The sequence below is a fragment of the Sus scrofa genome, chromosome 1, assembly GCF_054392235.1.
Source record: "Sus scrofa isolate SSC_HxYL_T2T_F1_AM1 chromosome 1, Sscrofa_HxYL_maternal_Yorkshire_Landrace_v2.0, whole genome shotgun sequence".
NCBI lineage: Eukaryota > Metazoa > Chordata > Mammalia > Artiodactyla > Suidae > Sus > Sus scrofa.
In genome coordinates, this window is record NC_139383.1 from 16,409,032 (window position 1) to 16,474,910 (window position 65,879).

At 40.2% G+C, this 65,879-nt stretch overlaps 1 protein-coding gene and 1 long non-coding RNA gene across 5 annotated transcripts; one reads left to right on the forward strand and one right to left on the reverse strand.

Annotated features, from left to right (window-relative positions):
* Positions 1 to 4,633: 4,633 nt before the first annotated feature.
* Positions 4,634 to 50,209, forward strand: PPIL4 (peptidylprolyl isomerase like 4). Of its 4 annotated transcripts, XR_014844759.1 has the most exons (14): positions 4,634 to 4,736; positions 9,689 to 9,756; positions 9,842 to 9,906; positions 10,456 to 10,573; positions 11,210 to 11,352; positions 13,375 to 13,471; positions 14,228 to 14,344; positions 17,186 to 17,310; positions 19,014 to 19,080; positions 23,526 to 23,637; positions 27,195 to 27,291; positions 32,453 to 32,600; positions 46,209 to 48,882; positions 49,343 to 50,209. XR_014844759.1 is itself a non-coding variant. In XM_021086908.2 (13 exons), exons 1-13 carry the CDS (start codon positions 4,667 to 4,669, stop codon positions 46,458 to 46,460), a joined length of 1,479 nt encoding a protein of 492 aa, XP_020942567.1. In that variant the 5' UTR covers positions 4,634 to 4,666; the 3' UTR covers positions 46,461 to 50,209. The 4 variants fall into 4 exon arrangements, 1 of the variants encoding a protein (XP_020942567.1); XR_014844762.1 differs by lacking the exon at positions 49,343 to 50,209 and having other exon boundaries at positions 23,526 to 26,318; positions 26,530 to 27,291; positions 46,209 to 47,013; XM_021086908.2 differs by having other exon boundaries at positions 46,209 to 50,209.
* LOC146405942 (uncharacterized) lies at positions 6,659 to 13,259 on the reverse strand. Its single transcript, XR_014844781.1, has 2 exons — positions 12,654 to 13,259; positions 6,659 to 8,792 (listed from the first exon to the last, which is right to left on the reverse strand). It is a non-coding gene; the product is annotated as an uncharacterized LOC146405942 (long non-coding RNA).
* Positions 50,210 to 65,879: the final 15,670 nt, after the last annotated feature.

Sequence of the window (65,879 nt, forward strand, 5' to 3'; positions counted from 1 at the left end):
CAAATTTGCCCCTTTTCTGCCTTTTTGTTCTCTCCTATCCCTCAAGAGATTGGACGATGCCCATCTGCAATGGTGAGGGTAATCGTGCTTACTCAGTCTACTGATTAAAATGCTGATCTCTTCCAGAAGCATCCTCACAGGCACATGCAAAACAGTATTTTTCCAGCTCTCTGGGCAACCTTTAGCCCAATCAAGTGGACATAAAATTAACCATTATGGCTATCTTTTGTGAAACATCATTCAGTGTTAGATAGTAATGCAGTGGATTATGGAAAAAGAAAACAAACATTTAAAATATTTTATTGGAGCGAGTTCCCATTGTGACACAGTGGAAACGAATCCGACTAGTATCCATGAGGATGTGGGTTCAATTCCTGTACTTGCTCAGTGCGTTAAGGATCTGGCATTGCTGAGAGCTATGGTGTAGTTCGAAGACACAGTTCAGATGCTGTGTTGCTGTGGCTGTGGGCTGGCAGCTGCAGTTCCAATTTTGATCCCTAGCCGGGGAACTTCCCTATGCCACAAGTTCAGCCCTAAAAAGAAAAAAAAAAAAAAAAAAGAAAGAAAAAAAAAGAAATAAAGACAAAGAAAAAGAAAAACAAAAAAAGAAAAAAATTACTGGAGCGTAGTTGACACAGTTTTGTATTAGTTTCAGGTGTACAGCAAGTGAATTGGTTATACATATACATATATCCATTCTTTTTTCCCTCATACATTATTAAAAACTATTGAGTAAATTTTCCTGTGCTATACAGTAGGTCCTTGCAAATTATCTACTTTATACAGTACTGTGTATTATTACTATTAGTTATTATTATTAGTAGTATTGTGATTCCCATTCTTCTAATTTATCCCTTCCCCCATGACTTACCCTATGATAACCATAAGTTTGTTTTCTATGTCTGCGAATCTATTTCTGTTTTGTGAATAAGTTCACTTGTATTGTTTTTAAAAATTCCACACATAAGTGATACCATATGATATCAGGCTGGGGATTGAACTTGTACCTCCACAGTGACCTGAGCTGCTAGAGTGAGATTCTAAACCCACCGTGCCACAGCAGGAACTCCCATTTTGTTCTTTTTAAAGCTGAGTAATATTCCACATCTTCTTTATCCATTTCCCTATTGATGGACATTTAGGTTGCTTCCATGTCTTAACTATTGTAAATAGAAGTGCAGTGAACATCGTGGTGCATGTATATTTTCAAATTTCAGTTTTCTCTGAATATAAGCCCAGGAGTGGGATTGCAGTGTCATATGGTAGTTCTTTTTTTTTTTTTTTTTTTTTTGTCTTTTTGACATTTCTTGGGCTGCTCCTGCAGCATATGGAGGTTCCCAGGCTAGGGGTCTAATAGGAGCTGTAGCCACTAGCCCACACCAGAGCCACAGCAACGAGGGATCTGAGCCACATCTGCGACCTACACCACAGCTCACGGCAACGTCAGATTGTTAACCCACTGAGCAAGGCCAGGGATCGAACCCGCAACCCCATGGTTCCTAGTCGGATTCGTTAACCACTTCGCCACAACAGGAACTCCTCATATGGTAGTTCTATATTTAGCTTTTTTTTTTTTTTTTTTTTTTTGTCTTTTTGCCATTTCTTGGGCCCCTCCCATGGCATATGGAGATTCCCAGGCTAGGGGTCGAATCGGAGCTGCAGCTGCTGTCCTACGCCAGAGCCACAGCAACATGGGATCTGAGCTGCATCTGCGATTTACACCACAGCTCACGGTAACCCCGGATCCTTAACCGAGCAAGGCCAGGGATCGAACCTGCAACCTCATGGTTCCTAGTCGGATTCGTTAACCACTGAGCCACGATGGGAACTCCTATATTTAGTTTTTGAAGGAACTCACATGCTGTTTTCCATTGTGGTTGCACAAATATACATTCCCACCAACACTGCAGGAGGGTTCCCTTTTCTCCATGGCCTCTTCAGCATTTATTGTTTGTAGACTTTTTGTTGATGGCCATCTGACTGGTGTAAGGTAATACTTCATTGTAGTTTGACATGCATTTCTTTAATAATTGGCGATGTTGAGCATATTTTCATTTGCTTTTTGGCTGTCTTTTTTTGAGAAATATCTTTTTATCTTCTGCCCATTTTTTGATTGGGTTGTTTGCTTTTTAGATGAAAAGCTGCATGAGATGTTTGTATGTCTCGGAGATTAATCCCTTATCAGTTGCTTCATTTGCAAAAATATTCTCCCATTTTATGGCTTCTCTTCTAGTTTTTTTTCTTTTCATGGCTGCACTTGTAGCATATGGAAGTTCCCAGGCTAGAGGTTGAATTGGAGCTGCAGCTGCAGGCCTACGCCACAGCAATACTGGATCTGAGCTGCATCTGTGACCTGCTCCTTAGCTTTTGTCAATCCCAGATCCTTAACCCACTGAATGGGGCCAGGGATCAAACCTGCATCCTCCCAGAGACTACATCAGATCCTTAACCCACTGAGCCACAATGGGAATGCCTTTTATGTAAAATCCCATCCACTGCTGGACGAAACAGTACCCCAAAGCTTTTGGATCACCTGTGTTACTAGCCTTCTATGGTCGAGGAAATGGTTCTCTCTTGATGCTTCTTCTCATATCTAGAGTCATACTATTATAATAATTGATTTTATAGAACTGTATATTATCAATCATTTCAAGTCACCTAGTCATCATTTTATTTTTATTTTTATTTTTGGTCTTTTTTCCATTTCTTGGGCCGCTCCTGCGGCATATGGAGGTTCCCAGGCTAGGGGTCGAATCGGAGCTGTAGCTGCCAGCCTACGCCACAGCTCACAGCAACGCCGGATCGTTAACCCACTGAGCAAGGGCAGGGACCGAACCTGCAACCTCAAGGTTCCTAGTCAGATTTGTTAACCACTGCGCCACGACGGGAACTCCCATCATTATTTTTAATTGGAGGGTTAGTTAATCATTTGCAAAAAAACAATAATCTTATAAAATAGGCAGGGCCTCTCTCACAAGCGTCCTGTCTTAATAAATCTATATCTTACCTATCACTTTGTCTCTCACTGAATTCCTTCTGTGCAGAGGCATGAAGAAACTGAACCTCAGTGAGTCCAGACACCAGGAGGTTATGGTCGGGGATTAGGCAGTGGACATGTTTGGAGAGTCACTCTTCAGCCCCAGAAGCGACAGAAAATGAACAAGCAGATAAAAAGCTCTGTAAGTCCTGTGTGTGGGAGCAAACCCCCCAACAAATGGAAGATGTTAATGAGGGGGTCTTTATTCCAGAAAGAAGACCACCAAACTACTGAACACCAACTTTGAAAACAATGCAATTTGCCTCTACCCTGATCCTTATCTGCAGTCCTCTTTTCTTATTTCCCAAACTATGAAACCACCTCCCAATCTCTCCTAAGGGAGGCACAGTCTTTGAGGCATTAGCCTGGTGTGACTCTCCTTTGCCGGGCAAAGCAATATAGCTATTTCCCCCCCCCCCCAAAAAAAAAGGCAGGGCACAAGTAATATAGTTAGTAACATTAATATGGTCTTAAGTAAGTACTTAAGCTAAGGACTTCCATTAAATGTGGCCTCGTATCTCCTTAGGTCATCTGACCAGTCCGTTTTGTACGAAGCCTCTATCTTCAAGTTATTTATTTATTTTTTGACCTTGCCCCAGGAATGTGGAAATTCCCAGGCTAGGAATTGAACCCACACCACAAGCAGTGACCTGAGACACAGCAGTGATATCAGGTCCTTAACCCACTGAGCCACCAGGGAACTCCACCAATCTCTATCTTTAATGGAGATGATATATTGGCTTTGCACATAAAATTCACCAAAGATGGCTACACATGTGAGGTGAGTGGGTCATCATTACCCCTTAGGGGACTGAGAAAGGAATGTTATCTTTTAAGGAGTTTCATGGCTGGTGCCAGAAGAAGAAAAATTGATTCTATGGTTGAGCAGGTATTTCTCCCATTGGCGGGGTCTGCTTAATGCACAGCGCACACTGGAGGGGAGGGAGGAAGCCAAAGGGCAGAGAATTTTGTTTAAATTTTTGTCTTGCCTTAAAATGTGAATTTTATTTCGTTAAGAGTACTGATAAAAGCAGTAGAGATAAAGGACTGAATGAAGCCTATGATTTTTAGCTTGTTGCACTAAGGACCCACCCACGACCTGCTACATAACAGGTACACTCTCTGCTCTACATAAGATTAGCCAGGAAAGAACTCCCTGCTAACAATCTTTCTCGGTAGCAAATTGTACATTTCAGGCCTGATTCAAGGCAATAAAAAGAGGCCGATTAGAAACCGAGGGCAGATGTCCCAATAAGGCGAGGGAAGGTGGCGCCAGAGTCGCCCTCGGGCTACGACGGAGGCAGCCAGAACAGCTTGAAAGAAATGTCCGTCCCGTTCTTGAGATGGTCACAAAAGGGGTACAAAACCCTTCAGAGGAGCCCCTTTGAGTGACAGGCTTCCGCTCCAGCTCCCAAGGATTTTCAAAAGGGCCGCGCGAGAGGCGGGGACCCAGGGCTCTGTCAGGTTGGGCGGGGCACCGACCAGACCTGCCTCCAGAGAGCCTCTAGGAAGGGGCGGTGTCGCCGGAGGAATGACGTAAAAAGGCGTCGCGCCGAAGGTGACGCGTGGCGTAGATGACGTCGGGCTATTCCTGTCACTCCAGGCGCTGGTAGCAGAGGAGCGGGCGCCATGGCGGTTCTCCTGGAGACCACTTTGGGCGACGTCGTCATCGACTTGTACACGGAGGAGCGGCCGCGCGGTGAGGCCCGGGCACACTCAACTCTCGCCGGGCCGCGATCTCCTTTCCCCACTTTGCACTTTCCCCACTTTGCCTAGTCCCCGGCGAGGACTGGTTCGAGCTTCTAGGCTGCTGGTCCCCGCGACCGGGCTGTTTTATTAGCGGGCCTTGTTTGAGAAATGTTTTTGAGGAGCATCCCTTCTCCCGCATCTGGTCCTGCTAATCGGGTGGCGAGTACTTGTGGTTATTAAATCCGTGTGTGTGCGTGCGTGTGTGTGTGTGTGTGTGTAATGCCAAGCGCATGTACAGTGCCCATAGCTCTTGTGGCTTTACTGCGTTTTACAAATCCGAGTAACGCAGACTGGTTACTGGTTACTGGTATTCCTTGGTGTGTAATCGGTAAATCTTGAGGAAAGCAGGGAGGACGGGCTAGGAGCATTGTGTGTGGGCATCACTCCTGGCTGGAGGAAGGGCTGCACCAAGCCTTAGCAAACACTCATTGATCGCCCTCTATGCGGGACTTTGTGCCAAGCCCCGGGAGGGCGCCTTGCCGTTGAGGGTCTAATTTTCCATTGGGGGAAAGTAGGCGCGGCAATCTATTTAATTTCTTAAGTGTTGTAGTGGAAGAATGTGTAAGTTGCCATGGAAACCAGAGGAGGGAGTCTTTCTTCCTGGTTGGGGGTGGGGAGAAGCGAAGCTAGCAAAGAATGCAGAACACTTGAACCAGCTCTTTCAAAGATGAGTGGGATCGAGGGTTTTCTTAACAGTTTGCTTGGAATTTTCTGGAAATAGCAAGTAGATCGGTGGCTTGACGGTGGGATGGCAGACTGCGAGTCTGGTCATAGACCTTTCTAAGTTAGTGAACAGCCTTGTGTGCCCTACCGATGATCGAAATCTTTGAAGAGTTTAAAAGCAAGATTGAGGCAGGGCACACTTCCTGTTGTAGGAAGATAATAGGCAGCACTGTGGAGAATGTATCAGAGTGACCAAGGGAGTTTAGTTACCATCAGGGTTCTGTCCCCATGGAATGCAGTCTATCAAAGAGGATGAAACAGGCCTCAATAGGGCACCAGGAGTGCCTCCTGACACACTACACTAAATCCTACACTCAGTTATCCCCAAAAGCCCCACAGCACTCAACCACACATCCATGCTTTCTCATACTGTTGCCTCTACCTTACATTTCTCTCCTTTTGGCAAACCTCCTGCTTATTCAAATCTCAGGTCAAGCATAATCTCTTCTGTGAAGCTCTCTGGTGTCCTTAAGTAGAGTTAGATCCATTTCTTCTGCTCAATCTCAGGCCTTTTATAAATCATACAGCACATATTTTGTTATACATTTACTTGTTGTCCTGGAATCATTTGCACACCTTGGTCCCCTTTCAAGAATGTCACTCTAAAAGAGCAGGGACTGTGCTTTAATTAGCTCTGTATCCTGAGCACCTAGTGCAGTGCCTGGCTCTTTGAGGGCACACACTAAAGGCTCATGTGGAGTAATGCAAATATATGTGTTGCCTTAGGACTCTTTGTGTGTGTGATAGAAACTCAGCTCAAACTGGCTTAAAGAAAATAATTGATTGCCTCATGTTATTGGGGAAAGCTTTTAAGGATGGGAGGACAATGCTTGGCAGGATCTTATGGGGAATTATGGTTTTCATCTCTTGGTTCTGCTTCCTTTTGAATTTGACACTCTCCATATGGAGCCGCACCTGGCAAATGAGTGGACCTTTCCCCGTGGAACTGTGAGAAACAAAGGGGATGTAGAGTTATTCCACTTAATTAACAGATGGAATGGACAAGCAGTTTCTGCAAAGATAGCTTGGAACACTAAAAGCATAAGTCCAGTAAACATGAGATTGGATACCTTCTTTTATGTGTAACTATTAATCTATAGTAAAAATATCCAGACTTATTTTTCTTTTTTCCTCCCTTTCTCTCCCTTCTTTTGTTTTCCTTTTTTTTTTTTTTTACTTTTTATTATAGAAGACTTGAAATATACACAAAAGTAGAAAGAATCATGTAAATGAACCCTCATGTGCTGATGGTCAGCTTCATTTAACGGTCGTGAATACATGTTTCATTTATACCCCCACCTCCACTGGATTTTTTATAGCAAGTCCTTTACATGACATTTATTTAATCTGTAACTACTTAAAGCTGTATCTTAAAAGATAGTTTTGTTTTTTTTGTTTTTGTCTTTTTGCCTTTTCTAGGGCTACTTCCGCAGCATATGGAGGTTCCCCGGCTAGGGGTCGAATTGGAGCTGTAGCTGCTGGCCTGCACCATAGCCGTAGCAATGCCAGATCCGAGCCACGTCTGTGACCTACACCATAGTTCATGGCAATGCCGGATCCTTAACCCACTGAGCGAGGCCAGGGATTGAACCCACAACCTCATGGTTCCTAGTCGGATTCGTTAACCACTGAGCCATGATGGGAACTCCTTAAAAGATAGTTTTTTAAAAAGATGATATAACCACACATCTGAAAAAATAAGCAATGATTCCTTAGTATCATTCATATTTTTCTATGTCTCATAAATATTTAAAAGAATATTTTGTAATTTGGTTTAGGATCCAAATAAAGGCTGTGTATTATATTGGTTGTTGTATCTCTTAAATATCTTTTCATCTTTAGGGTCCCCCCCACTTCTCCTCCCCCCCAAACAATATTTGAGGAAGAGTGTGGATCATTTGTTTTGTAGAATTTTCCTCATTTTGGATTTGACAGATTGTATCCCTGTTGTATCTCTTAATGTAGTCTTCTCTCTCTGTTTCTCATTAATGGCTGCTTAGATGAAGAGTCTTGAGCAAATTCAGGTGTAATGTTTTTGGTAAGAATATTTCATATAAGGTGGTCTGTACTATCAACTGCATCACATTCAAGAGGCACTTGCTGTCTGGTTGGGTCTTTTTGTGATGTTAAAATTGGTTAGAGGTTCAGGCTGTCTACCTGATATGTCTGTTGTAGTCTTCCCAGTAGCTTGTCACCTAAAGATTTTGACAGCCATTGTTGATCATTGCTTACACCCACTGGTTTTGTTTTCCAGTTAAAGGACTACTCCTATATGTTTGACACTAATCCCGGAAGTATATTTTTCTAGAAAATTGATCAAAAGCCTGACATTCAAGACTCTCCAATAACTTGGCCCCATCTTACCTCTCCAGCCTTTTAATTCTCTATTACTCTGTGATACTGAAGTATTATAGATGTTAGACAAGCCTTATAGGTGTTAGACTACTCTTCAGGACCTTCCCCCAAACATTTAAATTCCCATTCTAAGGAGTTCCTGTTGTGGCTTAGCAGTATCCCCACTGGTATCCATGAGGATGGAGGTTCCAACCCTGCCCTTGCTCAGTGGCTTAAGGATTCAGTGTTGTCCTGAGTGTGGTGTAAGTCGCTGACATGGCTCTGATCCCATGTAGCTGTGGCTGTGGTGTAGACCGACAGCTCTAGCTTCAGTTTGACCCCCTCCCTACTCTCTGCTAGTCCAGGTCTTGTAATGCTTACCTTAAGCCTCTGTGAGGTCTTCTCATTTCAGGCAGAAACAATCTCTTTTCCACTCTTGTGGCATTTTTAGAACCACATTGTAGTATTTAAGTGCATAAATGCCTAGCAGCTATGCCTAGTATTGTAACTATTTGTGTTCAGGTGTAAGGATGCAAGTTTAGGGTAAGCTCCTTGAGAGCAGAGACTGCCTCATATATCTGTCTGTTTGATTTCTAGCTAAGTGCTTTGAGTGTTGGTATGTTTCTCTACAACCAGACTATGAACTTGCTTTCTTTTTTTTTTTTTAAGGAAATTTATGATAATGAAGATCTTTATTTTTCATCAAAATTAGTCCCATTATCTTTGGGATTTTTTGTTTTGCTTTTTTAAATTGAAGTGTAGTGGATTTACAGTGTTATGTTAATCTCTGCTGTGGAGCAAAGTGATTCTGTTACACATATATTTAGTTTATATTCTTTTCCATCATGCTTTATCACAGAACATTGCATAGAGTTTCCTGTGCTATACATTAGGACCTTGTTGTTTATCCACTCTATATGTATAATAGTTTGCATCTGTTAATCCCAAACTCCCAATTCACCTCCCCCTCCCCCTTGGCAACCACGAGCCTGTTCTCTATGCCAAACTATGAACATGGTAAGGGCAGAGACCAAAGTTTAATGGCATTTGACTTAACAGCAGTGCCAGGTATCTAGAAGATACTCAGTATTTATTGGATAAATGAGTGGATTTATTTCAGAAAGCTAGTACACGATAAATGTAGGAATTTTTGTGAAGAGCTATTTAATCGTTGTTAAAAAATGGTCCCAGATATTTTATTTTCTCTAATTTATGTTATCTGTACCCATTTTGAGAGACTCTGCTAGATCCTTTCCCATCGTGGTGTTCTCTTTAGTGTGTCCTTTCTTTTATAAAATCAATCCATCAATAAAAGATTGCTTATCTCACCTAAGTTTCAGTTTCCTGTATGGCTTAGATGCACAAGAAATCCAAAGAAAAAGAGAATAAAAAAGAAAATTTAAAATATATTACTTTTTCCTAGGATTTCTACCTTTTTTTAAATGGCTTTGGACATTTGACCATTTTATGTCATAGTTTAGAAAATAAATTAAACTAACTGTGCCTTTATTTGGTTAAAAATGTATTTGTGGGAGTTCCTGTCGTGGCGCAGTGGTTAACGAATCCGACTAGGAACCATGAGGTTGCGGGTTCGCTTCCTGCCCTTGCTTAGTGGGTTGACGATTCGGCGTTGCCGTGAGCTGTGGTATAGGTTGCGGACACGGCTCGGATCCCGCGTTGCTGTGGCTCTGGTGTAGGCCGGTGGCTACAGCTCCGATTCGACCCCTAGCCTGGGAAACTCCATATGCCGCGGGAGCGGCCCAAAGAAATAGCAAAAAAGACCAAAAAAAAAAAAAAATGTATTTGTGGACTACTGTGATATATCTAGTATTTACTTTCTTTCAGCTTGCTTGAATTTCCTGAAGTTGTGCAAAATAAAGTATTACAATTATTGCCTTATTCACAATGTCCAGGTGAGTTGGTGGATATTAGTCATGTTCTTTGTTGTTGGAACCGTCCAGTAAACTGTGAATTAACGAAGTATTCTATGTGTTGTAGAGGGATTTTATCATACAGACCGGTGATCCTACAGGGACTGGCCGTGGAGGAGAGTCTGTTTTTGGGTAAGTTCTTTTATTTTTAAATGAGTAAAAATAGAATTGCCTCTTAATAGTGTTAACTAACATATTTCAATCTGCATTTTAAAATATGGTTCAGGAGTTCCCATTGTGGCTTGGTGGGTTTTAAGAACCCAACTAGTGTCCATGAAGATGTGGGTTGGATCCCTGGCCTTGGTAGTGGATCAAGAATCTGGTTTTGCTGCAAGCTGTGGCGCAGGTCACAGATGTAGCTTGGATCCAGCATTTCTGTGGCTGTGGTGTAGACCAGCACCTGCAGCTCCAATTCAACCCCTAACCTGGGAACTTGCATATGCTGCAGGTGTGGCCATAAAAAAATGAAATAAAATATGGTTCAAATACAGGATTTCCCCCAAGTTCTATAAATGTCTCTAACAAAAACAACAACAAAGGAATGTTTTGACTCATAGTGGCATTTCTATAAAGAAGTGATAACCCTATATGTTAACCTTTGTGCCCTGATATAATCCTAGTACTTCTGTATTTCATGTGGAGAGTACTTATATTGTATATCCTTATTATATGTATTTTTAGTCAACTCTATGGTGATCAAGCAAGCTTTTTCGAGGCTGAAAAAGTGCCAAGAATTAAGCACAAGAAGAAAGGCACTGTGTCCATGGTGAACAATGGCAGTGATCAGCATGGATCTCAGGTTAGGAAATGGTTGAGGAGATGAGCTTTGCTGGAGGGAACCTACAAAAATTGCCTTTTTAAACTATCCAGTAAGGAGAGAATTTCAATCAAAGATATTTGAAAACAAATTACACTATTTTTTCCTATATTAAAACAAATCCTTAATATTTTGTTCTTTTAAATGTAAGCCATGCCTGTTGGGAGGAATTTAGGAAATACAGAAAAGCACAAAGAAAATAACATTAGGTACAGTCCTGTCATTCGTGGATCATCACTGTCCACATTGCGACCCAGTTCCTTTTAGCATTTATTACTCATTTCAAAACGGGTCATGTTGAACGCCTTTCATTCATTTCATTCATTGTCGTCGCAGACCCATTAGGGTAGATATTTTTTTTTTCTCTCTCATAGTTTATATGCGAAAAAACTGGGATTTGGTTTGTTCAAGTATTTTAGACAATCGGGAGAGCATCTGCCTATTTATTAATATTTTATGTTTAAGCTTTGTGCCTTTTACTTAGTATTGGTAACAAGTGGGTGAGAATTCATGCAAGTTTAATGTAGAATCTTTTGTATATTTGTTTGTCAGTGTATAACTGATTTCAGCTTGAATTATATGTATGTATTTGTATTTACTCTGTGTCTTTCTGTATAGTTTCTTATCACTACAGGAGATAATCTCGATTACCTTGATGGAGTTCACACAGTGTTTGGTGAGGTGACAGAAGGCATGGACATAATTAAGAAAATTAATGAGACCTTTGTTGACAAGGACTTTGTACCGTATCAGGATATCAGGTGTGGTTAAAATTTACTATCTGAATGTACTAGAATGTTTTTTGTTTGTTTATTTTTATTTTTTAGGGCCGCATCTGCAGCATAAGGAGGTTCCCAGGCTAGGGGTCTAATTGGAACTACAGCTGCCGGCCTACGCCACAGCCACAGCAACGCCATATTCGAGCCACATCTATGACCTACACCACAGCTCACGGCAACACCAGATTCTTGACCCACTGAGCGAGGCTAGGGATCGAACCTGCAACCTCATGGTTCCTAGTCAGACTCGTTTCCACTGTGCCACAAGGGGAACTCCAAGGAATGTACTAGAATGTTTTAATACATGATGTTTGATATGTAGTAGTGATGGCGTATGTAGGACTAGTTTTTGGATAATTCTAAACTAAGAATTAATACAAGACTATAAGAATCTTTATAATAGAGAAGACCTTTTTTTTAAAAAAAATACTAATTATAATTGCTTATGTTGTGTGGAATTATGAATCCTTTAATTTAGTTTTTTAAAAATGCAGATTATTGGAGTTCCCACTGTGGCACAATGGGATTGGTGGTATCTTGGGAGTGCTGGGACACAGGTTCCACCCCTGGCCCAGCACAGTGGGTTAAGGATCTGGGGTTGCTGCAACTGCAGTTTAGGTCACAACTACAGCTTGGATCTGATCCCTGGCTTGGGAACTCCATACACTGTGGGACAGCCAAAAAAAAAAAAAAAAAAAAATGCAGATTTTTGAAAGATATGACAAAATTACTAAAATTTAGACATTTATATTATATCTTAACATAATGCATAGTAATAAATGTAACATCGAATAATCAAAAACAGTAACAGTAATTGTGAAAGTATATTCATTATTTTTTATTTTTGTTTGTTTTTTGTCTTTTTGTCTTTTTCCAGGGCCACACCTGTGGCATATGGAGGTTCCCAGGCTAGAGGCCTAATTGGAGCTGTAGCTGCTGGCTTATGCCAGAGCGACAGCAACGCAGGATCCAAGCCACGTCTGCGACCTACGCCACAGCTCACAGCAGCACTAGATCCTTTTTTTTTTTTTTTTCTTGTCTTTTTGCCTTTTCTAGGGCCACTTCGGCAGGATATGGAGGTTCCCAGGCTAGGGGTCGAATCGGAGCTGTAGCCTCTGGTCTACGCCAGAGCCAGAGCAATGCAGGATCCCAGACGCGTCTGCGATCGACACCACAGCTCATGGCAACACTGGATCCTTAACCCACTGAACAAGGCCAGGGATCAAACCCGCAACCTCATGGTTCCTAGTCAGATTCGTTAACCACTGCGTCACGACGGGAACTCCCAATGCCAGATCCTTAACCCACAATTTTTTAAATGATTTTTATTTTTTCCATTTTAGTTGGTTTACAGTGTTCTGTCAGTTTTCAACTATACAGCAAAGTGACCAGCCATACATACATGTATACATTCATTTTCTCATATTATCCTCTATTATGCTCCATCATAAGTGACTAGATAAAGTTCCTAGGGCTATACAGCAGGATCTCATTGCTTATCCATTCCGAAAGCAATACTTTGCATCTCTTAACCCCAGATTCATCCCACCCCCCGCCTTGTGAACATATATTCTAATAATATCCTTGTGCAGTAAAATTTAAGAGCATGTGAGGGGGAGTTCTCATTGTGGCACAGTGGGTTAAGAATCCAACTGGTAGCCAAGAGGATGCAGGTTTGATCTCTGGCGTCACTCAGTGGATTAAAGGATCCAGCATTGCTCCGAGCTGTTGTGTAGGTTACAGAAGTGGTTCAGATCTGGTGTTGCTGTGGCTGTGGCATAGGCTGTCAGCTGCAGCTCCGATTCAGTCCCTAGCCTGGGAACTTCCATATGCTGAGGGTGCGGCCCTAAAGAGACCAAAAAAAAAAAAAAAAAAAAAAAAAAAAAAAGCATATGGGGCTTTTGGCATTAGAGATACTTAAGACATTTGTTGTGTTTCTATAAAGAACAAAACATGTATTCTGAAATAACAAAAGTAACATTTGACTTGGATTTATTTCGTAAGGATAAATCATACAGTGATTTTAGATGATCCATTTGATGATCCTCCTGATTTATTAATTCCTGATCGATCTCCAGAACCCACAAGGGAACAACTAGATGTAAGTAGAATCTTTTTGTGATTGAATGTACATACATATTAATGCTTTTCATAGCTTTTGCTTTTTAGCTTATTAAAACTTATTTCTTCAGCATGATTTTCTTGCTTCATCAGTAATACTAGGACAAGTTTAGGGTTCTTTTTCTCTTCCATGGAGATACTCATTTTTCTAGCTATCTTTTTATTTCCCCAATAGACTTTCTTCTGTTTCCTTTCCACTAGAACAAACTTAGTTCTGGAAGCTTATATGAACATCTTGGGAAAATGTTTCTCTTACCTCTTAACTCTCGATAGGGGTGTGAGTTTAAGGCTAAATTAAGTTATCATCTTGTGAAGGAACTTTTCAACTGGGGATTCTCTGGAGCCAGGCTAGAACCCAGAAATTTCTATGGCATAATGTAGACTTTTCTCTCAGATTTTTTAAGGTATAAATTTCTTCTTATGAGACTTCCTCAAAGCTGAATTTATCTTTATAGTTGGGATTTGATGCTTAATTTCTAAGATCATTTATCTTCTGTATTCAGCACTTAGTTGGATACCAGATAGTTTTTATGTAAATGTTTATTTTGATTTAAAAATAAATTAGAAGCTTAATCTGGCTAGTATTATTGAATTAATTTTAATCATTTTTCAGAGGTTTGTAAGTTTGTTTCACCTTTGTAAAACAAATACACATTTGATGGAAGTAAGAATAAAGCATAATGTTTCTTAGTTCTTTCTACTCTTTAAATATATGAGTGATTTATCTGTCTTACAGAGTGGTCGAATAGGAGCAGATGAAGAAATTGATGATTTCAAAGGAAGATCAGCTGAAGAAGTAGAAGAAATAAAGGCAGAAAAAGAGGCCAAAACTCAAGCTATTCTATTAGAAATGGTAAGATAATTACTTTGTTTAAATAGCTGTTCAGCAGTATATTAAATACATGCTCACTATGAGTTTATTTTTGGCATTTTGGTAGTCTTAAAATATTAAAAGTTTAGCTGAGAGTTTTTTTCTGGATTAAATTTTATGTGATATAATAACATGCAAAAGTAAACAAATTTGATTCCACTATCAGTATAGTGCCAAGTGCCTTTTTAAAAAATGGGAAGTGAGTGTCTAGCTTACAAATAGCAATTGAATTTTAGTTGTTTATACTCACCTCATCTTAAAAGATTGTCTCTTGGACTGAATTTTAAGTGTATTAAAGACTAATTCTTTGTATATCTCAAGTATTGAAGCTAAATAGTGGAATAGTAGTTACAGGATAAAATAAACTTGAACAGAAATTGAGCACTCTTAAATATCCTCCTTTTCTGTGTTACTAACAATATGAAGTGATTTAGAGGACAGTTACTCAGTTGATGATTAGTTGACCTCGTGGGCATTTTTTTCATTTTTTAAAAAATTTTATGGGAGTTCCTGTCGTGGCGCAGTGGTTAACGAATCTGACTAGGAACCATGAGGTTGCGGGTTTGATCCCTGGCCTTGCTCAGTGGGTTAACGATCTGGCGTTGCTGTGAGCTGTGGTGTAGGTTGCAGATGTGGCTAGATCCCGCGTTGCTGTGGCTCTGGCATAGGCCAGCAGCTACAGCTCTGAAGACCCCTAGCCTGGGAACCTCCATATGCCAAGGGAGCGGCCCAAGAAATGGCAAAAAGACAAAAAAAAAAAAAAAAAAAATTTTACGGCTGCCCTTTTGGGATATGGAAGTTCCTGGGCCAGAGATTGAATCTGAGCTGCAGCTGTGACCTACATCACAGTTGCAGCCATGCAAGATCCTTTAACCTACTGTACCGGGCTGGGGATCTAACCCATGCCTCTGCAGTGACCTGAGCTGCTGCAGTCAGAGTCTTAATCCACTGGGCCACAGTGGGAATTCCTCATTTCTTTCATCCTTTATAAATTTTTTTTATTACAGTATAGTTGATTTACAGTGCTGTGTCAATTTCTGCTTTATTTTCTTATTTTTGTGGAATAGGCATACCTCCCACATAGTACGTGATCAATAAATGTTGGAATGGATAGATAATACTTAAGTTTTTACTACCGTCATTCTATTTTTTTTTGTTTTTGCTTTTTAGAGCCACACCCGTGACATATGGAGGTTCCCAGGCTAGGGGTCCAGTTGGAGCTGTAGGCACTGGCTTAGCCACAGCCACAGCAACGCCAGATCCCAACCACGTCTGGCAACGCTGGATCCTTCCCCCACTGAGTGAGGCCAGGAATCGAACCTGAGTCCTCATGGATGCTAGTCAGATTCGTTAACCACTGAGCCACAACAGGAACTCCTGTTATTCTTTTATAGTGCTTCAGATTCATCATCTGTTTTAAAATTTATGTTAGCATTACTAGTCTGAAGGAACAAATATTAAAGACTACAACTCAAGAAAACTTTACTGAATTAAAAAAAATTAAAAATGCACAGTTTAATGAGCACACTGTGTTATCTGAGAATATTGACCCAGAACAACCATGACAAATTCTAAGAAAATTACTGGACCTAAGGGAAAATTCTTTGAGTACCTGAGCAGCAAGAGCAAGTGACTTATAAGAGAAAGAAGATTAGGTTATTATCAGAGGCTTTTTTTTTTTTTTTTTTTTTTGTCTTTTTGCTATTTCTTTGGGCCGCTCCCGCGGCATATGGAGGTTCCCAGGCTAGGGGTCGAATCAGAGCTGTAGCCACTGGCCTACGCCAGAGCCACAGCAACGCTGGATCCGAGCCATGTCTGCAACCTACACCACAGCTCACGGCAACGCCAGATCGTTAACCCACTGAGCAAGGGCAGGGACTGAACCCGCAACCTCATGGTTCCTAGTCGGATTCGTTAACCATTGCGCCACGACGGGAACTCCAGAGGCTTTTTTTTTAAAGGGCCAAACCTGTGGCATATGGAAGTTCCCAGGCTAGGGGTTGAATTGGAGCTGCAGCTACCGGCCTATACCACAGCCACAGCAGTGTCAGATCCGAGCCACATCTGTGACCTATGCTGCAGCTTGCAGCAGTGCTAGATCCTTAACCCACTGAGCGAGCCTGGGGATCAAACCTGTGTCCTCATGGGTACTAGTCAGATCGTTTCCAATGAGCTATGATGGGAACCCCAGTTGTTTAACTTTTTGAATTTCACTTATCTTTTTTTGTTTTTGTTTTGTTTTTAATTTTTTAAAGTATTGTTGATTTACAATGGTGTGCCAATTTCTGTTGTATAGCAAAGCGACTCAGTCATACATACATATACATTCTTTTTGTATATTATTTTCCATCATGGTTTATCCTAGGAGATGGATATAGTTCCCTGTGCTATGCAGCAGGACCTTATTGTCTACCTATTCTAAATGTAATAGTTTACATCTGCTAACCCCAAACTCCTAATCTATCCCACTCCTTCTCCCCGCCCCCGTTGGCAACCACAATTCTGTTCTCCGTGTCTGTGAACTTGACTCCTCTTTAAAATGGAAACTGCATGGTTGTTTTAAGAATTGGCAATAATGTATATGAAGTGTCAAGAATGGTATTCACACAAAGTAGGGTCAGGTAAATATTTCAGTTACTGGCACTGTTACTGCCAGGAAGAAGGGAGATTTGAATTTTGAAATCTATTTAGATTTCTTTTTCTGAGCCTGCAGTTTATAATGTAAACTAAGATATTTAGAGAAATCAGCATTGGGGCTTGGATAAGGTATTTAGAATAGGAATTAAATAAATAAGTTGATTTATATTCTTGTTTATCATTTAGGTGGGAGACCTACCTGATGCAGATATTAAACCTCCCGAAAATGTGCTGTTTGTGTGTAAATTGAATCCAGTGACCACAGATGAAGATCTGGAGATAATATTCTCAAGATTTGGGCCAATAAGAAGGTAATCTCTAGCATTAGTTAAAAATTTAGGAAAACTAGGTATTAGAAGTTTTCTAATGACATTTTTTGAGTGTGAACTCCAGGTGAATTTTGTACTGGTAAGTTTTACCACTGCACAGTAGGGAAGAAAATATGTATGTAAATGTGTTTGTATTTGTGTGTAGAAATTGAGTGATTTGGAGTTACCCTTGTGACTCACCGGTAACGAACCTGACCATGAAGACTCAGGTTTTTTTTTTTTTTTTTTTTTTTTTTTTTTCTGGTCTTTTTGTCTTTTTTGCCATTTCTTGGGCCACTCCCTCGGCATATGGAGGTTCCCAGGCTAGGGGTTGAATTAGAGCTATAGCCGCTGGCCTACGCCAGAGCCATAGCAATTCAGGATCTGAGCCACATCTGCAACCTACACCATAGCCCACAGCAACGCCAGATCCTTAACCCACTGAGTGAGGCCGGAGATCACACCTGCATCCTCATGGATCCTAGTCAGGTTCTTTACTGCTGAGCCATGATGGGAACTCCTAGTTTTTATTTTTAAATTGTAGACATCATATACTGACCTCCGGCTAAGGAAGATGAGGACTTACCTCTATTTCTGTCCTATCTTCTTCATTCTCCCTGCCTACTCCTTTGTTTTTGTTTTTGGTTTTATTGGCCCTGCCTTCAGCATACAGAAGTTTCCAGACCAGAGTTCGAATTTGAGCTGCAGCTGTGACCTATGCCACAGCTGCAGCAAAGCTGGATCCTTAACCCACTGCACCATGCAGGGGATCACACCTGCGCTCAGCAGTGACCTGAGCAGAGACCAGAGGTCCTTAACCTCTGTGCCACAGTGAGAACTCCTTATTTCAGGTTTTTAAAATGAGACTTAAGATACATGAGGAAAAGGGTTAAGCCAGCTCCTTTAAATTCCACCTTATTGGCCCTTTCAGTTGGTTATTAAGAGGGATTAGTTCTGTATAATAGCTATACTTAATGAGATTAAGTTTGAGCTTGGTTTAAAATTCAAAAACTCCAAATCATAAGTTTACTAAGGCATTCCGGTCGTGACACAGTGATTAACGAACCCGAACCTGACTAGTATCCATGAGGACGAGGGTTCAATCCCTGGCCTTGCTCAGTGAATTAAGGATCCGGTGTTGCTGTGAACTGTGGGGTAGGTCACAGACTCTGCTCAGATCTGGCGTTGCTGTGGCTGTGGTGTTGGCCAGCGGCTGTAGCTCCAATTCAGTCCCTAGCCTGGGAAACTCCATATGCCATGGCTGCCACCCTAAAAAGACAAAAGACAAAAAAAGTAAATTTATTAAACACGCATATATATATATATATATATATATATATATATATGTATGTGCGTATATTATTCCACAGTTACAGTAGTCTATAACTCATCCGTATTTGAACTTGAAATCAATTATAATTTAAAAGAATTTTTAGAAGTAATTTCCTTTTGCCAAAGGAAAATTAAATATTTTAATCTTATTCTTTCTTCATTGTTTAGCAATTTATGCTTGTAGACCTAGATAGGGCATTTATAGTAGAATCTAGAAAATTTGTCTACTAGACTGGTGAGATATTTAAAAGAAAATAATTATTATTGAAATTTGGAGAAATAGAATTCTATGAATTTAATAACTGGGTTATTTTGGTTTTTATTTTTGAAAATGCTTTTTATTTTCAGTCACTTTTTTACAAATTTTCTTTCAGTTGTGAAGTTATTCGGGATTGGAAGACTGGAGAATCCCTGTGTTATGCGTTTATTGAATTTGAAAAAGTAGGTCATAAGTATGGATATGTTGAGTTTGTATGTATTTTGTTCTTCTGTGGTATTAAAGTGTGAAAATATATAGAACTTTCTCTAGTCTCTAAGATTAGAAAATTAGTTTGCTCTCTCAGCACCCGAGAAAAATAACTTTATTATATTCAAATAGGGGATAAATTTACTGTTAATGTTAACGTATGTACCTTTACTTAGGGTTCAGTTTCAACCTACCTGAATGTATCTTTAAAATTTTAAAAGTTTTAGGTAAAGTCTTTCACATTCTGTAAATAAAGCTTTTTTTTTTTTTTTTTTTTTTTTTTTTTTTGCCATTTCTAGGGCTGCTCCCTCGGCATATGGAGGTTCCCAGGCTAGGGGTCGAATCGGAGCTGTAGCCACTGGCCCACGCCAGAGCCACAGCAACTCGGGATCTGAGCCGCGTCTGCAATCTACACCACAGCTCACGGCAACGCCAGATCGTTAACCCACTGAGCAAGGGCAGGGACCGAACCCGAAACCTCATGGTTCCTAGTCGGATTCGTTAACCACTACGCCACGACGGGAACTCCTGTAAATAAAGTTTTAGTGCTCTTTAGGTAGCTGTATAATTGAGTAATAGAGAAAGAACCATACTGGGTGTTAAGATCTAAATACTAATCTTAGCTCTGTTGCTGACTTACTACTAGTCTATGACATTTGGCAGTTTATTTAGAATTCTTCTTTCTAGGCATTATCTTCCTTATAAATAAAACTTGAATATTGGATTAGACGGTACTTTCTAGATCTATGATAGTATTTATAGCTTATGTTATGAAAATAACTTTCTTTAAGCAAGCATTATGCTATTTGACCTGCATTTAATCCTCACAACTCTGTAAGAAAGGTACTGTCCTCCTTTTCCAAATAAGTAAACTGAGACACACAGTGGAAGTGTGACTTGTTTAAAATCATGCCCCTGATAGACGTCATAGCCTTTGGTCCTGATGTTTTATTTTTAAAGAAATAGTTAATAACTCAATTGATACTTTATGTAACAAATATTAATTACTATCTGTGTATATAAAATTGTTCAGATTTAAAAATATTGCTAATACTCAAATTTAGTGTAATTCTTTCAGAAAACATCAAATTTAAATGTAACATAGTGATTAGGAACATTCATATCAACTCTATTTCTTCTCTGCACTTTTCTTCATCTGATAAATACAGAGGTTGTATATACCCTTAGGATTTGAGCTTAGATACATCTGACTCTGTCTCAATGCTTTTAGCCTTTCTATTAGTCTCTGCTGTTTCTTTATGCAGCTGATGTGTGTCCAATAATAGCTCTTTCTCAGTTATGGTTATTCCAAAGCATTTTTCGAACAGCTTCTATATTTCAGGCACTGCAGTAGGTCCTAGGAGTACAGGATGACTAATGGAGGATTGAGGAAGAGAGACACGTAACAAATTGTAGCTAGACACTGTGCCAGGTATACTAGAAATAATGTTTATAGGGTACATTGGGATCAGCAAAAAGGGGATCTCTGCCTCTGGTTTGCTATGAATGCTTTGTTGACTTGACAGTGTCATTCCATCATTGACTCTATAGATTATATTGTTTATTTGCTTACGAACAATTTTGTTTTGTTTATGGAAGATAGAATAATGGCTGCCTGTGTTTCTCGTTCTTCTACAGATAAACCATTTTCCATGAATACTTAGTTCAGGTCAACTTTGGAGCATAGGGTGGTGCCAGAATCTATGAATTCTTTATCATGCTTCAACATTTCAGTTTTAGAAGGCTCTTGCTAGATCTCTTTTCTTGCAAATCAAGTTAGCTGCATTATTCTGCTTCATAAGTCTCATGAGCGGTAGCCTCTCTCTAAGTGTTCATCACTGAGTCTTTATTTTTTTGCATGTTAGGCAAGTTCTTTATGCTTTGGATAATCTGATCAAAAACTGTTTTAAAACTGAAGAATAAAATACATACAGAGGCGTTCTCTTGTGGCACAGCGGGTTAAGGATCCTGAATTGTCACTGTAGCAGCTCAGGTCGCTGCTGTGGTGTGGGTTTGATCCCTGGCCCAGGAACTTCCATGGGGTATGGGTGTGGCCAGGAAGGAAAAAAAAATACACACACACGTATACAGAGAAAATACACAGCTCAAGAGTGAACAGCTTGATGAATTGTCACAATTAATATGCCCATGTAAATCACCACCCAGGTCAAGAAATAAAACATTAGCAGGAAAAAATTGTCAGAATCCCAGAGGCCCTCCTTGTGTCCCCTTCTAAAAACTTCCCCATTGCTGCTACTTCTGATGTCATAGATTTATTTTGTCCAATGTTAAACTTGATGTCAGTATAAACCCATTGTGTTTTTGTGTAAGCTTCATTTGTTTGGTGTTACATTTGTAAGATTTGTGTATTACTGTATGTAGCTTTTAACCTTTTGTTAATTTTCAGTGATGGATGATATTTCATTGTGTATATAAAATTACATAGATTTCCATTCTGCTGTTAATGGTCATTTGGGTCCTTTCCAGTTTTGGCTTGTGCTACTATACTTTCTGTCATGTCTTTCAGTGTACAAATGTATGCATTTTTTCGGGGGTATATATCCAGGAGTGAATTGCTTGGTCACTGGGTAGGAAAAGCTTTAGGAGAGAATTTCAATCAGATTTCCAAAGTGGTTACACTAATTTTCATTTTCACTAGCAGTGTATGGGAGTCCCTGTTATTCTATGTCTTTACCAACTCTTGGTATGGTCTGTCTTTTAAATTTTATCCATTCTGTTGGTTGTGCAGTGGTATCATATTGTGGTTTTATTTTGCATTTTCCTGATTGAGCTCCTTTTCATATATTTAATTGCCACTTAAGTGTTTTTTTTCTTTTTTGGCCACATCCATGGCACATGGAAGTTCCTGGGCCAAGGATCAAACTCATGCTACAGCAGTGACCCAAGCTATTGCAGTGACAATGCTAGATCCTTAGTCCGATGCCCCATAAGAGAACTCCTTAAATATTCTTTAAGGAGTCTGTTTCTGAGTGCTATACTTTTGCCCTGGTCTCTTTGTCTATCCTTGCACCACTTTTTTTCTTCATTTTAGGGCCCCACCTGTGGCATATGAAAGTTCTCAGGCTAGAGGTTAAATCAGAGCTGCACCCCCCAGGCTACGCCACAGCCAGGGCAGCGTGGGATCCAAGCGACATCTGTGACCTACACCACAGCTCATGGCAGTGCTGGATCCTTAACCCACTGAGCAAGGCCAAGGATCAAACCCACATCCTCACGGATACTAGTCGAGTTCATAACCTGTTGAGCCACAATGGGAACTCCCACTACAGAGTTTTAAAATGTCTTTTAAATGTCTTGTTATCTGTTGTGTGAGTCCAGCTTTGTTCTTCTTGAGGATTGTCTTGGATATTTTTGTCCTTTGCATTTCTTTCTTTCTTTCCTTTTTTTTAAGTGTCCACTATTTATTTTTTTGGTTTTTTGTCTATGGTCTGTTTAGGGCCACATCCACAGCATATGGAGGTTTCCAGGCTAGTGGTTGAATCGAAGCTGCAGCCACCAGCCTATGCCAAAGCCACAGCAATGCAGGATCTGAGCCACGTCTGCGACCTACACCACAGCTCATGGCAATGCCAGATCCTTAACCCACTGAGCAAGGCCAGGGATTGAATCTGCATCCTCATGGATACTAGCTGGGTTCGTTAACCACTGAGCCACAGCGGGAGCTCCTTTGCATGCATTTCCATATGTTTTTTAATCTAGGCTTTTAAAAACTAAAATATAGTTGATTTACAATGTTGTGTTTAAACTAAATTTTGAAGTGTTTCCTTAACTATCATTTAGGTACAAGTAAATTATTATATTTGCAAATATTATCCTCTTAAAAAAAGTATCTGAGAACTTTCTCTTGGGGAAATGGCACAGTGATGGAATTACGCCTGCCTCAAGGTAATCAGGCAGCTTCATCAAACGTGCCTTGATTGCCTGTCATGTGCCAGATAATGTTCTAAATGATGTAGATTCCAAGATGTTAAAGCTTTGTCTCTTGGAGTTTATAATCCATTTAATTATTGACATACATGGTAAATAACTATGATTATAACTAGTTCTTTTTATCTGCTTCTCTTTGAATTGTTTCTAGTTCAGGTGTGAGCAGATCAAAAAATAAGTTTCCAGGAATCTAGGAGAAAACTGACCAGTGCTGGATTGAAATGTCATTTCTAGTCTTCATATTGTCGGAAATGGAGATGCAGGGTTTGTGAAGCTAGTGACAGAAGAATTCTTACGTGACACAGACTTTGGTTATCATGGGCCCACAATCTGTTACCCAATAAGTACTAAGTACAGAGTATTCAAACTTTAATTTTAGTAACAAGAAACTTTTTGTGATTTCAGTATGTGTTCTTGCTGCAGAAGTCTTTTCTGTAAAGATTTATGCGTGAGTTTTTATAATTACTGTCAGGAAGAAGATTGTGAGAAAGCATTCTTCAAAATGGACAATGTGCTTATAGATGACAGAAGAATACATGTGGACTTTAGCCAGTCTGTTGCAAAGGTTAAATGGAAAGGAAAAGGTATGTTGGTTCAACTTTGTTTCTGTTCTGCTTTACATTCTGTGTGTGTGTGTGTGTGTATCTTCTTTCACAGTGCTGTTAACTAGAAATGTTCAGTGATGTAACTCCTAACGTTTGATTTTATGTAGTTGCCACCTAGCATCTAAGATAGAGGGGGGCATTGTGAGTGTGTATATGTGTATTTTAAACTGATGATGAATATATTTTCTTTTTGATTGCTTTTTTTTTTTTTTTTTTTTTGTCTTTTGAGGGCTGCACCTGTGGGCATATGGAGGTTCCCAGGCTATGGGTCCAGTCAGAGCTGTAGCCACCGGCCTACACCACAGCCACAGCAATGCCAGATACCAGCTGCGTCTGCAGCCTACACCACTGCTCACAGCAATGCCAGATCCTTAACCCATTGAGCGAGGCCAGGGATCGAACCGGCAACCTCACGGTTCCTAGTTGGATTCATTTCTGCTGTGGCAAGACGGGAACTCCATGTTTTATTTTTTTGGCTGTGCCTGAAACATGCAGAAATTTCTAGGCCAGGGAATCAAACCCATGCCACAGCTGTAACCAGAGCCACAGCAGTGACAATGCCAGATCCTTAACCCTCTGAGACACCAAGGAGCAACAGCAGTTAATTCTTTCTAGTGACCACTCAGGTTCTGTTGAATTATGTATTATAATTTATTGAACCAGTCCTATTAGTGGATAGTCAAGTTTCTAATCTTTTATTCTTCTGTGTACTATGTCCTATTCCTATACATATGCAAGTTCCTACATATGCAGACATGTATCAAATAAATTCCTGCTGATAGTGGCATACTAAATATAAGGTTGAATCTGCAGTATGTTGAAATAATATGAGTTTTTTGCTTGGTAATGCAGTGTGTTTAAAAGGTTTCACTTTGGCAGTTATTCACCATGTAATGCTAAATTTTACTATGAATTCTAGGATTACTTTCTTTTTCTATAACACTCTTATTTCTCATGATTTTTATCAACTCTCCTCCCCCCCAAGTAATAATTGCGGCTATGTGATCAAAAGAATCAAATAAGTACATTCAGAAACTGTAGATGAACTGCTGGCCTAGTGCAATATAGTTCTGGTCCTATAGTACTATAAGAAAGCTCCTCTATGGGTTTTTTTTCCACCAGAGAGCTAGTTTGGTTTTATTATTTGGGATTTAATTTCTCATTACAGAGAAGGAATTTGAGTCATAATCTTGTGAAATGATTTACTTGGGGTCAGGTTTACTCAGATTTAAATTAGTTCTAAATCTAGTTTTGTTTTATTTGTTTCTCTCTCAATTCTCTTTTCTTCCTAAACCTATCTACTCAATGTAGAAATAATACTGCCTTACTAACTAGTTTCAATGTAGTTTATTTACAAGAGGACTTTTCAGTGAATTTCTTCATTTTTTTTCTAAAATAAAATGTCGCATAGGAGACATGCTTAAGTTTCGCATGTGCTGTCATAAGCATGTAATTTGTTGTTAATCTCATTTAATTTTGAGATAATTTTATGTATTATGGATTCACATTTTTAAAATTGAATATATCCTTTGTATTATTTGCAGTGCTAAGTAGTTTCCCCTATAGCCTTATTTAATGATATCAGCAGGTCTGTGAAATGTTGATTTTATTTCCAGTTAAGTGAAGAGACTGAGTTTCAGAGAAGTGGAGTGTCTTACCTAGGACCTCCCACCAGAGTCAGGATTTGCATCCAGAACTTGGCATTTTATTTGTTTATTTGGCCATGCCCACTGCATGCAGAAGTTCCCAGGCCAGGAATCAAACCTGCCGCACAGCAGTGGCAACACTGGATCCTTAACCTGCTGAGCCACCAGACAACTCCAGGAACTTCTCACTGTAATCCTTCGACTATGTACCATAACTGCTTCATCCATAGTAAGATTTCTAATGGCAAGCACATGGCAAATATTTTTTCAATGATGAAATGATGCTTGTTTGTTAGGTATCAGTATTTTAGCTCTTACAGTTGTCTGTTTCACATTTACGTGAACCATTTTCATTTCCAGAGCCTCTAGAATTGCCAGGTAGATTCGTCTTGTCTTTGATGCTTACCCAGCTCCTCTTTATTCCTTGTATTTTCTCTTTTGTTTAAAGACCCTTTCATAGTCGAGGTGTATGGAGGATTCACCATCAGAGCACTTGTATACCTCAGGTTTGCTTTACTCGTACATTCAGTCTGGGACTCTTCTGTGGGAAGTTTTTCAGTGGCAGCAGTTCCTCATGTAATTGAGGGTAAGGAAAAGGCAGCAGGTCTAGGGCCTAGATAGGAACTGCATCCTCATCTGTAGGAGAGCAGGTTTGAGAGCAGAGAGGCTGCATGGAATGTTCTCTTCTTTCCTGGGCTGCTACTGTAGGCCGGTTAGGGTGTGACAGTAGGTCCTGTTTTTCTGAAGGAATTATTGATTTCATTTTTGCCATTTGAGAGGAATAAAGTTGCTCTTAAGCAAGAATTTTGAAGCAAAGATAGTTTATCTTTGGTACCCTTGTCAACTCTCCTTGTCGCATCTCTGTAGTGAAATTTTATACACGTTCTGCTGTCCCCAGACGGCTTGCTGCTCTGTTGAGATTTGGGACAAAGTGTCTTTCTGTTTGTTTGGTTTTTTTTTTTTTTTTTTTTGGTCTTTTCTAGGGCCTCTCCCGCGGCATATGGAGGTTCCCAGGCTAGGGGTCAAATTGGAGCTGTAGCTGCCGGCCTACGCCACAGCCCACAGCAGTGCCGGATCCTTAACCCACTGAGCGAGGCCAGGGATTGAACCGGCAACCTCATGGTTCCTAGCCAGATTCGTTAACCCACTGAGCCATGACGGGAACTCCAAAGATGTCTTTTGTCTTTTTTTCATGGCTGCAGTTGCAGCATATGGAGGTTCCCAGGCTAGGGGTAGAGTCAGAGCTGTAGCCATCGGCCTACACCACAGCCACAGCAGTGTAGGATCAGAGCCGAGTCTTTGACCCACAACACAGCTCACAGCAATGCTGTATCCTTAACCCACTGAGCGGGGCCAGGGATAGAACCTGAAACCTCATGGTTACTAGTCGGATATGTTAACCACTGAGCCATGATGGAACTCCCAGAGTGTCTCTTTTTGACATATCGGAAGTCTTTAAACCCTCCCTTCTTCCAAACTTATAAGCCTCTCAGATCTCAGACACAGGGCCCAAGCCCTCAATTTCCTTTGGGCCTAATGTTCTCAGAGACTTAATGGCTCTACGTAAACCCTGCCTTATTTTCCAGTGATTGTATTTGTTGTGTAGTTTAGGATTTGGAAGTTTGGTGTTGTAATATTCATATATATCATTAGGGGGCAGCATCTGGCTACCTAACAAAATGGATATCTGCTTTCAATTAATATAGTGGTAGAGAAAGAATTACTGTGATTCTTTTGTTTTCTTCTCAGCCATTTTATCCCCTGATATATATGCCACTCATGAAATAGCTCTTATGTATTACACCTCATATAAACTAATTTCGTTCTTGATTAATCAAATGATTTTTCTAAAATTTTCTTACTAAATTTTTTTTTTTTTTAAATAAATAGGTGGGAAATACACCAAGAGTGATTTCAAGGAGTATGAAAAAGAACAAGATAAACCATCTAATTTGGTTCTGAAAGATAAAGTAAAGCCTAAACAGGAGTATCCTTCACAAGAACAAGTTGGTCAATATGTATTGACTGTCCACTCTGGAGAGTACAGTGTGATGCCTTTTATGAAAAGTCACAAAGGCTATAGGAGACAAGGTTCCTGAATCCAGATGGTTTGTGAAGAAATCATCTCTTTTTACCATTTTACATAAGTATGCCTTTTCAGTATATTCTCTATTATATGGAGAAAAGGGTTGAAAGAAATTTTTAGCCTTATTCTTTTAACCTCCCTATGCTTAGATTGAGGTTATCACTTTCTCTCAGAAGATCTACAATTAAAAGTTGCATTTTCTATGTATAATCTTAATGTTTTAAATTTTTCATAGTCAGAAATTTCTTTATTATGACTAAACTAAACCCTTTGTGTTAACCCTTCTCGTATGTTGAATTTCTTTGAAGATGGTGAATATGTAGATAAGAAAATCTTGTTGTCTTATGTGATTGGGCTACTTCTTTCTGCATAATACATTGTCAGTCTAGCAACAAATATTTACTGGGCTCTTCTTGTGTATAAGAGTTGACTTTTATAGGATTAAAAAGAAATCCATTGACTTGACCCTTGAGTTTATATGTTCTTCCAAGTTTTAGGTTGAGACAAGTAAGAAGCCATGAAACATACTGTTCATATTATGTCATTTTAATTTATTCATTGATATTCTCATTATAAATCTATCACTCCACACATGGCAAAGGTTATTTCTTTTATGATTCTTGCTGGTTAATGGTTTCTTTGTTTTCTAGTTTCTGTTGGTATATTAGGGATTCTCTTTTCCCAGACTGTGTAGACGTTTCTTTTCCAAGTACTCATCAAGGAAAGATGAATATCAGATTGGCCTGTTAGGTCTATTTTTTATTGTATTGAATGTCTACAATGCACAAAGCATTGTAAGGTGTTAGAGCTGGATAAAGTCTGGCGTGTACTGACATCATCAGCATGAGGGGAGGCTTTCACATGCAGACAAACCAAACAGTAAACTAAGAATGGTCTGAAAAGTTGAACTTTAAAGGGAGTATGATTGAAAAAGGAAACTCATAAAAGGTGTGGCTGGAATACACGTGAGAGTCATTCACCAAATCTCTGCAGTTACATTGAGGCCACAGCCACTAGTAACTGCAGCAGGAAAAAGGAGTGTGTGTGGGACCGATGGGAGGCAGTTCAGCCGTGGAGTAGAAAGCAGAGGAGGCAGCCTCCCCTGGAGAGGGTGTTCAGGCTGAAAAGAAGGAATACCTAGTATTAAAATGCTTTAGATTCAAGATGATAGATGACCAGGTTAACTAAGAGTTAAAGACGAGCTAGGCATGTTTGAGAATCAGTTTCTGGCCCAGTGCTGTCTAACAGAACTTTCTGCAGTGACGGGAATATAGTGTATTTTCACTGTCCATGTAGCTGCTAACCACATGTGGTTACCGAGCGTGTGAAATGGACTGAGGAACTGAATTTTAAAATTTTAATCAATTTTTCAATTTAAACCACTACCCATGGCTAGTATTGAATACTTTTAACTTTTAGCAGTTGATGGAAAAGACAGGCATGTCCTGGTACAAAGCACTGTTATCTTCTCAAACAGAATATGGAACCAGAGAAAGGAATTCCTGAATCTGACCCAGCAGGATGATCTGAATGTTCTTGGTAACTGATAGGGTTCGTTTTAGTGCGGCACTTACAATCTCAGGTACAATAATAGAGGCACAGAACATATGTTTGAATATGTAACATATATGCATTTTTTTTCATATACATTATCTCTATGGTGAGGGAAGGGAATTCTGAGAATAATTAAGTACAGATAAGTCAATTAGAGGGATACAGGATGGGGAGTTCCCGTCGCGGTGCAGTGATTAACGAACCTGACTAAGATCCATGAGGATGTGGGTTTGATCCCTGGCCTCGCACAGTGGGCTAAGATCTGGTGTTGCTGTGAGCTGTGGTTTAGGTCTCAGATGCTGCTTGGATCCTGCGTTGCTGTGGCTGTGGCGTAGGCCAGCGACTGTAGCTTCGAATCAACCCCCAGTGTGGGAACTTCCGTATGTCACAGGTGTGGCCCTAAAAAAGAAAAAAAAAAAAAAGAAAAGAAAAGAAAAAAAGAAGGATATGGGATATACTTTATAGGTCTTGAGAGAGAGAAGTTGCATGATAACGGGATTCAGAAATAGAAGAGGGAAGTATAATTTGTTTGGACTAGACCTTGGGAAGTATTTGGGGAAAAGAGGTCAGAGAGATCACAAAACTGTCTCAAATTCATAGCATCTTGTAAAGATTTGACATCTCCTGAAAGTCGGGATTGTAGTGGTGAGTAGAAGATAGTGGATGAGCAACAAGGAAGAGGTAGAGTAAGTGTCCTGGTGGTGGTACAGGTAATCAGCCGATACTCACTTGGCATCTGTGTAGCTGTGAAACAGGCCCTGCCCACATGGACCTTAGGTTTTTATTTTGGAGTTGGGGAAAGAACAGACATTAGATAATCATCATTAATTAAATATGTTTGGTGCGTTGCAAAGAAGTGCATTTGGGGGATATGGGACTCATAACAGAGGTGAGAGATCAGAGGATCCTAAGTAATACTGTGAGAAGTGACAATAAAGCCACAGCTTGAATGTGGGGGAGAGGATGGCTGAGGTGGGATACTCTTTTCTTTAACTGTGCTCCATTATTTAAGAAATACAGTTTATGTCTTGACCCTACACAATACACACATCATTGAAACAGAAGTGTTTTGAAATAATATTTTTATTGGATGCCATATATTTTCTGTTCAATGTTATTTAAAAATGGTGGCCTTTAGTGACCCACTAAATGGACTTGGCATCCCATTGATGGATTACGATCAGCAGTTTGAAGCGCCCTGAGGCTCAGAAGCACTTCGGACAGGGAGCAGCATGTGTAGAGCACAGACAGAGGCTCAGTCATAGGCAAGGACTGCTGAATTTATATCTGAAAAAGGAGACCATCCAGAAGGTTCTGTGGAAGCATGGCGACATAGTGTGAAGGAGAAGAGATGTTGGAGATACTGGAGTAACAATAGGGATGGGACAGGCTGGTTGGCTGTCATTAGCATCCTGTGAAAAGCCAGAAGGTGCAGGGTTTTCCTGTTGAGTGAGACATCCCTGAGGGAACACTGAGCTGTGGCTGTGGAAACAGACGTGAGACTGTAGTCCTGAGGGAAGTGTCTGCTTTTACTCTAGTCCCACACGCCAGCCACTTAAAATAGCTCTGCATTTTCGGCTTCCTCCTAAGTTACTCTTGAAAACCACTGTTCTAGTCCTCGTCAGCTTTCCTCAGAATCCATTTTAGAGATTTTTTTTTAGAAGAGGTTGTAATTAATAGTTTTACATTTTCTGTTATTCTAAGACATAATATATTAAATGTATATTTCTGAATTAAAACATTGTTTATACATTGATGTGAAATTTAAAGAAGGTTCACTCATAGTTCTACCACCTAGGCAAATGATACTTGTTATTTTTCCTTGTTCCTTTCAAGCCTTGATCTTTTAGAAAGTTTTGTAATTATAATCACTGTGTGGTATATATGGTTTTTTGCTTCAAGCTTTTTTCTCTTTTAATTTTTTATAAATATCTTTCCAGGTTATTTAACAGCATTCGTTTGTCATTATTATTATTTTTTTTTTGCCTTTTTTTTTTTTTAGGGCCCCATGTGAGGCATATGGAAGTTCCCAGGCTAGGAGTCGAATCAGAGCCATAGCTGCCAGCCTACACTACAGCCACAGGACATGGGATCCGAGCCGAATCTGCGACCTACACCATAGCTCATGGCAACGCCAGGTCCTTAACCCACTGAGTGAGGCCAGGAATTGAATGCACATCCTTATGGATACTAGTCAGATTGGTTTCCGCTGCACCACAATGGGAACTCTCAATTTGTCATTTTTAATAACAACATGATAATACTGTATCATGTTGAAATACTGTAATTGTTTAAGTATACCTTTATTCCTAGGCTGTTTATGGTTCCTGGTTTCTGTTATTAAAAATAATCCTATCACATATGCAGTCAGCCCTCTATATCTGCAGGTTCTGCACCCATGGATTTCTAATTGCAGATTAAAAATATTCAGCAAAAATAATCCCAGAAATTTCCAAAAAGCAAAACCTGAATTTGCTGTACAGGCAGCTAAATATTTACCTTGTATTTACATAGAATTTACCTTGTGTTGGGGTTTATAAGTAACCTAGAGATGATGTGAGGCATAAGGTAGGATGCGCATAGGTTTTATGCAAATACTACACCGTCTTACATAAAGGACTTGAGCATTTGCAGCTTTTGGTATCCTCAGGGGGGTCCCAGAACTAAGTTCCCATGGATAGTGAGGGACAGCTGTGCCTTTGTTCATTAAACTTGGTGTTATTTTAATGTTTTATAAATTCTTGTTTGAATTTAAACATGATAACTATTGATATGTATTGCTAAATTTTCTCCTATAGGATGGAATTAATTTATACTCAAAAGAAGAGTCCCATCTTACATAGCTTCTCTGGCATTGGAGTTTGTAATGTCTTCATTTTTTCTACTTAAAAAGGTCCCTCATTTTCTAAATTTTAAGTTTTCTCATTATTGACAAATATATTTCCTTATTTTTTGTTACCTGTACTTTTCCTCTTTAGTTTTTTTCTCTATATTTTTTGCTCATTGCCAATTTTTTTTTTTTTTTTTTTTTTGTCTTTTCTAGGGCTGCACCCACGGCATATGAAGGTTCCCAGGCTAGGAGTCTCATCAGAGCTGTAGCCACAGGCCTATGAGCAACAACATGAAATCCGAGCCGCACCTGCAACCTACACCACAGCTCTCGGCAACACCGGATCCTTAACCCGCTGAGTGAGGCCAGGGATCAAACCTGCAACCTCATGGTTCCTAGTCGGATTCGTTAAACACTGAGCCACGACGGGAACTCCTCACTGCCAATTATTAACTGTTTATATAAGAGAAATGTTCTTTCTGCTTTTCCTGACTGTGTAGTGAAGTAAGATATGAATTAGTTCTGTTGTAGGAATATACTCTATGCTTCTGAGGTGCTTTCTGCTTGAAAAAGTTACCTTTAGCCTGATGGCCTCCTTTACCAGATTCTTACGTTTTGCTCAGTTTTGATGTGTTGCCAGTGTTAGCTCACACATTTGTCCTTAACTAGCTGCTACAGTGCAAAATATGACCTTGTACTAGATGAGCAGGCAGAAGACTCAAAGTCAAGTCACTCCCACACAAGTAAAAAACACAAGAAGAAAACCCGCCACTGCTCTGAAGAAAAAGAAGATGAGGACTACATGCCAATCAGAAATACTAATCAGGTACGTACTGATGTTCAGACTTGGCTGTAGAAAAATAAGTCTTTTGTCCATTTTTAAATTTCGTCTTGATGTACTTTAGGAGATAAGGGTGTAGTCCTGAACAGAGACGGATGTGTTCCTAACTCTGAGATGTGGAGTAGTTTCACTAGGGTAAAGAACTTTCAACTTTAAAAATATATGTAACAGGTTACAAAAGATTGTTTCTGAAGTAACTTAATATATAATTCCATGCTGTGAAGCCAGAGTGATTTTCATACCTGTGGACACTGATTTCCATCAAAAACAAGCATGGTTATGCTAAAAAAGTTCTGATTTATCATATTAATTTATCACCAAATATTATGTATAGCACTTAAAGCTCTTGAGGTTTTAGGACCTGAAAAACATTAATGCCCCTTCATATATACATTTTATATATGAAATAAAAGCAGCACCAATAATTAACCTGATCATCTCTAAAGCTGTCCTGAACAATATATTTTATAAGACAATGATAATAAAAAGTCCCCTAAAGAAAATTTATTATGGAGAGAAGAAATCATTTCCAGCCTGCAGTTTGGCTCTCTGATAAATGCAAAGGAGATTACAGTACAACCCCTTGTTTTGATTTATACGATGCGAAGGCATTTGAACCAGGCTCTGCTAGATGGGGAGGCTTTCAGTTGGCAGAGCGGACCCAGAATGGTGAGAATGTCACGCAAAGACACAGGTGGAGGGATGTGGTGTGGCTGGCAAAGGAAAGGATTTGTTGTCAGAAAAGCTAGGTTTAGATTTCTACGTTGCTAGTCATTGGTGTGCCCTCATCAAGTTAATTAACTTTCTTGAGCCATAGTTTCCCCCTCTGTGAAATATTTGTCTCCCAGGCATGTTGTTAAGATTAAGTGGGAAAAAAAAAGTGTGTGGCAAACATTTTCTACTCTGGCTGTTATTACTACTTTTACTGTTACAGTCAAGTTACTATGTTCTGAATCACTTGGAATAATTTCTCTCTGTGGTCAGGCCACTAATTGCCCCCATATTTCAATTAACTTGATTCTTTTTGATGTTTAAGGATTGCTTAAAGTTTTTTTTCTTTTGCTTTGTCGTTTTAAAAATTGTATAGCTGCAAAGTAGAGTCTACAGAATGGTACCTGGAGTGAACCCACCTTCCCTCCCTGTCCGCGCCCCCTCTGCCTCTTTCCCCACTGTGTGTATTTTGTGGTTTATTCTTCATTTCAAAAAAATTTCATCAAATGCATTTTTGTATATATTCTTAGCTCCCTATTTTTAGACTACATATCTTCCTACTCATTGCATCATCCAGCAGAGATGTAATCTCTCTTCTTTCCATAGCCTTCTGCTGTTGACAGGTTCCCGTGTTCATGCCCTGCCCTCTGTGTTTTAAGTTACACCCTTGTCAGTCCTTCAGGTAATCCTCAAGTGAAGCTGTAATAGTAATTCTTTCGTGTGGGAGGTGGATACTATTATCTCCATTGACAAAAGTAAAAAATCTAAAAAGGTTAAGCTACTAGCTGGTGGCTTGATAGGCTAAGTAATGGAGCCGGAGTTTAAATTTGGACTTGTACCCTTAACTATTCTACTGCTGCTCTTCCTGCCTGGAATATATCCCTGTCAGCAGTTTTCTTTCCTAAATCCAGTTGTTAATTCTTTTTTTTTTTGCTATTTCTTGGGCCGCTCCCGCGGCATATGGAGGTTCCCAGGCTAGGGGTCGAATCGGAGCTGTAGCTGCCGGCCCACGCTAGAGCACAGCAACACGGGATCCGAGCCGCGTCTGCAACCTACACCACAGCTCACGGCAACGCCGGATGGTTAACCCACTGAGCAAGGGCAGGGACCGAACCCGCAACCTCATGGTTCCCAGTCGGATTTGTTAACCACTGCGCCACCACGGGAACTCCCAGTTGTTAATTCTAACATAATTTGTCCCATAGTATAATATTCCAGTGTGATCTAATAGGAACATCTCCCTTTTAATTTTTTTTTTCTTTTTTTTTTTTTGGCCACACCGTGGCGTGCAAAAGTTCCCAGGCCAGGGATCGAACCTGAGCCACAGCAGTGACAATGCTGGATCCTTAACTGCTAGCCCACCAGGGAACTCCATCCTTCTTAATTTTTATATTCTATTAATTTAGCCACAGATCACCCCAGTCATTTTTAATGGTAGCTAGATCACATTTCTATGAACATTTAGTATGTTTTCCACTAAAATTCCTTAATCTACCTCCCCCCATGTTGCTTTTAGCTACAGCTCCTCGTCCTGCACTTGTACATGGAATCCTCAATGAATTTAGGCCTGACATATACATTGGTATGTTTGAGATAGGCAGAGGTCTTAAAAAAAAAAATCCAAAGACTGGCTGCATTTTAAGTCTATGGTTCCCACCCTTGCACTGCTGCTTTTTTGTGAATCCTTCTTATCTTGCTGTTCAATTACCTCAGACTTTGCAGTAGCAAGTGTCCCTCTTTTTTGGCAATAACCTCCTAACTTTATCTCTCCCCCCAAAGTGTATTATACATTGATTTAATAATCTCTTATTTCTGATAAAATAGCATCCATATTTAAGATTTCACTGGGCCCCAATTTTTTTCTGTTCTTCTGCTTTTTATCCTTCTGGTTTTAATCTCAGAAATATAATCATTAAAGGGAATTTTCAGTGCTGGGTAATTTTCAAGTATAGCTCAGATTTTCCTGTTTGCTGGTGTTTTGCTTGGTAAGCGTAGTTTCCTAAGAATGTTTTAACTTATTTCTTCAAGTGCTTTGTTTTTTTTATTGTATGTCAGCCTTACTGTTCAATTCGAAATCTCTTATTAATTTTTCCACCTCACGTCTTAATTCCAGAGGTGGTTACTGTGTTGAGGGTTTGAGTTTTACTGGGGTTACAGGAAATGTGTACTCAGCCGTGGGTTGCCTGGCTGCCAAGTGTTCAGACTGCTTGTCTGTCCTCTATGATTTTCATAGGTATTCAGTATTCTTAACATTTGGGACTCTGCTTTTGCTTTATTGCAGTCATTTACTAATATTTTAGTGATTTTAATGTAACTAAATCTGTGTCTCCCAGAGACCTCAGCAAGGATAGCTTTTGGTGATTTTTTAATTTTTTGACTGCTATACACGAAATCATTGGCTCAATTAAGTTGATTGCTTTAAATCAGCCATTTTATGGTTTTTTTTCCTATTTCTTTTTTTAGCTGCATGCTTGTTTAATCATCTTGTCTTATGTATTAAATGTATATAAAATGATAGAATTTTTGAAAGTCCATACTGGAAAGGACTTAGAGCTCATCTAATTCATTTCCTCACCTTAGATATAAAAAAAATCCTGACCCTGTAGGCCCTTGGGCCTTGTAGTTTAGTGGAAGAGTTAGAATTTGAACGTTTATTTAGATTCAGTCAAGTGTGGTGTTACTTTTTTGATTATCCCATACCATCTCCTTTTTAATTTTTTATGTAAAGTTACCAGTTCAATTAAGTAAATTAAAGTTACCAGTCAATTAAATAATTACCTCCAACCTGCGTGGATCTCCTGAGTCTGTTTCCTTATGCCTAGAGTAAGGATGATATTGTACTCCCTAAGCACTTCACACTGAGCAAGCACACACTTAGCAGATCTGCTCTGATCCGACTTCTTCCAGCTGCCTCAACTTCTTTCTTGCATGCAGACAGTGTTTATTTTCCCTAGCTTTTCAGTTGTCCTTTTACTCCCCGAATCTTCTTGCAACCAATCCAAGCCCTAACCCACACATCTCAAGTCTGTTATAACTTCTCTGTGAAACCTTCCCTGATAAATGTAACCTCAAGAGTATTTTTTGCTTGACCCATCTCTTAAGTGGCAGAGACCATTTGAACCTAAAGCTGCCCAATCTCAGAGCTTGTGTAGCTTTGAAAACTGTGCCAAGTAGAAGAGGTTTTTAGATTTCAGTCCATTGCAGATTTTCAGCTTCCTCAATTTTTTTGAAGAATTAAGTACTACATAATTCACCCCCCTCCCCATTGTAAACACTCCAAGCATTTAAGTGCCTATTGATATGGTAAGGTGCTGAAGAGTTTATAGGATTATACATTGGCTAAAACAGTCTCTCCATTTAAAAAGTACAAAGATAAGTACTAGGTATACAGTCAGAATAGTACATAGATATTTACATTTTATATGTTACAGGAAAGCACAAAAAATTCTTTTAATTAGGGATGTCACATTTTGCTCCAAAAGAGTTGGTAAAAAGTTACTTGGAAATAACTACTCATTTTTCTACCTCTGGGACTCTTGTAGAATGACAAGAACTATTGGTATTGTGTGGGAAATCATGAATCAGTTAATCATGAGATATTCCACCAACACTGTGATTATAGCAACCATGTTAAATGTGTTCTCACATCCTGCAGTGTCTATGGATGTGAGATAGTGTATGGTATCTAGACAGCACACACAATAATTTGAATCATTTGCTTGAGACCCAGTCCTTAACCATGGATATCCATCACTTGTATTTTAAACCTTGACATTCATATCCGCTATAGTAATATTTAAGGGGATAGAGTTGGGACCCTTAGGAGTTTAATCCTTAGAATTCTGCCTTTCCTTTGAGAAATCTTTTAAGAAAGTTGAACTTTATGAACTGTTCTTGAAGGAGCATTGGCTCTGTTCTCTTTCGATTTTAGCCACTTGTTGAGATACTCATTTTAATTAGGGTATTTAAGACACAAGCAGTGATAGAATTGTTGTGTTGTAACTAGTCCTATTCTATATGGAAAAGTTACTACTGCTACTTAATTATTAAGAATAGAACTAAATGGGAGGTCCCGTTGTGGCACAGTGGTTAACGAATCCGACTAGGAACCATGAGGTTGCGGGTTCGATTCCTGCCCTTGCTCAGTGGGTTAAGGACCCGGCGTTGGCGTGAGCTGTGGTGTAGGTCACAGACATGGCTCGGATCCCACGTTGCTGTGGCTCTGGCGTAGGCCGGTGGCTACAGCTCCGATTAGACCCCTAGCCTGGGAACCTCCATATGCCGTGGGAACGGCTCAAAAAGAAAAAAAGAATAGAACGAAATGTACCCACTTTATTGCCTTTGAGGCAATGGATTATTTCATTATTTCTTAACTCATGTAAATAATGCTTCTAATAAAAACTATCAGCTTAGTCTAAACAAAAATTTATTTGAAGACTTAAAGAGGAGTTGTTATAAAATAAGCACTTAAAAAAATAATTGCTCAGACCAAAGTATTCAGAATTTTTAGATTGATTGACCTCTTCTGGCTCTGTTATTTAAATGATGTCTTCTTTTATAGGATTCTTATGGGGATGTTAGTAGTTTCCTTGCAGATCAGTGACAGAACCACATCTTGGGGAGTGGAGAAGTGGGGAGTGGAAAAGTGACCACACATAACTAGAATTCTTTTTTTTTTTATCCTTTTATGAGTGGTATTTTATTTATTTTTTGAATGATTTTTATTTTTTCCATTATAGTTGCTTTACAGTGTTCTGTCAGTTCCTACTATACAGCAAAGTGACCCAGTCTCACACACACACACACACACACACACACACACACACGTATATATATACATCCTTTTTCTGACATTTTCCTTCATCATGTTCCATCATGAGTGACTAGATACATAGAATTCTTGACAATTTCGCCCTAAAGACTTCTTATTTCAGTTGGGCTATTTCAGTTCCTTATTTAGGGGTCCCATCTTTCAGTTTAGTTGAAATAGTAGATACAAAGCAATGAGATTCATGAGAAAATGGTTAAGTCTTTTTTATTACTCAGTGAATTTATTACATTTATACTTGTACAATGATCATCACAATCCAATTTTATAGGATTTCCATCCCACAACCCCAGCACATCCTCCTACCCCCTAAACTGTCTCCTTTGGAAACTATAAGTTTTTCAAAGTCTGTGAGTCAGTATCTGTTCTGCAAAGAAGTTCATTGTGTCCTTTTTTCAGATTCCACATGTCAGTGAAAGCATTTGATGTTGATGTCTCATTGTCTGACTGACCACTCAGCATGGTAATTTCTAGGTCCATCTATGTTGCTAAAAATGCCAGTATTTCGTTCCCTTTAATGGCTGAGTAATATTCTGTTGTGTATATATATATATATATATGTGCCACATCTTCTTGATCCACTCCTCTGTCAATGGACATTTAAGTTGTTTCCATATCTTGGCTATTGCAAATAATGCTGCAATGAACATCAGAGTACATGTGTCTTTGTGAGTCATGGTTTTCTCTGGATAGATGCCCAGGAGTGGGATTGCTGGATCAAATGGTAGTTCTATTTTTAGTTTTCTGAGGAATCTCCATACTGTTTTCCACAGTGGTTGCACCAATTTACAATCCCACCAACAGTGTAATAGGGTTCCTTTTTCTCCACACCCTCTCCAGCACTTATTGTTTGTAGACTTTTTGATGATGGCCATTCTGGCTGGTGTAAGGTGGTACCTCATCGTGGTTTGGATTTGTATCTCTCTAATAATGAGTGACGCTGAACATCTTTTCATGTGTTTTATTGGCCATCTGTATGTCTTCTTTGGAGAACTGTCTGTTTAGATCTTCGGCCCATTTTTTGATGGGGTTGTTTGTTTTTTGGTATGGAGCTGCAGAAGGTGTTTATAAATTTTTGAGAATAATCCCTTGTCAGTTGCTTCATTTGCAAAGATTTTCTCCCATTCTGTGGGTTATCTGTTTACTTTGTTTAGGGTTTCCTTTGCTGTGCAGAAATTTTTAAGTTTGATTAGGCCCCATTTGTTTATTTTTGTTTTTACTGTCGTTACTTTAAGAGGTGGATCTGAGAAGATGTTGCTGTCATTTATGTCAGAGAGTGTTATAGTATATGGTCTTATATGGTCTTATATCTAATGTTATAGTATATGGTCTTATATCTAGGTCTTTCATCCATTTTGAGTTAATTTTTGCGTATGGTGTTAGGGAGTGTTCTCATTTCATTCTTTTCCATGCGGCTGTCCAGTTTTCCCAGCACTACTTATTGAACATGCTGTCTTTTCTCCGTTGTATATTCTTGCCTCCTTTGTCATAGATTAGTTGGGTGTAGGCGTGTGGGTTTAGTTCTGGGCTTTCTATCCTGTTGCACTGATCTATATGTCTGTCTTTGTGCCAGTACCATACCGTTTTGATGACTGTTGCTTTGTAGAATAGTCTGAAGTCCGGGATCCTGATTCCTCCAGATCCATTTTTCTTTTTCAGAATATCTTTGGCTTTTCTGGGTCTTCTCTGCTTCCAAACAAATTTTAAAATACTTTGTTCAAGTTCTGTGAAAAATGTCCTTGGTTAGAGTTCCTGTCGTGGCGCAGTGGTTAACGAATCCGACTAGGAACCATGAGGTTGCGGGTTCAATCCCTGGCCTCCATCAGTGGGTTGATGATCCGGCGTTGCCGTGAGCTGTGGTGTAGGTTGCAGATGCGGCTCGGATCCCGAGTTGCTGTGGCTCTGGCATAGGCCGGTGGCTACAGCTCCGATTCGACCCCTAGCCTGGGAACCTCCATATGCCGCGGGAGCAGACCAAAGAAATAGAAAAAAGACCAAAAAAAAAAAAAAGAAAAAATCCTTGGTAATTTGATAGGGATTGCATTGAATCTGTAGATTGCCTTAGGTAGTATAGTCATTTTGATAATATTGACTTTTCCAATCTAAGAGCATGGTATGTCTTTCCATCTATTTGTGTCCTCTTTGATTTCTTTCATCAGTGTCTTACAGTTTTCAGAGTACAGGTCTTTTGTCTCTTTAGGTAGGTTTAATCCTAGGTATTTTATTCTTTTGGATTCAATGGTAAACGGTATTGTTTCCCTAATTTCTCTTTCTGATCTTTCATTGTTAGTATGTAGAAATGCTGTGAGCTTCTATGTATTAATTTTGTATCCTGGAGTTCCCGTCGTGGCGCAGTGGTTAACGAATCCGACTAGGAACCATGAGGTTGCGGGTTCGGTCCCTGCCCTTGCTCAGTGGGTTAACGATCCGGCGTTGCCGTGAGCTGTGGTGTAGGTTGCAGGCGCGGCTCGGGTCCTGCGTTGCTGTGCCTCTGGCGTAGGCCGGTGGCTACAGCTCCGATTCAACCCCTAGCCTGGGAACCTCCATATGCCGTGGGAGCGGCCCAAGAAATAGCAACAACAACAACAAAAGACAAAAAGACAAAAGACAAAAAAAAAAAAAAAATTTGTATCCTGTGGCTTTGCCAAATTCATGGATGAGCTCTAACAGTCTTCTGGTAACGTCTCTAGGATTCTCTAGGTATAGTATCATGTCATCTGCAAATAGTGATAGTTTTACTTCTTCCTTTCCAATTTGGATTTCTTTTATCTCTTTTACTTCTCTAATTGCTGTGGCTAGGACTTCCAAAACTATGTTGAAGAGTCGTGGCGAGAGCAGACATCCTTGTCTTGTTCCTGATCTCATTGGGAATTCTTTCAGCTTTTCACCATTGAGAATGATGTTAGCTCTGGGTTTGACACATATGGCCTTTGTTATGTTGAGGTAGGTTCCCTCTATACCCACTTTCTGAAGGGATTTTATCAGAAATGGGTGTTGGATTTTGTCAAAGGCTTTTTCTGTGTCTATTGAGAGGACCATGTGGTTTTTATTCTTCAGTTTGTTAATGTGGTGTATCACACGGATTGATTTGTGGATATTGAAGAACCCGTACATCCTTGGGATAAATCCGACTTGATCATGATGTACAGTCCTTTTAATGTATTATTGGATGCGTTTTACTAAGTACTTTGTTAAGGATTTTTGCATCGATGTTCATCAGTGAAATTGGCCTGTAGTTTTCTTTTTTTTGTGGTATCTTTGTCTGGTTTTGGTATCAGAGTGATGGTGGCCTCATAGAATGAGTTTGGGAGTATCCCTTCCTCTGCAATTTTTTGAAATAGTTTCAGAAGGATAGGTATTAGCTCTTCTCTAAATGCTTGATAGAATTTGCCTGTGAAGCCATCTGGTCCTGGACTTTTGTTTGTTGGAAATTTTTTAATCACACTTTCAATTTCAGTTCTTGTGATTGGTCTATTCATCTTTTTCTATATTTCATCTTAGTTTAGTCTTGGAAGATTGTACCTTTCTAAGAATTTGTCCATTTCTTCTAGGTTTTCCATTTTTTATTGTTGTATAGTTGCATATAGTAGTCTCTTATGATCCTTTGTATTTCTGTGATGTCCATTGTTACTTCTCCTTTTTCATTTCTAATTTTATTTATTTGAGTCCTCTCTCTTTTTTTCTTGAGAAGTCTGGCTAAGAGTTTATCAATTTTGTTGATCTTTCCAAAGAACCAGCTTTTCGTTTCATTGATCTTTTCTATGGTTTTCTTCATTTCTATTTCATTGATTTCTGCTCTGATCTTTATGATTTCTTTCCTTCTACTAACTTTAGGTCTTGCCTGTTCTTCTCTCTCGAGCTGCTTTAGATGTAAACTTACATTGTTTATTTGAGTTTTTGCTTGTTTCCTGAGGTGGGCTTGTATTGCTATAAACTTTCCTCTTAGAACAGCTTTTGCTGCATCCCATAGGTTTTGGAGTGTCATATCTTTGTTGTCCTTTGCTTGTAGGTATTTTTTAATTTCCTCTTTGATTTCTTCAGTGATCCATTGGTTGTTTAGTAGCATGTTGTTTAGTCTCCATGCATTGGTGTTTTTTGCAGTTTTTTTCTTGTTGTTGATTTCCAGTCGTATAGGGCTGTGGTTGGAAAAGATGCTTGATATGATTTCAGTTTTCTTAAAGTTACTGAGGTTTGATTTGTAGCCCAGGATGTAATCAATCTTAGAGAATGTTCCATGTGCACATGAGCAGAAGGTGTATTCTGTTGCTTTTGGATGGAATGTCCTATAAATATCTATTAAGTCCATCTGGTCTAATACTTCATTCAGGGCCTGTGTTTCCATACTGATTTTCTGTCTGGATGATCCGTCCATTGCTGTAAGTGGGGTGTTAAAGTCCCCCACTACTTTTGTGTTGTTGTCAATTTGTCATTTTGAGGTTGTTAGCAGTTGCCTTATGTATTGTGGTGAACCTGTGTTGGGTGCGTAGATATTTAAAATTGTTATATCTTCTTCTTGGATTGATCCTTTGATCATTATGTAGTGACCTTCCTTGTCCCTTAAAATATTCTTTCTTTTCTTTTATTTATTTATTTATTTTGTCTTTTTGCCTATTCTAGGGCCGCTCCCGTAGCATATGGAGGTTCCTAGGCTAGGGGTCGAATCGGAGGTGTTGCTGTCGGCCTATGCGAGAGCCACAGCAATGTGGGATCCAAGCTGCACCTGCAACCCACACCACAGCTCAGGCCAACACTGGATCGTCAACCCACTGAGCAAGGCCAGGGATCGAATCCACAACCTCATGGTTCCTAGTCGGATTCATTAACCACTGCACCAAGACGGAAACTCCAAGTATTCTTCTGATATGAGTATTGCTACTCCAGCTTTCTTTTGATTCCTGTTTGCATGGGATATTTTCTTTCATCCTCTCACTTTCATTTTGTATGTGTTCCTAGAAGTGAAGTGGGTCTCTTGAAGACAGCATATATATGGGTCTTGTTTTTGTATCCATTCAGCCAGCCTGTGTCTTTTGGTTGGGGCATTTAGTCCATCAACATTTCAGGTAATTATTGATATGTATGTTCTTATTGCCATTTTATTAATTGCTTTGGATTTGTTTTTGTTGCTCTTTTTTTCTTCCCTTCTTCTCTTGTTCTCTCTTCTGGTTTGATGACTATCTTTAGTGTTGTATTTGAGTTTCTTTTTCTTATTTGTTTGTGTATCAATTGTAGATTTTTGGTTTGCAGTTATTCTGAAGTTTTGATATAAGAGTCTGTATATATACAAGATTGCTTTAATTTGTTGGTCTCTTAATTGCAAGTGCAACCCCAGTGTCCTGCATTTGTACCTTTCTCTTCTCATGATTTCTGATTTTGGTGGCATAATTGTGTATGGATGATTTGGTGTCTTTATATATGCCTTTACTGGTGAGCCTTGTCATTTGTGGTATTTTTGTTTCCTGTTGTGGCCTTTTCTCTTCTGCCTAGAGAGGTTCCTTTAGTGTTTGTTGTAAAGCTGGTTTAGTGTTGCTGAATTCTTTTAGCTTTTACTTATCTGTGAAGCTTTTGATTTCTCCTTCAAATCTGAATGAGCGCCTTGCTGGGTAAAGTAATCTTGGTTGGAGGTCTTTTCCTTTCATCATGTTAAGTATATCATGCCACTCCCTTCTGGCCTGCAGAGTTTCTGAGGAAAAATCTGCTGATAACCTTATTGGGGTTCCCTTTTATGTTACTTGTATCTTTTCCCTAGCTGCTTTCAAGATTTTCTCTTTGTCTTTAATTTTGGTCAGTTTGATTAATATGTGTCTTGAGGTTTTCCTCCTTCGGTTTATTTTATATGGTACTCCTTGCACTTCCTGGATTTGAGTGAGTGGTTCCTTTCCCATGTTAGGGAAGTTTTTGGCTATTATATCTTAGAATATTTTTTCTGTCCCTTTCTCTCTCTCTTCTTCTGGTGCCCCTGTAATACGGATGTTGGTGCATTTAACATAGTCCCAGATTTCTCTGAGACTCTCTTCATTTGTTTTCAATCTTTTTTCTCTTTTCTGTTCCACATCAGTGATTGCCACTAGTCTGTCCTCCACCTCACTTACTCATTCTTTTGCCTCCTGTATTCTGCTATTGGTTGCTTCTAATGAATTTTTTATTTCAGTTATTGTATTTTGCATCTCTTTTTGTTTAAGTTTTATATCTTATATCTCTTTGCTCAGTGTTTCCTGTAAATAATCTGTCTTTGCCTCCAGTTTATTTCCAATGTCTTGCATCATCTTCAGCATCAACAGTCTAAAGTCTTTTTCCTGGAGGCTGAGAATCTCCTGATCACTTAGCTGATTTTCTGGGGCTTTTTCTTTCTCGTATAGTTCTCTGTCTTTTCATTTTTTATAGGTTTTGGATGTGGTTACCTTTTTATAAATAATAGAGTTATAGCCTCTCTTACTTCTGGTGCCTGCCCCCCTTGTTGCTGAAGTTGGTACAGGGGCTTGCTGTAGGCTTCCTGATGGGAGGGACTGATGCCTGCCCACTGGTAGGTGGAGCTGATTCCTATCCCTCTGGTGGGTGGGGCTTTGTCTCTGGATGAGTTTTTGTTGTTTGTTTTTTTTGTTGTTGTTGTTTTTTTGCCATTTCTTGGGCCACTCCAGCGGCATATGGAGGTTCCCAGGCTAGGGGTCGAATCGGAGCTGTAGCCACTGGCCTACGCCAGAGCCACAGCAACGCAAGATCCGAGCCGCGTCTGCAACCTACACCCCAGCTCACGGCAACGCCGGATCCTTAACCCACTGAGCAAGGGCAGGGACCGAACCCGCAACCTCATGGTTCCTAGTCGGATTCGTTAACCACTGCGCCACGTTGGGAACTCCTCTGGATGAGTTTAGAGGCATCTGTGTGCCTGGGGGGCCTTTAGGCAGCCTGTTTAATGTTGGGCGGGGCTGTGATCCCACCTGGATCTTTGTTTGCCCTCGAGCTTCTCAGTGCCCTTGGGTAGGGCCAGATTTTGCCACAATGGCCACCTCCTGAGAAAGGCACACTGCTGAATATTCCTGAGAGCTTTGCTTCCAATGTCCTTCCCCCACAACAAGCCACATTCACCCCTTTTTTCCCAGGAGGTGCTCCAAGAACTGCAGTCAGGTTGACCCAGATTCCTATGGAGACTTTGCTTTGCCCTGCGACCCAGTGCATGTGAAAGTCTGTGTGCACCTTTTAAGAATGGGGTGTCTGTTTTCCCCCATCCCATGGAGCTCCTATGCACAAGTCCCACTGGCCTTCAATGCCAAATGCTTGGGGGCTCTTTCTCCCAGTGCCAGATCCCCACACGTAGGAGTTTGATGTGGGTCTCAGAACTTTCACTCCTGTAGGTGAGTCTCTGTGAACCAGTTAGTTTCCAGTCTGTGGGGCTTCCCACCCAGGAGGTATGGGGTTGCTTATATCATGTAATCGCCCCTCCTACCTCTTGATATGGCCTCTTCTTTGTCTTCTGGGGTAGGATATCTATTTGAAAGTTTCCAGGCCCATTTGGTTGAAGATTGCTCAGCAGTTGCGTGTAAATTTTATTGCTTTTAGGAGAGAAGTTGAGCTCTAGTCCTTCTCTTCTGCCATCTTAATCCCCTCCAGTTAAGTCTCTTTCTGAACTACTTTTGTTTTAATTTACAAGATTCTTGGTGTTAGTGGTAGTGTTCAAATTTAAGCTGTTACAGAGTTCCTCTTGTGGCTCAGTGGGTTAAGAACGCAAAATTGTCTCCGTGAGGATGCAGGTTTGATCCCTGGCCTTGCTCAGTGGGTTAAGGATCTGGCATTTCCACAAACTGAGGTGTAGGTTGCAGATACAGCTCAGATCTGGCATTGCTGTGGCTGTGGCATAGGCTGGCAGCTGCAGCTCCAATTCTGCCCCTAGCCTAGGAGCTTCCATATGCCCCAGGTGCCCTAAAGAGAAAATAAAAACTTTTTTGAGCTGTTAAAACTGCTTGCAAATGGGGAACTTGTCTAAGTTTTGTTAACTGAGCATCCACAAAATGATTGTTTTACTGACTCACCCATATACTCTCTTTCTATTCTTTTGACAGGATATCTATAGGGAAATGGGCTTTGGTCACTATGAAGAAGAAGAAAGTTGTTGGGAGAAGCAAAAGAATGAAAAGAGAGACCGACCTCAAAACCGAAGTCGTAGCCGATCTCGAGAAAGGGATGGCCACTATAGTAATAGTCACAAACCCAAATACCAGCCTGATCCCTATGAAAGAGAGAGGAGTAAAAAGAGAGACCGAAGCAGGAGTCCTAAGAAATCCAAAGATAAAGAAAAATCTAAGTACAGGTGAAAGTTGAAGAGTCAGGAATGAGTGGCCAACACTTTTCCTCCTGTATAACTTCGAGTACCAGATGTTCAGATTTCGTGTCAAAGCAGTTAAAGACTTTGCCTGTTATTTTTTTTTCACAGTAGGATTATGGCCCTTATAGATTAATACTGATTGTATAGGGCACTGAAAGATAATAAAGAATTGAACGTTTTCTTTGTATACTTTTTTACACCAATTTTATTGTTATACATAAATTGTCTTCATTTTTAAAGTCTTTCATATTTTTCAGTCTTCTTTATTTTTAATGAAGTATTTCATACCTACAAAAATATACAAACATGTATATATAAACTATAAAGAATAGTAAATATCTGTGTCCCCATTAGTCAGCTTAGGAAATGAGTATTACTGGCATTTGAAAAATGCCCTCTTTCTCAAGTAATTACTATTCTGAATTTCGTGTTTGTTATTCTCTTGCTTGTTATTGTAGTTTTCCGACATGTGTATGTATCCTTAAATGAAATGTTAAGGTTTGTATGTTTTTGAATTTTATATAAATGGTATGTATAATGAATGTTTACTTCTGTGACTTGCGTTTTTTAACTTAGTGTTTTTTGAAAGTCATTCATTTTTATTGCTATACTGTATTATGTGAATAGACCATAATTTATCCATTCTTCTGTTCATGGGTGTTTGGGGTTGGTTTTTGTTTTAGCTATTGTAAGCAATGCTGCTATGAACATTCTGTTTCTAGGAGTGATGTGTTTGGTCACGTGATATGGTCACTTTCATCTTTATAAGATAATGCTAAATTATATTCAGCAGTGGCTGTAGGTTCATAGCCCTGCCACCGCTATTTGAATTACCTTTGTTTCACATTTCTAACACTTCTTAAGTTCAGACTTTTCAGTTTTGCCAGTCCAGTGGCTAAGTGGTATCTTATTGTAATTTCCAGCAAGAAGACTACTGTTATTCTTAAATTTGTTCTTCTATCTGAAACTTTTTTGTTCTTTTTCTCTGATTGCTTTTAAGGTTTCTCCTGATTATTGTTGTTAAGCACTTTGATTAGGATGTGCTTGATGTAGTTTTTTTTTTTTTTTTTTTTCCTTCATGTTTCTTCTCCTGGCACTTTTTACCTGTAGGTTTGTAGTTTTCATCAGATTTGGAATTTAGGGAGCTGTTACTTTCATCTGTTTTTTTCTGTCTTTGTCCTTCTTTCCCTCTGGGACTCCAGCTATATGTTAGGCAATTTGAAATTGTCTCACAACACTCATGCTTTGTTTTGTTATTTTATTTTTAAGTCTTTTTTTTTTTTTTTTTTCTCTCTCTCTCTCTCTGTGTTTCAGATTAGATAGTGTGGGGAGGGAGGGGAGTTGCTGTATCCTCAAATTCATTAATCTTTTCTCCTGAAGTAATTTAATCTCTTATTAATTTCATCCAGTGTTTTATGTTTTTGTTTTTGCTTTTTTAAAATTATGGCTGCACCCACAGCATATGAAAGATCCTCGGCTAGGGATTGAATCCGAGCCACAGCTATGACCTGTGCTGCAGCTGCAGCAATGCTGGGGATCCTTTAATCCACTGCTCCTGGTTGGGGATTAGAATTGCACCTCTGCAGCAACCTGAGCTGTTGCAGTTGGATTCTTAACCCACTGTACCACAGTGGGAACTCCCATCCAGTGTATTTTTCACCTCATACTTGATTTTTTTAATCGTTAGAAATTCTGTTTGTGTCTTTTTTATATCTTCCATTTCTCCTTAACAGGCTCATGGTTTCTTTTCTTTTTTTTGGAACATCTGGGGTATATTTATAATAGCTGTTTTACTGTATTTGACCATATTATCATCTGTGTCACTTCTTGTCTGTTTCTGTTGATTGATTTTTTTTCCCCTCATTATTGGGTTGTAACTTCCTTCTTTGCGTGCCTGGTAATTTTTGGATTATATGTTGTTGCGTGTTGAAGTTTTTTGTATTCCTTTAAATGTGTTAAGCTTTGTTCGGGGACATAGTTATTTAGAAATAGTTTGGTCCTTTCAGAGCTTGCTTTTAAGCTTAATGAGATAGGACCAAACCAGCCTTTATCTAGGGCTAATTGGGCCCACTACTGAGATGATACCCTTCTGAATAATCTTCTCTATGCCTGGTCTGTTATGAGATTTCTCCACTCTGGCTGTTGGGAATGAGAACTAGTCTGAGCCCCGTATGAACTTGAATTGTACCACCTATTCTTTTCTGCCAGTTTTTCCCACCTTTGGGTAGTTTTCTCAAGTGCATACACTGATTAGCCAAAGACTCAGGGGAACTCTCTGTAGATGTAGAACTCTCCCTCTATCTCCCACGTCCCTCTAATCCTCTGCCCTTCAGATTACCTTGGCTTTTCTAAATTCTTCACCCAAGCCCTCCCTGCAGTGAGCTCAGGCCACGGGAGGACATTTCCCATTTGTTTTCTCAAGAGTCACTGTCCCGCACGCTTGTCCAATGTCTGAAAAACTTTGCTGTATATATTTTGTACAGGTGTTTAGTTGTTTAAACGGGGAGGGTAAATCCTGCCCCTGTAACTCCATTTTGGCCAGAGTGAAAGTCTCATGGTTTGAATGTGTTTCCTAAATGCTAACAAGGTTGAGCTTATTTTCATATGTATTCATTCCTGATTGCTCTCTGTGAAAAGCTTTTTTCTTGTCTTTTGCTCATTTTACATTATATTGTCTTATAGATTGCTTCAAGTAGTTAAAAAATAATAGATTGTGGATACTAGTTCATTTTTACCATTATCTGGTATAAACATTTTCTCTCAGTTTGTGGTTATTTTTTTACCTATCGATGCACAAGTTTTAAATTCCTCCCAACTTTTTTTTTTTTTCTTCTTTCTAGGGCCGCATCTGCAGCATATGGAAGTTCCCAGGCTAGCGGCCTACAGCACAGCCACAGCAATGCTGGATCCAAGCTGTGTTTGTGACCTACACCACAACTCATGTCAACACCGGATCCTTTAACCCACTGAGTGAGGCTAGGAATCAAACCTGCATCCTCAAGGACACTAGTCGAGTTCATTTCTGCTGAGCCACAATGGGAACTGCTCCTGCCCCAAACTTTTTAATATGAAAAGTTTCATACATTTGTAGAAACACACAAAAACATAATGAACATCCATATATACTCCATCCAGATTAAATAGTAACGTTTTGTTGTTAAACAATTTGAAACTAAATTGACATCACGATATTTCACTTTCAGTATTTCACTATCCCTTTTCTAAACAGCAAGTGTCCTATATAACCACAATACTATTATCACATTGAAAAAAATTAATTATCCATAATATGTAATACGAAGTATGCACAGTTCTCTTACTGCCCCCAGGATGTCATTTTTAGATGTTGGTTGGTTTTAAAACCCAGACCTCAACCAAGGTTCATGTACTGCACGTTGTTTTTGTCGTTTTATTCTCTTGATCTAGAAGTTTCCTACCCATCCATGCACCCCTACCACTTTTTTTTTTTTTTAAGTGACATTGATTTTTTGAAGTGTTCAGGCCAGTTGCTTTGTAGAATTTCCACATTCTGGAATTATCTGATGCTGTACTCATGGCGTCCTATCTCTTTTCCATTTCCTATAAACTGTAAATTAAGTCTAGATGTTTGATTAAAATTAGGCTATGCATTTTAGGCAGAAAAATTTAATGTCAAATGTATTAGCCTTCCCCTTTGTGTTTTGTGCTTTTTGTATTTTGTTTAAGAAATCCTTAATAAAGATAATCTCCTATATTCTACAAGTTATAAAGCTTTGTTTTTTACATTTAACTCTAATCCATATTAAAGTTTATGTGTATATGTGTGGGGGAATTCATTTTTTATATCTAATGATTTTTATTTTTTCCATTATAGTTGGTGGTTCTGTCAGTTTTCTACTGTACAGCAAAGTGAATAGGGCAATTCAAATTCACTTTTTTAAAAAAATCACATATGGGTATAACCAGTTGTCATCTATTTTGAATGGTTCATCCATTCCCCATTGCATGGTCACATAAGTTTCTCTCTATAAATGGGTTTTGTTTCATGGGCTTTCTGTACCATTGGTTTATTAGTGTTTACCCCAGCAGTAATACCAAACATCTACATTTCTATGGCTTTATAGAAGGTCTTGATATTTAAGCAAGTCCCCCCATCTGTTTCATTAGGAATGCAATAACTTTTTTCTGTGCTGTTTTGGAACCAACTTGTAAGGTTTCCCAAAAAATTCTGTTAGGACTCGAACTACATTTGCATTCAAACAGTTTGTGTAAACAACATCATCACAATGCTGAATCTTCCTATTCATAAGTATAGCATATCCCTCCATTTAGGCCCTCGAATGTTCTCCTTTGAAAGCTTTTGAGCATCTTTTGTTAGATTTACTACTTGCTTCTTTATGTTCTATTATAAGTGATATCATTTGAAAAAAATTTTTTTTGTTTCCTGTCTTAAGTTATGTTTTTGATCACTGCTCTTACATCCAGCCATTTTGCTAAAAGTCTTTTTTTAAGTGTGTGTTGTTTTTATTTTTATTACCTCACCCATGGCATGCAGAAGTTCCCAGGCCAGGGATTGAGCCTGTGCTACAGCAGTGAGTGGCCTGAGCTGTAGCAGTACAACGCTGGATCCTTAACTGCTAGGTCACCAGGGAACTCCCTAAAAGTTTTTTGTTTGTTTTTTTCTTTTTTGCTTTTTAGGGCCATACCTACGGCATATGGAAGTTCCCAGGCTAGGGATCAAATTGGAGCTGTAGCTGCCAGCCTGCACCACAGCCACAGCAATTCAGCCTCGTATGTGAACTGCACCACACCTCACAGCAATGCTGGATTCTTAACCCACTAAGCAAGGCCAGTGATCGAACCCGTGTCCCCATGGATCCTAGTTGGGTTTGTTTAACCACTGAGCCGTGAGGGGAACTCCCCCTAAAATTCTTATATAATGATAAAATTGGCCTATTATCTTCCTTTTCTGTGTTGCTTTTGTCTGAACTTGATGTCCGTATTATAGAGTAAGTTAGTGACTTTTTTTTTTCTATTGAAACCGAAGAGAAAGATTTTAATATCTATTTTTTTTATGAGAGTTGCAACATTTATTTCAGGTTCTCTCTTGGGTTTTTATGTATTTCTTTTTTTCTTTTTTGCCACACAGGCAGTATGCGGGAATTCCTGGGCCAGGGATTGAACCTACGCTGCACAGAACCAGAACCGCAGTGGTGAGAACACAGGTGCTTCAACCCGCTAGGCCATGGGAGAACTCCCTATTTCTTAAATATTGGATAGTGTGTGCCTATAAAATTGTCTGACATTTATATTGCTTTTGTGAGAAAATTTAACTAATGATTACAGATTCATTAGCCTATTTCTCTCAAGAGTTTAGTCATTTTTCGAGTTCCCTTCGTAGCTCAGCAGTTAACGAACCTGACTAGTATCCATGATGATGTGTGCGTGATCCCTGGCCTCGCTCAGTGGGTTAAGGATCCAGCGTTGCCAGGAGCTGTGGTGTAGGTTGCAGACTAAGCTCAGATCTGGCATTGCTGTGGCTGTGGTGTAGGCCGGCAGCTACAGCTCTGATTTGTCCCCTAGCCTGGGAGCCTCCATGTGCCGCGGGTGTGATCCTAAAAAGACAAGAGTTTAGTCATTTTTCTTACTACATTTTTCTGTGAATTTGTCATTTGCATTGAAATTTTAAATTTGTTGACATGAAGATGCTCATAGTGTACCTAGAAGATTTTTACTACCTTCTCATTTTTAATTAATTAATTAATTAATTTTTTTTTTTTTTTTTTTTTTTTTTTTTGCTTTTTAGGGCCACACCCGTGGCATATGGAAGTTCCCAGGCTGGGGTGGAATTGGAGCTATAGTCACTGGCCTACACCACAGCTACAGCAACTGGGATCTGAGCCGCATCTGTGATCTATACCACAGCTCACGGCAACGCCAAATCCTTAACCCACTGAGCAAGGCCAGGGATCAAACCTGCGTCCTCATAGATCCTAGTCAGACTCGTTTCCACTGATCCATACTGGGAACTCCCCCAAATGGATTATTTTTAATCTGATCTTAACCTTAATGTGATGAGTTCAGTCCCGATTCTTTTCTGGTATGTTTGGATTTATTCCTACCCCTTTATTTTGTGCTTTTATTGTTTGTTTTTTGTTTTGTTTTGTTTTCTTTTGGATTAATTTAAAACATTAAAAAAATTCTACCCCCCTCCTCCCATTGTCTTTGTTTTAGAGCATTGCCTTTGAAATTTACCGTCCATACTTAAAATGTCATGGCAATATCTTTACCTTCCTCTCTGATTGAAGATCTTGGAAATCTTTAAGTTTAAATTACTTATCTTTCAACTTTTGTGCTATAATCTTCCAGTATTTCAGTCTTCGCTTTTGGTTTTTAACCTTACAAATTAGACCTTATTGTTATTACTATTTTTATGCAGATAATTGTTAGATTTACTTGTGTGTTAACCCTCTCTTTACTTACATCTCAGATCTTCCACATAGGATAATTTCCTTCTTTCTGAAACATGACCTTTGATATTTCTTTAGCAATAGTCTGTTGATGGTGAACCCTTAGTTTTTGTCAAAAATATTTTAGGAGCTCCCTGGTGGCTCAGTGGGTTAAGATCCTGTGTTGTCACTGCTGTGGCTCGGGTTATCTGTGACCTGGGAATTTCCATATGCCATGGGTATGGCTGAAAAAAAAAGTGTTTTTAATTCACCCATGTTCTTTTTTTTTTTTTGGCTGCATCTGCAGCATATGAAGTTTTACGGGCCAAGGATAAAATCCAAGACACACCTGCAATCTAGGCCACAGCTGTGGCAATGCTGAATCCTTAACCTGTTGGGCTGGGCCAGGGATCAAAGCCAGGCCGCCCCAGAGACAACACCAGATCCTTACCGCATTGTGCCACAGCAAGAACTCCTTTTTTGTTGGTTTGTTTCAATAGTTAATTTGTTTTTATGGCCAGTAGTATTTCATGGTATGGATGTACCCCAGTTTAACTATTCACCCACTGAAGCACATGTAGGCTTTTACAGCTTGGGGCAATAATGGATAAGGCTGCTCTTGATTTTTGCGTGAACATGGATCTTCATTTCTCTTGAGTAAATGCCCAGGAATGCAACTGCCGAATCCTATAGTAATTTCATGTTTAAATTTTTAAGAAACTGCTTAACTGTTTTCCAGGGTGGTCATATCATTTTGCAGTCCCAGTATACGCGTGATCCAGTCTCTCTTTCTCCTTGCTGGCTGAATGTTCTCACTCTATTTTATTTTAGCCATCTGGTCGATGTACAGTGACGTCTCATTGTGGTTTTGATTTGCATTACCCTAACTGCCTACGATGTTGAACATCTTTTCATGTACTCAGTTTGCCATCTTCATATATCCTGTTTTGTTAAATGTTTCTTGATTGGGTTTTTTTGGTTTTTATTTTTGATTTTTGAGAATTCTTTTTTTTATATGATAGATACTAGCTCTTTGTTGGGTATGTTTGAAAATATTTTCTCCCAGTGTATAGCTTGTTTTTTCATTTTGTTGACAAGGTCTCTGTAGAACAAAAGATTTTAATTTTATTCAAGTTCAGTTTATCAGATTTTCCTTTTATGAACTATGCTTTTTAATGGTAAGAATAAGAATTGTCTAGCCCTGGATCCTGAAGTTTTTCTTATACCTTTCTTTTTCTAAAAGCTTTGTAGTTTTACAATTTAAATCTGTGATCTGTTTTGAGTTAATTTTTGAGTAAGATGTAATACTTAGGTTGAGGTTCTTTTTTTGTTTATGGATATCTATTCACTCTAGCACGATTTGTTGAAAAGACTCTGACAGCTTTTAAAGGTTCGTCTTTGCTATTCTAGTATTTCTTCACTATGATGTATTTAGATAATGGATTTATTTTAGTTCTTCTTGGTATACTATTTCCTGTGTTTGATGGCTTCACATTTTTGACTATTCTGGAAACTTTTCTATCATTTTCTCTTCAAATATTGCCTCTTCTCTATTCATTCTGTTCTTTCCTTTTGCAGTTCCAATCAGTTTTTTTTGTTAGACCTTCTCATTCTGTTCTTTGAATCTCAACTCTCATATTTTCCATATGGTACTTTCTGAAGAATTTCTTCAGATCTGTATTCTGGGTCATTCATTCTTTGTTTCTTGATATAAACCCAATCTGCTATTTAATTCATCTGCTGACTTTTTAATTTCAGTGATTCATTTTTAGAAGTTCTGCTTGATTCCTTTTCAAATTTGTATAATTATTCTTTATTTTCTTTTGTTCCTTGCTCATTTATTTCTACATTTTCCCATTTATTTACATGGTTACTTCATATTGAGTTTTGTATCTTAATTTTTTGAGAATTTAAATTTGAGGGTTTTTTTTCCTGCTAACTCATGCAAAGTGGCTTCTTTTTGTGTCTTTTTTTTGTGGTTGTTTTTTTAATTGGGGAGTTCCCATTGTGGCTGAGCGGTAATAAAATCGGACTATTATCCATGAAGATGCAGGTTCCATCCCTGGCATCGCTCAGTGGGTTAAGCATCCAGTATTGCCATGAGCTCTAGTGTAGGTAGCAAACGAGGCTTGGATCTGGCATTGCTGTGGCTCTGCTATAGGCGAGCAGCTGCAGCTCTGATTTGACTGCTAGCCTGGGAACATCCATATGCCACATGTGCAGCCCTAAAAAGACCAAAAAAAAAAAAAGAGAGAGAGAACATAATTTGGGACTCCTAAGATTTCTAAATTGAGGATGCTTTTCTCTAAAGAAGATAATATTTGCTTTTCAGGCTCCAGATGATGCTATTACCTGAGACCACTTTGATTTCTTGGCTTGTAGTTTCCATGTGCCTGCATTGTGTACCTTTGAACGACAACAACAATGAAAAAGTTGAGAGCGTTAACAAAATGTCAGGAAATAAGTCTTTTATTATGATCTATCGCCATCTCCATCATTGCAGAGCTGGAAACATGCCCGCAGATTTTTTTTCCTAGCCTAGTCCTTCTCTGATGGTGACCCCTTCTAACCTTCTGGCTTCATGTGAAATAGATTCAGTTTCCAAACTTTCTTTCAAGCCTAAAGCCTGGTCTTTAACATCTTTCTTCACCATGGCCTGAGGCCCTCGGTCCCCGAAGTTCTACATTCAGGGCTGGTGGGTTTTTGTTTTTGCTTTTGTTTTTTGTCTTTTTAAGCCCACACCTTCGGCATATAGAGGTTCCCAGGCTAGGGGTCCAATTGGAGCTGTAGCTGCCGGCCTACACCATGGCCACAGCAACATGGGATCCAAGCCGCGTCTGTGACCTATACCAATGTTCACGGCAACACCAGATCCTTAACCCACTGAGCAAGGCCAGAGATCAAACCCACATCCTCATGGATACTAGTCAGGTTCATTAACTGCTGAGCTACGACCGGAACTCTGTTGCTGGTGGTTTTCTTACCATTTCATTCAGATATTTTTGGTCTTGAGGAATTTCCCCACCTGTCTTCAGTCTCATCAGTGTGTTTAAAGTACGACTGCCACAGCTTAATCTGGATTTATCTGGCATGTGGATGTTTTACAGGGAGCCGGGAGACTGGGCTAGGGGTCGTCAGAGTTCAAAACATCCAGTCCACCATATTGCTAAGAGCAGATGTCTCTCCACTAGTGCACCTGATTCTTAGCCACCAACAGAAAAAAATTCTAATATTACATAAGAAACTATCACCCTGAATATAGAAAACATAATGTTGTCCATGCCAGAAGATTCTAAAATGTGGCCTGAAAGAATGAATGAGCAAGAGAGAAACGATGGTGAAATATGATGGGAGTTGGGAGAAGAAATAACTTACTGATACCTGAAACTTGAATTCAGTAGGTTCCGTGGGAAGAACAAAGGCAGTAAAAATTCCTGAACCTAGCATTTCAAGGAAAAGCTATCCTTAATTGCAGGAGCTGATATTTTAGGTAGGAAAGACTATAGTTTTAACAAAGATGTATTATGGGAACACTGAGTCCTGTTAATCAGAAAGTGATTTTAATGGTGATGGCCTCTAATCATGATGTCTGCGGAATCTCCTTGACTAGATACAGGGCAGTGGTTACTCCTGTGTGTTACTGTGTTGTTACTACTAGATACAGGGCAGTGGTTACTATTGTGTTGCTACTAGTAGCGGTTACTACTACTGTGTTAACTGTGTTACTACAACTAGATACAGACAGTGGTTACTACTGTGTGACTAGTAGTAGTGGTTACTCCTGTGTGTTACTGTGTTACTACTACTAGATACAGGCAGTGGTTACAACTACTGTGTTAATACTACTAACATCTAGGGTAAAGGGACCATGTTTCCTGTTTCTTCTGTTTTGTTTATCTGGGTATTAGGCAAACTCTTAAAATCAGGCTCCGATAATATATATCTTATTCTTTTGGTGTGCCAAAAAAAAAAAAAAAAAAAAAAAAAAGAATGGGCTGTAGATAGATTTTTATTTTTAAAAGAAAAAAAAATAGTTATTTTTGAGAGTAAAATTGCTCATTCCTTGTAACTTTGCTGTAAAGTTCAGGTTGGTCTCCTTTACCAGCTGAATTTTCAGATTTTGATCAGAACTATTAAAGGCTAAAAGAAAAGAAACTTTAAATAGGTCCATGCTTTCACAAGTGTCTTTTAACAAATTGGTTGCTCTTGAGTTACTCTGAAATATGTATTTCATATAAGTGTTTTCCACTCATCATAAAAAATTCTAATCTCAGTGTGACATTTCTTCCTCACCTAGATTGAATCACAAAGACTGCCTTATAGATAGTAAAATCGAAATCACAGAAACCTTACCTTTCAGTGGCTGTTGCTATGAAACCATGTTTTGATGGGAAATTTTAGAGAAGCTTGTGCTTCCTGTTGTTAAATGGTAGACTATGGAGATCCCCTTAATTTTCAAAATTGCCTTTTTCAAAAGGCAAGTAATCTCAATTATTCTTTCTAATGGGACAGTCTTTATTCTTACCCTATCTTACCCCCCACCCCAGGACGGCTAATCAGGTTTAATTTCATGTTTGCCTCCTCTTCTTTGTGCATTGAAAGGGCAGATGGACAGTTTTTGAGAGATGTTTTATGTGCAGTGAAAAAGCTGTCTTGCTGTTATTTATTTTACCTAAGACGCTAGGATGCTCAAGATACATGAAGGATTGAAAATATGATAACTTATTTACAAGAGAGCGCGTATGAAAAAAGAAGTTAGGGAAGTGCTGCTTCGTTGTCGTGAATAGAGAACCAGACCACAATGACCTCTGGTTCCTGAAAAAAGAGAAAAGTTGTATTTAGTTTCATTTCCTCCAGGCAGTGTGGTCTGGTGGAGAGAGCTTGGGATTTCGAGCCAGAAAACAAGTCAAAGGCAAGCAGGAGAGGGAGGGCAGGATGGTGGTGATTAAGCAGAGACCTGTGAAGAGGAGGTGCCACGGAAGGGAGGAGGAGATCAGAACAGGGAGGGCGCCGGGTGCCAAACCAGTGGCTTGGATTGGATTTGCCAGGCGGTGGGGAATTAGAGCATATTCATTCCTAAGAAAAGAAGTAGCACTGGGATAGCTGAAAAAAGTTACTCAGGGTATAGCCTGTAGTGTTACTCAAGGGTTGGCGCCAGGAGTTCCCACTGTGGCTCAGTGGGTTAAGAACTCGACTAATATCCGTGAAGATGTGGGTTCGATCCCTGGCCTTGCTCAGTGGGTTAAGGATCCAGTGTTGTGTGAGCTGTGGTGTAGATCACAGACACGGTTTGGATCTGGCGTTGCTGTGGCTGTGGTATAGGCCAGCAGCTGCAGCTCCCATTCAACCCCTAGCCTGGGAACTTCCATATGCTGCAGGTGTGGCCCTAAAAAAGGAAAAAAGGGGGGGCGATTTGGCACCAAATTCCTCAGATGCCATTGCATCTGATTCATTACCTATCTGTTGACACACATCAAAGCAGACTTCCCAGAGCAGGTGACATATATGCTGGCATGTTCTGCATTTGATAGGTAAGTTGGTGCAGTGCTAGAATATGGAACTGGGCATCCCAACAATAGAAATTTAAAAAGTCACACCATCTTGGGACATAATCACTCATTTGGCGTGATGGAAAATAATTCATGGAGTTCCCTGGTGGCCTGGTGGGTTAAGGATCTTGCGTTGTCACTTCTGTGGTGTGGGTTTGATCTCTGGCCAGGGAGCTTCTGCATGTCATGGGCATGTCCCCCCCCCCCCAAAAAAAACAATAATAATAATAAATAAGGGAAAATATTACGGAAATATCTTTGGGATGGTTGTAGCTGGACATGCTTTAGTAAAACTCCCATAAGGCATGTGGTGGGAATGGAGCCCCCGCCCCAGCTGAGGGTTGCTCACTCTACTGCGCTGGTTGGTGGGCTGTGTGGCAGAGGGCTAGTCTGGAACAGGGTTCATCTTTGCACGCCTGGCACGCCGGAGGGTGCCTCACCTCGGGGAGAAAACCAGCCCCACAAATTCTGCGGTCTCAGCAGATGGCAATAATGTATTTTTAACTTTGTGCATAAGCGGTGTTTCATTATTATGTTGATAATCATCTACTACTCATTCTCTGAAAGTAAACCAAAGACACACATTTGTGGCCTTTCCCCCCAGCATATGTTTATGGGAAGGAATGGGACGGGCCTCCCCATGAAACCTACTTGATCTTCAGCTTTGTCTTAGGTGTCTTCTCGCTGCACACCCATGGCATTATGTGTAGGCATAGGCCTTGCTGTGCCATGGGCAGGCAGCCAGTCCTGGGGCACCAGGGCGTACCTTCTGGCTCCTTTCTGTCTTCCCATGTAGGAGGAGTGCGCTGAGCTGAGTAAATTCTTACCACTGCTGAGAGCCCCGGGGAAGGTGTTTGGGGACTGAGCAGTGTATTAGCTTCCTTGGGCTGCTGTTACTGATGACCAGGAACCAGGTGGCTTAAAACACCAGAAGTGGGTTCTCAAAGTTCTGGAGGCCTGAAGTCCAAGATCAGTGTCAGCTGGGCCGCGCTCTCGCTGAAGTCTCTAGGGAAGAATTTTATCTCCCCTCTTCCTAGCTTCTGGTGGTGGTCCCTGGCTTCCAGCTGCATCACTGCAGGCTCTGCTTCTTCTTCCCTGTGGCTCTTCTCTGACTCCGTTTCCAAGTCTCCCTCTCTTTTCTCTTATAAAGACATTAGTCTTTGGACGTAGGGCTCACATGAATCCTGGATGACAGCCTCTTAGCCTGAATATATTGGTAAAGACCCTCTGTCCAAATAAAGTCACATTCCCAGTTATTAGAGGTTAGGACTTGTGCTTATCTTTTTTGGGGGGACACCCTTCAACCCACTGCAAGGGGTGAGGTGTTTGCAAAGTTTAAGAAAAGCCTCTGCAGCACTTTAGCCAGAGGTTGGCAAGGATGCTGTTGAGAGAGCATGGAGCTGACCTTACAGCTCATGTTTCCTGATATTGAATGTGTTGCAAGTGTAGGAATTGGACCACTTAAAACCCACTGATGGACTGCAGTACTTTTTCCTAACACGTGTATCATCCCTCATTCTTTGCCCTTAATTGGGTTCGTCAACCTGTTCCCGTAGACCTCACACCTTTTGGGTCAAAGTCTCTCTTCCTAGCAATGGCTAGAGCCTTAGACCAGCTCATACCTCCCTCGGGGCTTTTTGTGAAAGAACCACAGACACCAGAAAAGGTGGGTTCCCCAGAGTTAACATCAATCCGTAGGAGCTGTGTGGTTGCAGCAGTTTTTGGGAGATTTTCAGAAATGCCAGCTTATTTTGATTGTATAGACAGTCTCACAATCTAAGTAGAGAATATCTTTGGGACCAAATACATAGGCATTTGAGGTGTTCCTGTTGTGACTCAGTGGTAACCAATCTGACTAGTATCCATGAGGATGTGGGTTCGATCCCTGGCCTCGCTCAGTGGGTTAAGGACCCAGTATTGCCGTGAGCTGCGGTGTAGGTTGCATATGCAGCTCGGATCTCGTGTTGCTGTGGCTGTGGCGTAGGCTGGCAGCTATGGCTCAGATTTGACCCCTAGCCTGGGAACTTCCATATGTCACAGGTGTGGCCCTAAAAAGACAAAAAAAAAAAAAAAAAAAAAAGAAAAAAATAAAAGGGGGGCATTTGAGCCCTCAGTCAGCGACTCAGACACTGAATAAGAGGGCAACATATTTAGCAAATGAGGTCGGAGAAAGAATATAGCCAGTTGCTGGAGTTCCCTGGGGGCCTAGTGGTTATTAAGTATCTGGGGTTGTCCCTACTGCCGCTTGGGTCACTGCTACGGCACAGGTTCAATCTCTGGCCTGAGAACTGCTGTATGCCAGGGGTGTGGCTCCCCAAAAAGAGTCACTTGGAGAGTGAGTAACCTGGAAAATCATTACTTTTCTTACTGTTGGTTGGTAAGAAGGCCTGAGATGCTTCAAAGTTTCGACAATCTTTGGAAGGCCTAGGCCCTTCCCTGATTAGAACCCGTTTCTGAACTTGGTGACCTGCAGCTCTCTGAGACACTTGGCTTCTTCAACTGGGTGGCTTCTTGATGGCCCGGAAGTAGAAATTACGGCAAAACAACATGTGTGTGAAAGAACATATCAATGATTCAATTAATTTTATATATATATATATATTTTTTTTTTTTAATGAAAATTCTTCTTAAAAAAAAAAACCTTGGAGTTCCCATTGTGGCTCAGTAGATTACTAACCCGACTAGTATCCATGAGGATTTGGGTTCGATCCCTGGTCTCACTCTAGGTTAAGGGTCCAGCATTGCCATGAGCTGTGGTATAGGTCTCAGACTTGGCTTGGATCTGGCATTGCTGTGGCTGTTGGTGTAGGCCAGCAGCTAAAGCTCCGATTCGACCCCTAGCCCAGAAGCTTCCATAGGCTGCAGGTGTGGCCCTAAAAATAAACCAACGTCCCCGAAAAAAAGAACAAAAAAAAAATCTTTATAAGTTTTTCCTGAGCTGAGTTGCTCTACCTTGAGCCTGAGTCTCAGACACAGGGAGCTGGTCATGCTTCGTGTCCCTCTGAGCCTCGCTTAGCTTTCCCTCCCTCCAGAATGTCCCAGAGAACCCCGCCTTTCCCCTGGGACGTGCCAGCATTTCCTCCACAAGGCCTCCTCTGCCCTCACACACCCTGTGTTTCCCCTTTGATGGAACTGCTTGTCCAGCAGTTTTGAATCGGGGCGATTTTGCCCCCAGGGGACACTTAACAGCATCTGTTGTCATTGTCACAATGTGGAGAGTTGTGTTGCTGGTGTCCAGGGCATAGAGGCCAGCTGGACATCCTATCCTGCATAGGACAGCGCCCACAGCAAAGGACCGTCCAGCCTGTGACATCAGCAGTGCTGAGGTCACTTTAGTCTAACTGCTTCACCCTGATATTTACAGTGTGACTGTAACTCTGTCGACAGGTGTCACTCAGGGACAGAAACTTTGTTTAGTTGGGGCATAGATTCTCAGCCCCGTGCCTGGTGTGAAACGAAAATGAAAAAAAATGAACTTAGAGTTTTTATAGCTGTGATCCATGCACTTGTTTGTGGTAACATTTCAGGTGGGACTTGGGGAAAGTGACACACAGATTTTACTCAATGAACTAAAACTGTTTTTAAATGCACAGGTGTTTTAAATTCATTCATTGGGCTAAGCCAGTAACAACGGCAGTTAGATTATCAGCCAAGAGTTTCCGTGTGGATCGTGGACGTACCCCTTCCTGTTGAACTTGACTGAGAGGGTTGTTCTGCTCGTCTCTGCAGCCCTCTGTCAGGTTTGCAGTGCTTCCTGGGTGCTAGTCTTTGCCATTAGAAGTTCTAGTTTTTTTGTTTGTTTGTTTGGTTTTTTTCCCACAATGTGCAGTGACTTGTTGTGGGATCTCAGGTCCCAGCCCAGGGAAGGAACCTGCCACTGTGGTGAAAGTGTTGGGTCGTAACCAAAAGGCCACTAGGGAACTCCCTAGTAATCTTCATTAAAGTTTGTGCTCATAATAATAACAGCTAGCTCAGTAATTGAACTCCTACTTTATGCCAAGCACTGTTCTAAGCACACTATATGCATTAATTAATTCTCAGGATATCCTTATGAGAGAGACGTGATTATGATTTTACAAGGAAACAGAGGCACAGGGAGGTTAAATAATTTGCTCAAGGTTACACAGCTAATAAGTGGAAAGGCAGTCTGACTTCAAGTTCATGACACCAAACTGCCTATCCTGTTTTTTCTCTTTTTTCTTTTTAGGGCTGCACCCAAGGCAAAATGGAAGTTCCCAGACTAGGGGTGGAATCTGGGCTGCAGCTGCCAGCCTACGCCACAGCCACAGCAATCCTAGCTGCATCTGCAACCTACACTGCAGTTTGCAGAAACACCAGATGCTTATCCCACTGGACGAGACCAGGTATAGAACCGACAACCTCATGGATACTAGTCAGACTATTAACTCGCTGAGCCACATTGGGAGCTCCCAAACTGCCTACCCTAATAAGCTATATCTTTTCTCATACCATTCATCTAAGAAAAAAAAATCAGCTTTCTTGTTGTGGCGCAGTGGATTCAGCAGCATGTCCGAAGTGTTGGGACATAGGTTTGATCCTTGACCTGGGAACTCCATATGCCTTGGGGTGGCCAAAAAAAAGAAAAGAAGAAGAAAAAGAAAAAAAAACCCAAATCATGATAAAAGATCTGATTACCAAAAATAGAAATGCATAACTTTAGAGATAATATAGGAAAATATCTGTACCATCTCAGGATAGGGAAGAATTTCTTAAATAAGATTTAAAAAGAACGATAAAGGAAAAGCCAATAGTTTTGACTACAGAAAAGGAAAAACATCCCCAGGTCCCAAAACATCACAAACAAAGCTAAAAAAACAAGTATTTGGAGTTCCCCTCATGGCTCATTGGTAACAAACATGACAAGGATCCATGAGGACACAGGTTTGATCTCTGGCCTCACTCAGTGGGTTAAGGATCTGGCATTGCTGTCACAGACTTGACTTAGGTCCCGAGTTGCCATGGCTGTGTTGTAGGCCGGCAGCAATAGTTCTGTTTCAACCCCTAGGCTGGGAACCTCCATATGCAGCAAGTGCAGCCCTAAAAAACAAAACAAACAAACAAACAAAAACCAAAAAAACAAGCATTTGCCTGGGAGCTGAAAGTTATAAAAGATATACATAAACAAAAGCATTATTGTGAAGACTAAATGAAGGTTAATACCAATTAATTAGAATAAGACTGTACAATAGGAAAATGAGCAATAGAAGGAAAAAAGAAGAAAGTTGTACCTCTGGAAATGTATGAAAAATTCTCAAGTTCACTAGTAATCGGGGAAATAAAAGTTAAAATAGCCATTAGAAGTGATATACCCTTTCTCACACATCAGGTTGGCAGAATGTAAAAAGCGAGTTCCCTTGTGGTGTAGGGGGTTAGGAATCAGGCATTGTCCTTGTAGTGTGGCCAAAAAAAAAAAAAAGAAAAAAAAGAAAAGTGAAAAGTCTCACACTATTTATTTATTTATTGTCTTTTTGCCTTTTCTAGGGCCGCACTCATGGCACATGGAAGTTCCCAGGCTAGGGGTCTAATTGGAGCTGTAGCCACCGGCCTACGCCAGAGCCACAGCAACGCGGGATCTGAGCCAGGTCTGCAACCTATACCACAGCTCACAGCAACACCGGATCCTTAACCCACTGGGCAAGACCAGGGATCGAACTCTCAACCTCATGGTTCCTAGTCGGATTCAGTTAACCACTGAGCCACGACGGTAACTCCAAGTCTCACACTCTTAATTGTTGACAGGGTGACAGAAATAAGAACTCCCACACAGCAGGAGGAGGGGCCCTGGGGAGGAGCCGAGCCTTTGCATGGCCCTGCTGCCACTGCTGCTACAAATATCTACACGCTGTTTTAGCTCACTGAGAAGGCAGTGAAGACTGTTATGGGTGCTTTCTGCTGCTGCACGTAGATGAGAGGAAGCCAAGCCAGGGGTCCTGCCCTGAGTCCACCGCAGGCTTCCAGGGTCCATGATCCACTGCAGCAGTGCCTGTCATCTCTCTCGGAGTTCGTATGGAACCCTAGGGAGGGTCCGTCCCCCACATTTAGGACCCCCTCTCTCAACACCCCCTGCTTCCTGAAAGCACAGCCCTCTGCCTCTCGCAGCAAGAGCCAGAGCGGAGAAAAACAGCCTCGGGGCAGACTCAGTGCCAATCTTAGAGCAGAAGAGGGAAGTGTGCCAGGCCTGCTGCCCACTGTCTTCCAAGCCTGATAGCAGTTACCACTGCAAGAGGGAAAGTGCTGCCCCCTTTTCCGTCTCTGGTGGGCAGAGTCTATTTGGGGTCAGTGATACAGTAACTAAACTTGTAACCTCTGGCAGACCTTATTCTTGTTCCATTGGGGGAAAATACCCTAAAGAGTGATTTGAATCTTTCAGTTTCTCAGTGTCGTGACAGCTATGTCATTTTAGCTGCAGAGACATCAAGACGAGGCTTCTCTAAATCAGATACTGTAAACGCACCGCATGGTGGGTCTTCTCTTATGAAGACAGCTGAGGAACAATGTCTTTGGTCTCCATAATATCCCCAGGATTTCAGACACAGAATTCTGGGGTCTCTGCCAAACACTTACCTGTCTGATGGTTGAGCAGATTCAAACATCTTTTTTTGCAAAAGAGTTTGCTGCTGGCCACTGTGGGGCTCGTCCTGTGCAGAGGTGCTGTACACCTGAGGTTGGTACAGATCAGGATTCAAAAGTTTCACGGCCCAGGTTCATGTTTTACTAAGTGCATGGCACGTGGCACTTGGCCATCTCCATAGAGAATTCCTTCTTATTTATTTATTTAGGGCTGCACCCACAGCATATAGAAGTTCCCAGGCTAGGGGTTGAATCAGAGCTCCAACTGTCAGCCTACAGCACAGCCACAGCAACTCTGGATCTAAGCCACATCTGTGATCTAAGCCACAGCTCTGATTCGACCCCTAGCCTGGGAACACACATATACTGTGGGTACGGCCCTAAAAAGACAAAAAAAAAAAGGAAAGAAACTTTGATGAAAAGTTACCAAATAGACTGGAGGGGCTGCACAAATGGCAGTTGTTATTAGAAAATCCCCTGGGTTCAAAATTTCAAAACTAGAATTAGTGCTCAAATGAAGTGACTATTTTAATCCAAGTTCTAGTACAATGTTATTTTTTTCTAAAGATTTTTTTTTTTTGTCTTTTTTTTTTTTTTTGCTATTTCTTGGGCCGCTCCCGCAGCATATGGAGGTTCCCAGGCTAGGGGTCGAATCGGAGCTGTAGCCTCCGGCCTACGCCAGAGCCACAGCAACGCGGGATCCGAGCCGCGTCTGCAACCTACACCACAGCTCACGGCAACGCCGGATCGTTAACCCACTGAGCAAGGGCAGGGACCGAACCTGCAACCTCATGATTCCTAGTCGGATTCGTTAACCACTGCGCCACGACAGGAACGCCT

What these genes read in the sequence shown, in the direction of transcription:
- PPIL4 (XM_021086908.2), top strand. Translation starts at nt 4,667, where the DNA reads ATGGCGGTTCTCCTGGAGACCACTTTGGGCGACGTCGTCATCGACTTG. An exon ending in GGTTAAATGGAAAGGAAAAG is followed by an intron (nt 23,638 to 27,194) that starts GTATGTTGGTTC and finishes TTAAATAAATAG; the next exon opens with GTGGGAAATACACCAAGAGT. An exon ending in CAATCAGAAATACTAATCAG is followed by an intron (nt 32,601 to 46,208) that starts GTACGTACTGAT and finishes TTCTTTTGACAG; the next exon opens with GATATCTATAGGGAAATGGG.